The 72,089-nt window shown below is 38.4% G+C and overlaps 2 protein-coding genes across 11 annotated transcripts in view; both read right to left on the bottom strand.

The window, feature by feature from the left end:
- Positions 1-4,530: 4,530 nt before the first annotated feature.
- Positions 4,531-32,379, bottom strand: BCLAF1 (BCL2-associated transcription factor 1). 4 transcript variants are annotated; one of them, XR_001145267.1, is made up of 14 exons: positions 32,268-32,379; positions 26,560-26,652; positions 24,853-24,965; positions 23,112-24,023; positions 21,306-21,971; positions 20,991-21,160; positions 18,710-18,815; positions 17,571-17,655; positions 15,127-15,302; positions 14,830-14,992; positions 13,839-14,019; positions 12,843-12,989; positions 7,186-7,398; positions 4,531-7,038 (listed from the first exon to the last, which is right to left on the bottom strand). XR_001145267.1 is itself a non-coding variant. In XM_012722665.1 (13 exons), the coding sequence occupies exons 3-13, from the start codon at positions 24,954-24,956 to the stop codon at positions 7,033-7,035; spliced, it is 2,760 nt and encodes a 919-aa protein (XP_012578119.1). In that variant the 5' UTR covers positions 24,957-24,965; positions 26,560-26,652; positions 32,268-32,379; the 3' UTR covers positions 4,531-7,032. The 4 variants fall into 4 exon arrangements, 3 of the variants coding, with proteins under 3 accessions (XP_012578119.1, XP_012578126.1, XP_004674179.1); XM_012722665.1 differs by lacking the exon at positions 14,830-14,992 and having other exon boundaries at positions 23,112-24,017; XM_012722672.1 differs by lacking the exon at positions 14,830-14,992 and having other exon boundaries at positions 21,306-21,452.
- A 27,083-nt stretch (positions 32,380-59,462) lies between these two features.
- The window catches only part of MAP7 (microtubule-associated protein 7), a 123,001-nt gene continuing 110,374 nt past the window's right edge, over positions 59,463-72,089 (bottom strand). For 5 of the 7 annotated variants that reach the window (XM_012722107.1, XM_012722100.1, XM_012722094.1 and 2 more), the window contains 8 exons: positions 71,466-71,694; positions 69,702-69,873; positions 69,384-69,485; positions 68,938-68,988; positions 68,782-68,839; positions 66,227-66,326; positions 62,680-62,903; positions 59,464-61,031 (listed from right to left, as the gene is read on the bottom strand). In XM_012722107.1, coding sequence (XP_012577561.1) covers positions 61,021-61,031; positions 62,680-62,903; positions 66,227-66,326; positions 68,782-68,839; positions 68,938-68,988; positions 69,384-69,485; positions 69,702-69,873; positions 71,466-71,694 — 947 coding nt within the window. In that variant the 3' untranslated portion in view covers positions 59,464-61,020. Of the gene's footprint in view, positions 61,032-62,679; positions 62,904-66,226; positions 66,327-68,781; positions 68,840-68,937; positions 68,989-69,383; positions 69,486-69,701; positions 69,874-71,465; positions 71,695-72,089 lie in introns of all 7 variants that reach the window. The other 2 variants (XM_012722111.1, XM_012722096.1) reach the window with 1 other exon arrangement.

Consider the following 72,089-nt stretch of genomic DNA (forward strand, 5'->3'; position numbering starts at 1 on the left):
AGGAACCGGAAACGGTGCCGCTCTTCTCAGAATGCCACGCAGTCGTGATTTTATTGTTGATCATTAGTTCATTCAGCGAATATCTAAAGTCATGTGACCAGAAGAACTAAGCCTTTTCCCATGGTTTATTATTCTTTATTTGGTTTATTATGCATGTCAACCATGTATACTTAATGCTTCCCCTGCCTTCAAACTCTACTGTAAACTCCAGAACTATCTCCAGTGTTTTGCAGGTGCCTTACAAATGTCTGGTATATAGCAGGCATTCGCTATTCGAATTGAATATGGCTTAAACTAAACAACTGGCAGAGCAGTCGAGATTGTAAGTTCAGATCCAGTGGTCTGAGATACAAGGATGAAAATCCGGTCAGGAGGGGTGACAACAATGTAAAAGGAGCAAATAGATCAACCCTTTCGATTTAGAAATTACAATTTTCTCTAGTTTCTTACCCTTCCCTTTCCTCCTAGCGTTAACAGGGTGGTCCCCAGAAAAAGGGGAAGTTGCAGGTTCCCTGCCCCACTCAGGAGGAGGGTGGAGCTGAGCAGAGAAAAAGGAAAGAAGAAAATCAGAAGAGAAGGAAGTGGGATGGAGAACAAGGAGACCTGAGGAAGCCACATGGAGCAGCAAACATGTGGTGAAGAAACCGTGCTTGTTGGCACGTAATGTTTAAAGCAGATGTGGGTGAGATACCTGTAGGGAGGTGACTATGGCAGAGTTTATATTGATTTTGATTTTGCTCTTTTCCTCCCAGATTTGTCTGCCCATTTCTGACCCTTTTCCATGGGTCCCGGCCAGCTTTCAGGTCTTGCTTTGGACCAACCCTTTTGGGTTGACTTTTTGCCCACGAGGGGATGAGTAACTTCAAGTATTTTGATTTAGAAGTTACATTCTTTGTGTTCCATATTGTATATTTACTGTATTAGGGGATGAGTAACTTCAAGTATTTTGATTTAGAAGTTACATTCTTTGTGTTCCGTATTGTATATTTACTGTATTAGGGGATGAGTAACTTCAAGTATTTTGATTTAGAAGTTACATTCTTTGTGTTCCATATTGTATATTTACTGTATTAAAGTCCCTTTTCATTAAAGTTTTATATGTTTTGTCTTGATGTGGCGGATGGCAGAACCCACTTAGAAACAGATTTGGGGCTTCAGGGTTTTCCCTCTCTCCCTGTCCTGTAACAAGACTTGGTGTCCTGTAACAGAAACAGATCCACGGGTGAGACCCGTGTGAAATAGGTTGACTATGGCAGCATTTATCTTTTGGTTTTACTCTCTTCTCCCCACATTTGTCTGGCCATTTCTGACCCTTTTCCACGGGTCCCCACCAGGTGATTTAGACTTGTGATGGGCCTTCAGGCCTTACTTTGGGCCAATCCCTTTTGAGTGGACTTTCACCCACAAGAGGGCAAGTACTTTGGGTGTTTGATTTAGAAACTATATTCTTTTCTGTATTGCACTTTATATTTGTTTCTTTCCATTAATGCTCAAGACACGTGTCTGATGCAGTGGATGGCAAAACGTATTTAGAGCAGGCAGGTTTGGGGGTTGAGGGGTGCCCCTCTCTGCCCTGTAACGCTAGTAAATAGTCATTACCCTAAAACCTCCACTCTTCCCAGCCTCTCTATAATGAGAAACAGTACATGACTTTTCATCATTGATCCCTTTCAGCTCCATCTATGTTGCCACGAAAGGCATGAGTTTAGCTTTCTTTGATTGCTGAGTAATGTTCTATAGGTATACGTACATCTTCTTGAGAAATATCCCATTGTGTATATATACATCATCTTGATCCAGTCACCTATTTTTGGGCATTTGGGTTAATCCCTTTGACAACTTTTCCCAAAACTCAACCTTCCTCCAATTCACTAATTCATTCAAAACACTGTATTCCTAAATCTATGAAATTTGAGTTTTCTATTGATAACTAAGATTTATTTATGCACACAGAACTGGGGTACAGGCCAAAGGTGCAGGAATGGTGAGAGGATTCACCAGAGACAAGAGTGGGGAGCAGAACAGGCAGATTAATGGTACACTGCTGAGAGGAGCAGCACACAAGATAGGTCTGCTGCACCACGTGGGTCACCTTCAGGGGAGGACAGAACCCGCACTGAAGCAGCTGTGGTGAGCTTGCAGTGCTACATCCTAAGCTGTTGGGCCACCAAGGAAGGCCTTATTGATCACTTTGATGTGAATTATTTTCAAGTTTTTGGATGACATGAACTCAGAAAAGCTTTTCTGTGGTAACATTCATTTTTGAAGTGTTCAGAAATATATCTTGCTTCCCAGGATTGTACCCATTTGATCTAGGTCTTGTCTCTGTCCCGCTTAACTTGGTCCCACGTTAATTTGTCGTCAGTGATCCTTTTCCCTAATTCGTAATTTTGGAAGGTGTCTGGAGATTTCACTGGGTTGAACTGTTGCAGTCTCTTGAATCTTTACTATGGGTACCTTGCACTCACTACTGAAGGACAAAACACCAGTTTCAGTTGGTAAATTAGGGATTCTCCCCCAAGTCTGCCAGATACTACTCCAACTCTTCCACAGGAAACCAATACCAGAAAATATAAAGTTCATTACATAAATATTGAGGGTAATCATAGAAAAAGCATATCACCTCCTTTAACTGCTATCTGTAAGGACCTGGTTTTGTTATTTTTGGTATTTGATGTTATTTTATCATTTTCTCAAAATCCCTGTTGATACATTATAACTGCACCATGTTCTGGATGAACAAGAACTTTTTGTTGATCTCTTCACCTACAACAGTTTTTCACTAAATTCACAAATGAAATTTGGAGATTTGGACAAAGGCTTTAGAAACAGGTATACTCAATCTTGCCAACTATCTAGAATCCTATTAATCTTGTAGTAAAAGCCTGAATTAAACTCAATTCACCCTAACAGTAATGAGGTAAATACATTCTAAGTGACAGCCTCTTAGATCTTTACCATTAAGTGTCTGATGAAAGGTTATTTCTAAATTGTAATGCATACACCCAGACAATATACACCCAGACAATTCACTTATATGTTTTACATTTGAGATAGAATAGAAACATCAACACTCCAAGCTTTTCTTCTGTTCTATGCTTGGAACCTCTCAGGAATAATGAAGAATTGTCTCAGTGCTATTTAGAAGACTATATCCTGGCCCTCCCTGGTGGAGCAGTGGGTTAAAGTGCAGTACTGCAGGTGCGCCACAACCACTTTTAGTACCAGTTCCATCCCACTCCAGGTGATCCACATGGTACAGCCGACCTCTCCTGCCTCACCCAGCTGCTCCCCTCAGCAGTGTACTTTGTTGATCTGCCTGTTCTGCTCCCCACCATCTCTAGTAAATCCTCTCAACAACCTTGCATCCTTGGGCCTGAACCCCAGTTCTATTTGCATAAATCTTTAAAAAAGAGAGAGAACTAGCATACTTAAATTAAGCACAGCATTGTTATCATAGCTGACACACAAACAGGGCATCCAGCTCTTAAACCAAGACAATCTAACAAAATTTAAATTTCCATATAAAGAAAATAGTCCTAAATTCTGAGAAACCTAACGAACTGTGTTCACTTAAAACTTCATTAGTGGGCTTCTAATTTCTATTACCTACCCACAATAAACTGAACAATTAAACTTCAGTCCAAATTCAATAATAATTTTCAATTATTTGAGAAACATATGCATACAATAAAAATGTCTGAAAATTAAGGGATGTTATGTACCTGTATTTTGACTAGTGCCTTAGTCTGGCTAAAATCAAAACTCATGGCAATGATATTTCTCCATTTGCCTTCCCCATTTAGCAATTATTTAAGACTCTACTTCTCTTTCTGAACAGAAACTTCATCTCAAGAGGATTTCACCTGAAACCCAGAGAAAAATGCCACACTATGTAAGCTCTTCACAAAGTTAAATAAATGTCCCAAATAAATGAGACCTCATATTTTCATGTAGGTAATGTGTATATAAAGTTAAAATTACCCAGTACCTTGGAAGCATAGATACAGGTCTTAAATGTTTCCTTAACATGCTGAAACATCAAACTAGCTTAGTTTACCAGTATAACACATTCTGCTTTGGTATATGTAAAGGAATAAAATTTTAAAATAATTTGTCTTAGCACACACATTTCTATCAACATTTCTGTTTAAAGCTGATAGACTGATTCAAATAACTTATCAAGGGCATGGTAAGAATTAGAACAAATGATTCTTAAAATACTTTCCCATAATATTATGGTTAATATGTTCCTTTAATACTAGCAAAGAAAATCAGGACAAGACTAAAAACTTTGGAATTTTCTATCAATAGTACTAGTTTAGAATTATCCACTGTAAAATATCCCATTTTCTGAAAGGAACAAGAGAAAAAGGGACTTGAGATTTTTAGAAAATATCAACACCTCCCCAAATTAAATCACATATTAATAAGCAAGCTAATATTCTAAAATTTAGATAGGCCATAGAAATCAGTTCTATAGTAAACACATGGAAATAGTCTGAAAATTAGATAAACAAACAACAGCTATTACCACTTATGACAGTTTATTGGCATGTGACAATTTACAAGAGTCCCTGTTGCATTATACATCACACTGAGTAAGAATCGTTTAGCCATCTACATTCTTTCTTATTGGGTTATATTTTTTCAATTATTTCAATTTAATTCCCAACACTTGATTTTAACTGTGACAAAAGAAATTAACTCCTTAAAGAAGGTTACAATGGGAAAAAGATACTTTGCTTTTTATATTAAAATCCCTAGACTGTTGAAAGGTACACACACCTAAGTACTGAAGTCATGGCCTTTGGAAACATCCTTAAAGGATATTTTGAAAATATCCTTTGGTTTATTTTTACTTTCCTCCTCTACACAAGTCTTTTAAAATAGTTAAAAACTTAAGATTTTTCAGCTTTTATGACATGTCATGAAATGTGAAGTTGTGGTTTAGAAATACACACTGGCTACTTTTTAAATGCTTGGCTCTGTAAAAAAGGTGACATTCAAATGGCATTCTATTGCAGAGTTCTCACAATCATCCCTCCTATGTTATGTTCTGGTATGACAGGCTTTCCTAAATTTTGTTAAAGACAGTAAAAAGTAATCAAATCATGGATATAGTTGGATCAAAGCAGTGCATTTGCACATCAAATAAAACTTGCTAACAGGTCTTAGCTGACTTTATTCCCACTCCCTATTAAATGATTTCTCAACAAATCCCTTTCCTATTGTCTTAAGTAAAAAAAGCAAAATTGTACGTTAAGTGAGCACAGATTTATTGTCTAACCAAATTACTACCAAAATAAAGGTTAAATTTAGTTGTATGAAATAAAATATTCCCCCAAAATCCTCCTGAGCTGGAAATCAAATGCATGTTGCTGTGTAATTATTATTCTCTCTAAGGGAATATTGTCTTGATTAATGCAACACATACTTGCTTTGACACTATTTCCTCTGTTCTAAAAAATAATTTCTGAAAGGCATTAACATAAGAAATCATGCAATACTAAAACATGGTAGGACCAATGGTCATTGTTTTCCTTTCTCCCACCTCTCCCCTCCAGTAACTATCAGCTTAATGCCTCGGGACTGCAATCAAGGTGCTACAGAAGCACTGCAAATCATCAAGTGAAGGATGAAAGAATCAAAGATGTAAGGTTTTTAAAAGTTTACACTAACAGAGTAAGCATTATCTCCTTTTAATGCAAACATATACAATTCAATTGCTGAATTAACAAAGAAATGTGATTATTTATGAACAGACTAACACTGAAATTCACTTCAGATTTTCATTCTTAAAGAGTTACCAGCATAAACACAAAGGTAATTCACACTGTAATTATTATTTACCTGGATAATAGAAACCTTGGGAAGAAGGGCATTTTTCAAACTTCTACTGAAATTAAGGGGGGAAAAAAAGCTCAATCAATGCTGCAAAACTTCCTGTCAGAACTTTATTGATGACTTTGTAAAAACAAAAAATTGCTTAAAATACTACTAATGAACAGTGTACTGGTTATTTTTTTTACTTATGGTTAGACTACAACTAACGTTTTAGCTGTCAAACTGAAATAAATATCTAAGATATGAATTCAGGTACATTCTTTTAATGTATCAAGATTTTCTGGAGAATATTCCTCCTTCATACCAACATCAGGATTACAGATTTTGTTTGTGATTTAAGATATTCAGAAGGAATGGGATTTTAGAAACCAATTTCCTCTCAAAAAATAGCTGATACCTAGCTAAGACCATGACTCAAACTTTAGAGTATAAAAAGAACACTGAACTTTGAACCCAAATAGTAAAGGTTCCTATAAATGGTTTATCTACACCAATGCTTGCTTTCAGTACTGGAGGGAGAGGGGGGAGCCTCTCAAACATTTCAATCTAACTTTTAGTATGTCATACTGTTTTAGCCATTAATAATTTTTTTCCCTCTTAAACATTTGCTGAAACATTAAACTACCTCAGTTTATTTACCAAAGTAACAACTTTTTGCTTTGGTATACTTCAAAAATTAGTCACCCTACAATGTAGTGTGTTTGAATTAAAGAAAATGTTAAAACAGATGCATTCAGTTAAAATAATTAGTGTGGTCTCTATAAACAACTTCTGTTCAGGGATTTGTATGTAGAGCTAACGTTTACTTCAGAATAAACATTAACAAACAGGGAGGGAAGAGGAAGAGAATCAGAACTTTCACAAAGCTGTACTTGACCATATCTTATAGACAAAGCAGAATTACATTGCATGTAACAAAAACAGTAAAAGAATTTTTTTAAAAGTTGATAGTTACAAATATGGTACGTAACAATTTTCTACTTTATTTCAGTACAATTTTCAACATACAGTCTACTATTTTCAAGATATTTGAGGACTTAAAACAAAATTTCTATAGGCTACTTGCAAACAGTAAAATTTAAGTAAAATGCTTACATTCTTATTTGAAAACAAAAATCAGGTAAAAAAAAAAAAAAAAAGGTGGGTGCAAGTTCTGCTCTCTGTAGCAATCTCACTCCAGATGTATTATTCCTAAAAGAAAACAAGAGGAAAATATAAGTAAAGGTTGAACGGTAAAAATAAATATTGTTCCCAAAAATTAAATAATTAAGTAAGTAGCCCACCAAACCAACAGGGAAGAAAATCTATTTGAGTCACTAACAAACTGAAATTTTCTACCTTTTCTTCTTTACGTCTGTCCTTCTTTTCTTCATTATTTTCCATGGTCTCTTCTTCATCTTCAACAATCCCGTCCCCTTGGTATTTGTCATGAGTCCATTTTGGACTGCTACCTGATTTTTTGAAGTTAAAGCGCCCTCTGCCACGTTGAAAAGTACCACGGCCTCTTCCTCTTTTGGCCCAATAATCCACACCATCATCTCTGTCATCATGCTACAGAAAGGTTAAAAGAAATTATCACTGAAATGTCTATCTTATAAGGAAGAGGACTATATCCCCAACCTTAAGTTATGGTATAAATACTCTGAAGATTGGGTTTGTGACATTTGTAATGTTCCAAACAATAAAGCAAGACCAATAAAACTGAGCTTCTCAAAGAAAAATATATTCCATCCTAGAGAATACATTTTAAAGCAGTGAGAAATGCCTAATTTTTTGAAGACTCTCAACTGCTAAATTGTTGCAGATTTTCAGGATTTTGATTCTTTTGCTTTTCATTATTTCCACCAAAGTCCATTACCACTAATACCTATGAGATAAAATCCCTCTTTTCTCCAAGTCACTATCTTCATCATAAAGATGTGATAGCTACAATAATGTCAGCAATATCATCAGTAACATTTAGCTAAATAAATAAGACAGAATGTAAGACTTTTACTTTACACACAGGATGTTAAAGCCTTTTAATATTTCAATCAGTGTCATCACACATCAGTTTTCAGGACTAAGTTATCTCACAGGCCAAACTATTGATGGCATGGCTCACAGCAATGCTTTAACTATTCATCAATCTGAAAGTGCCGCAGCTTTACACATTCCCATCTTAATTTTTCATTAAAATATCCAAATCCAAATGTTTCTCAAATCACAAATTATCTCACTAGTCAAAACCACCTATCAGACTGAGAAGTATAAGTACATCCCCAAACACAAAACAAAATGCCTATTCTCCTGTAATGTATTTTCACTGCAGCCCACTTCAAACTGACTTTTCCCCAAGTATTGTAATAACAGCACCTTTTCAAACCACTGTGTCCTGCGCATATTCATGTACTACAGATCATCCCATACCCCCACTTAATTTGAAAGACTCACTTACACATATAAGCCTATATGAAAAAACACCAATATCTAACATCCATCTTTCACAATGAAAGATCACTATCTAGAGGTGTACATGACTTCATAAATAGCTTTATTACTATCAAAATTATGAATTTTCATGAGGTGTCACATAAACATGAAAGCAGTCTTTACTCAAAATGATGTCCATGCAATTACATAATTTCAGATCCTTCTACTATTAGTTCACCCAACTTTAATGTGTCTTTGTAGTACTTACACAGTTTCCATGGATTTGTGGGGAAAAGCAAACAGGTCTTGGAGAGGTATGGGTTTAGATCTTAACACAAACTGTGTACCTTCTTCATTTTTTAAAAAAGAGAGAGGCTTGAGAGAATACAGATGATGCGTAAAATGTGCCTGGCCCGTTGTGTCTGACAAGCAAACAAGCACTCAATAAATGGTGGCAACAGTAATGTTTATATAGTACTAAGGATGAGGAACTATTCTGACTACTTTGCAAATACTTATTCATCTAATCCTCACAAGAACCCTGTAAAATAAGATTAATCCCAGGCCCTCCTTGGTGGCACAACAGGTTAAAGCACAGCACTAAAACTAAAGCCATTTCAGCATGAGTTCGATCCCCATTCTGGAAGTGATCCACATGGCACAGCAGACCTCTCCGGACCCACCCACTGCTCCCCTTAGCAGTGTACTTTAGTCAGTCGACCTGTTCTGCTCCCCTCTCTGTCTTGGGTGAATCCTCTTACTGATCCTATACCTCTGGCCTGTACCCCAATTCCGTGTGCAGAAATAAATATATCTCTAAAAAAATTAAATTAAACTAATCCCATTTTAGAGGTAAAAAAAATCGAAGCACAGAGAGATTAACTTGTTTAAGGGCAAAAGCTAGTTCTTTTCACAACCTCATTTCTTCTCTAAGTAATATTTTTGTTTCTGTTTCTGTGTTCAACACTGGAACAATAACTGGAAGTCAGTTATTTTTAAGGAAGAGGCATAATCACTTACAAAATCTATTTCCCAGGTATGATAGCAGTAGTAAATGATTACTTTAAGAGGCAGCTAAGAGCAAAATCAAAGCAGTGGCAAAGTTAAGACACCAGAGCTAAACTATCCATCACTTTTCAATGAAAAAGTCATTATTAAATTAGTATAAAAGATTACATTGTGTTTTACAGAAGGTTTCCTAGCCGCAACTTAAGTGACACTATAATGCTAAGCATATTCTTGATTGTTTCTTACACTTCAGTCTTACCACAATTTTAAAAAATTCAGATGAGAAAGGGTCAAAGAATTAGATACTTATACAACACAGCCAAAAAGATTAACAAAGGTCATATCAAAACCATGACCTTCTGCATCCTTTCTCCCTTGAGTGAAGACTCAAAGTGTTAATTTGTCAAAATTTCAAGCCTGAAACAGCAATTTTCTTTCTCAAAAGACAATATAATTCTATAATGACCATGTACCCACTTCAGTACTTTTACACTTGTGCTAACCCTTCATATACTCAGTCCCTTCTCCACAGAATTTCAAATTCTGATGACTATTATCTTTCCAGGAGTACTTACTGTTAAAAACATTACCACATCATTGAAAAATTCTAAAGTTTGAGGATGGGAAAAATTCAGACAAGAATGCAACAAATGTAACTATTACTCAGTACTGGAGGAAAAAAGATATAGGTTTTCAGAGCCCTTTGGAGCTCAGTACATGGGTACAAAGACTGACCCACTCTTACTAGCCACAAAACTGCTCAAGCTGCTAAGTCTCTATACCTCTATACTTTTTAACTGTAAACGTAGAATAATGGGCCTTCCCTGGTGGTGCAGCAGGTTAACACACAGCACAAAGAAGCTAAAGCCATTTCAGCATGAACTTAATACCCGCCCACCCCAGAGGTGGCCCACAGGGTGAGGAAAACCTCTCCTGACACACCTAATGCTTCCCCCCTTAGCAGTGTACTTCCTCAATCTGCCTATTCTGCTACCCACTCTGTCTCTGCTGAATCCTCTCAGCGCCCCCGCACCTCTGGCCTGTACCCCAGTTCTGTATGAATAAATAAATCTTTAAAAAAAAAGTAGAATGGCCCCATTTCAAAAAGTTATTTCATAAATATAAGCTGGCAGATGTAAAACACTTAGGATGCTGGCCTAGCATATGTTTACTAAGTGTTAACTATTATTGTTTTACTAATATGGGCAAAATTTCCATGTGGCTTGGTTATACTAAAAGGATTTAGGATGTTGTAGATATTTAATCTCATTTCATATGAATATTTTTGTTTCTATTTCTATGAACAATACCAGCTCAATTAGTTTTTACAGAAAATGCAAATCTGTTAAGTTCAAATATCCAAGTAAAAATAAAAACAGTCATTTCCATGGCTCATTAAGAACCAAAACACAAATTTTGGGAGTTGATTGGTAAGAAAAAACATATGGTGTTTATTTTACTTCTAGAGGACCTGCCTGGGGAGGCAATGGGTTAAAGCACAGCACTGTGAAGCCATCAGCAGCAACTTCAGCACTAGAGAGGTGACCCACATGGCATGGCAGACCTCTCCAGAACCGCCCACTGCTCCCCCAGCAGTGTTTCATTCCATTTGCCTTTTCTGCTCCCTACTCTTGTCTCTGGTAAATCTCACCACCCCGCCCCTCTGCCCTGTTCCCCAGTTCTGTGTGCATAAATAAATCAATCTCAAAAAGATTACTTCTGAATCCATCTATGACGCATATATAAATGCATGTTCTATAAAATGAAAATTTTAAAAATAGAGCCCCAAATCACAACCCACAAAATGTTATTGCTTGTAAGTGGCAACCTTCTTAAAATAACATACTTCACTAGTCAAACTACTCTGCAATTATAGGTCAGTTTGAAATAATTATGTCCCAATTTAAGGTTAAAAACAGACTAGATTCTGAAAGGCCACCATAGTTATAAAAAAAAGTGTCCTCAATTAGACATACATCAGATGTTTTAAAAATCACTATTTACTTATTTGCTCACTTTCATTTCCCGCTTCGTATTTTGATATTTCTCACATTTGGTCTTACATTTTCATTATCACTCACTCCTCACTGCACATTTGATTAGTTGACCTTGTAATCACTTCTCTTCCCACGAAGTAATTTTTCCCATACTTCTGTGATGGCTCCTGGATTTTTTTCTATTTCTCTCTAGATCTCCTTTAGTAAGTATCTTTGGAACATCTCCTTTTGATTCCTCCCAAAGATTTCAAAAACATCTTAAGCTCCTCCTAAAATGGGCTTCTTTCCTCATTATTCCCTATCTTAAATTCCTTCTCACTACAACATCCAACTGGTATGTGCTTGAATAAAGCCTTATAAACATGAATAACTTTTCTCAAATCTAGTGCCTTAGCTCAGCCATTCATGATCTCAGGTGTATTTGTTCTCATAAGCATTTTACTTAACTCTTTATTTTTCCAAATATATTAAAGAATTTCAACCTTCTCTAACTTGGCCCCTGCTTTTTGTTAATTTTCCAAACTTAGCCATCTAACCCTTAGTACTAACGCTTTTTCTCCGCCAGGTATTCTACATCTGCTACCTGCATTACACCTACTTACTACTCATCTTTTAAGCTTAAGATTTAAGTCACATTTTTCAATAGTTCTCCTAATCATGCTCTCCTTGCAATACACCATTTTAGGTTATTTCTCAATACTACTCTTATTAAGTACCCATAAAAATGACAAATGGAGATTAATTTTTGAACAACTATAATCCATTTGCCTAACAAAATATAGATATACTTCACAACACCTAAAAGAGATGTTATGGACACTATTTATTCAAATGTATTCATAAAAAGTGAAATGAAAGGCAAATGAAATTTTCCTTCTTGCTTCAACAAAACTAGTCTTTCCTGAAACATGACTTCCCTAAGAAACTATGACAAAAATTAGTATTCTTGTAACAGTCTAATATAAAGTTCATGTATATAAAAAACAGGATAGATCCTTCTCCCACCCCCACCAAAGTGTAGACAATTTCCATCATTATTCAGAGATTCTTCATCCCTTAGAAAACTACTTCAGAGGAAAACCATCACAAGAAAGTGTCAACTTATGTACCTAGCAACCTTTCCATAATGTAATTTTTCATCTTCCTTTTATTTCAAAGAACATTTAACAGTGCCCTTAGACTCTTAGTTACATGTACTATTAAAGAATTCTTTACCTTGGCTTTTATTTAGACAAACAGTTTAATGTTTGAAAAGATTCTACAACTGTTCATTTATAGTCTTATAGACAGATATAAAACATGTAATAATGTTCTTCTTTGTATGTGGCTATCAAATCAGGTATATTTTTAAGTTATCCTGATCAGCCTATAAGGTATATCAAGAAAAGTACAAAGAGAGACTGAAGGGGCCCACATTTTCAAAACTTCAAACCATCTGGGTAATGTATTTTTTAAAAGGTTTCAGGCATTGTGGTGAAATATTCTCATAGTAGTAGATAACTGTACTCAAAATTTATTCACCCCAGTATGCTTTGAAAATTAATGCAAACCAAATAAACACAGATTTCTAACACCCACCAAGAAGTACTTCTTGCTCTTTGGGGTATATTCTGGATCCCATTCCTCTTCCTTCGGTCTCTTTTGAAAAGTAGTATTTGAGTTGTTTGGACCAGTATTTGTCCCAGCAAAAACTCCTCTGGCTCTTCCTCTGCCTCTAATTCGAAACTGATTAACATTAACAAAACTGTTTAGTAATGCAATCAAAAAGTATTTAGTTACATGCAAATTCTAATTTTACTGCAGTAACAAGAACGTATCCCCTAACTTCGTTCCTAAATCTCAACTGGAGGCTGAAAAGGCCATTTTAGATCACAGGCAAAAAAAAAATTCTGCCTACTAAAAGCTGAGTAGGTGAGAAGAAATGCACAATCAACCTAAATGTTAGAGCACTTCACTTTCATGACCCAAATAATATTTTAAAATAATCAAAAGCTAATTCTTTTCCTTTACTAACCCCAAAGAGAATTATCATAGGAGTCCCAAGTGTTCAACTACACTTACTATCACATTAGCAAAGCTCTTTTCCTTCCCAAATGAATAAATGACCCTACTAACAGGATGTTCAAGGAAAAATTTGAATACACAGAAATTAGTATCATGGAAATGCTGCACTATGAGGCCCTTAAATTAATAATTGGATTTTATAAAATACATGCGAGTAAGCATATGCTAACAGAATAAGTCATTATTTCTAAGACTGGAACACATGAAAAACAATGACTTGAAATATATGCAAAAATAGTGAAGTCCCTAGTTTATGCAGATACTGCTAGATATCAAAAAAGCATTTTTTTTTGAATTGAGCAAAAACATTTACCTGTTAATCTGTGTACCAGCTTCAGTCCCTTCTAATTCCCCCAAATGTTATTTCCTAACATAAATGATACTTCACAAAACTTGTCATTTTTAAGACTAATACTCAGTGTAGGAATGACTGTCTAAATAATTTATTTTACTTCTTTATACATATTCTTTAAGTCCTATAAAATCATGAAAGGTAATTTTATTACTTACAAAGGTTCCTCGTGGTCGGCTAACTCCTGCAAAGCCTGAGTATTCTTTCAGCTCATGGTGAGTTTTAAATTCTTCTTCTCGTTCTTTCTTACTCTCCTTTTCTTCACGAGAACTGGGAGAAGAAGGTGATGCTGAAGATGATGAAGATCGAGAATGATCTTGCTCTCTACTTTTATGCTTACTGCAAAATAAATAAAACAAAAAAATGTGCAATTTTTAAAGATAATGGCCCTGTTGAATCTTATAGTAAGAGGGATATTTTTCACGTTTAAAAAAAAAAAAACTATCCCCTATTAACATTATGTAACTAGAATGACTAGGTGTTTGTTAAACTTTGACACAATTTGTTTCCATTCTCTTTCAGTACTTATTTACATCACTACTGAAAAACATGCTATGACCTGCCAGTTAAAAGCTAGCAGTCTGGAAACTTCAAGAATAAAGTTCAGTTCTTCAGTATCTTTAACTTTATTTTTTTAAAAGAAAAGAAAGGGAAGAGTAGGAAAACAAGCAAGACTTTTTAAGGTCAAGTTTCAAAATGACTGCAGTTTGTACACCCTGGGTGAGAACAGTTGGTATGGTGTGGGCCATATAACACAGTTATAGAAATAAAAAGCATGACATTACAAATACCAATCATAAATTAAAAAACACAAGTAAAATTCACCATTTACCTAATGAATAGCAAGAAAAAACGATTATCTACGATACTTAATATTTCTATTATTTATATGACTCTATGATGATCACTTTTATGGTTCTAAAATGCAATACCCGAAAAGGTCATACCTGCAATACTCTTACCACTGCTAACAGTATCCATGGAAATATTACTTTGAAAGACTATATATTGCTATTTCAAAAAAACTAATCCTTCCTCCCCCCCATTTCTCCCATGTTAAACCACTAGATATCAGTTTAAAATTTTTGTACTCTGGGTGTTATGAGTTGAAAAAGTGCGGAATCAAGCATAACGAACCAAAGTTCTTACACAAACTGTTTCTAGAAATGCACTGCATTGAAGTCCAACCTCCTGATGTAGCCTGGATAATAGGACACATTAATTTGTCATTTTTTTTTTCAGTGTTAGCTTGCTATTCCAAAGTTTTTGTCCTCATCCACCATAAGCCGTGTAAAAGACAAATACATTTTTGCTGTAAAACAAATAATTTTAATTGTTTAAATTTAAACATTCGATTACACAATCAAAATTGAAAGCAATTAAGCTGACAATTATTAAAGGCTAATTAGAAGCTAAAACCTAACTCGGACAGTTTTAAACAATTACCTGTCATCTTTGTAAGATTTGTATTCCTTGTAATCTTTTGGAGGTTTTTCCTGCTTTCTTGATCCACTGGATTCCCTGGAGCCCTTGGAATCCCCACGTTCTTTACTTCTTTCTTTTCTCCGACGATCAATGTCATGCCGAAGATCAGCAGAATCACACCTTAATTTTTTATCTCCCTATAAAAAGACAATGTAAAACACAAACTTCAGGGAATATAGGTAACCATATATACGTTTTTATCCAAATTTTATGCCAGTTTCTAAACTGACGTTTTAGTATCAGATATTTACATACACCTTCCGTAGTCTTCGTTAGAAAAAGTAGGTGACAGTTTTAACTAAACATTTGTATACACAAGTGCAGTAGGACTAAGGAAGTTGTTTAAAAGCTAACTAAAGCTTTCTGTTCAAAGCAACCATAAAAACTTTTGTACAGTAAAATATTTTTCCATTCAGCACACACTCAATTATCATCCCTCATCCTTGAAAATGGCATTTCTTTTAACAGTTCAACAATGACAAAGGTTATATATAATCTATAGTTTTGCCTTACACCTACATAAAGGGATCCTGAAGTTATTTCATTACAGAAGCCTCATTATTATTAAGTTCTTCCCAAACAAGTTGACCAACCCAAAATAAAAAAAAAATTCAAAAGTAATTCTGTAATTTCTATAACATGCAAGAGGAGTATGATTAATGACATCAACTGAGATTGAACAAGGGTACAAACAAAGCCAGAAAGATATTATTCCCAATCCTGTACTCAGTATCTTGGGCCATATACTGCCCCTTCTCAATTCAGGTATTGCAACGGACAATAGTTTAACTGGGTCACAATTCACCTCCTTCTTGTTCCATTGCTTTTTCAAATACTATATAATTTAGGAAGATGGAAAGAGGCATCTAGGAATGAAGAAAAATGATACATCAGTAAGATGCTAAGCAATGTGGACATCCTTGCTAGTATTTCAACAATAAGTACTTACTCTGGGATTTCTAGCAGCTATAATATTTAATAAGCATTCATAAAAATGAAAGCATAAAGTTTATCTCCAAATGATCACTACTCACCTATTTGTCCCCAGGGTAACAAAGAAAAAAAAAAAAAAACACCTAGTCAAGAGCAAAAACCTTCCTATTCACCTGATATTAGCAGCCCACAAGTAACAAAATAATGTAAGTGAAAGTAGTTTTTAAACTGAACTACCTATACATTACACATTAATACATTTAGATCAGAAGATGAAGAATAAAAAACAATGTCATATCCTCTTAACCATCAATCAGTAATCACTATTTTCTCCTACAAATCACAATCTGGTCTGAATAATAGGGAGAAAAGCAAGATACTCCATCAGAGCACAAGGATAAACTATACTGTTGGCAAACAAAATCAATCAATGCTGAATCCAAGGTATTGAAAAGTAAAAGCGAAAGTTAGTACAACTTGTTTTTCTAAGATATGCTCCAAAGAAGCCACTTTGTTTCTTAGTTAAATACCCTAATGTGTTAGCATGCCCTATTACTAAAAATGTACATGCTACAATGAAAATACCTATTATTTTCATAATAGTGCAATTATTAAATAAAACTGCTAGACACATATACTTGCTTTTTCCTAATTAGAAAACTGACATCCAAAAGTTAAATATTTTCCAACTATCACGAATATACTTGTGATGGCCAGAACTGGAGCCAAGCAGTACTTCCAAGTCCCCTAACCTTTTCATTACAACAGTGCCCCATTCCACCTTTACCCACAGTTCTACTAGACTGCTAAAGGCCTATCATAAACTAGACCTCTCAGAAAACGTCTACTTCGAATTACCAGTTTATGAGAAATCTCTTTAACAACTGAATTCCATTCTAAAAACCCCAACCCCATTCCACTAGTCACTCACAGGCTCCCTAAGTTTAAAAGCTTTCCTCCCCCAATATACAGATATTGTTAGTGACACAGTTTTGTTGCAAAAGTTCATTTGTAAAACAGTTCTTAAAACGTTTATTTCTTAGTTCAGATCCAAAATACCCAGTAGCATAGAAATTACTTTTTGTTCGGTGAAGAACCTAGAGATATTAATTTAAGCACACATAAGTGATGGAATATTTATTCTGGCTCAATCATTTAACCTCAAATTTGACTAAAACCCTAAATACTTTGATTATCTTTAACTTTTGTAATTTTCTTTTGTCTACCCATTCTGTACCTTTTCCTTAGAACTAATTTCTTCCTTTCATTATCTTTTAAAATTACTGCTAGTTTAACCCAGATCATAGTAGTATCAGCCAAATTTTCTCTAAGAAATAGGTACAATACCATAATATTTTTAGGTTTAAAAAATGGCAAATTATCTGTAAACATTTTGCCCAAACTATATTTAGTACAGTATAATTAACTAAGCTGAACATGGGGGTGGGGGTTAATGTCGATTTAAAACATACCTTTTGATTATCTTCTTTAAAAACTCTCTCTTCCCCTGCTAAGCGGGTATGCTTCCTCAGGGCACTTGGAGAGATGTCAATTCTCCTTAATGTAAAATAAAGTCTATTTGTAGTAACATTAACTTTAAAGTTACAAAAAAATCTCAGTATTGTAAATTTCTGTAACAGAAATACTAGACAGCTCTACTTTTCCCAATCACCCAAAAAACTTTCCAAATTAAAGTTGTTATACTAAGTCCCAATAGAAAACTAAGAAATAAAAAAATTCTGCCCACTAAATTAAAATGCCTGCACAAGATTATTTTTATAAATAAATGCAAACCTAATCTTTTAAAAGTTCGACTTAACTTATCAAAAAAGGAGAAAAAATGTTTTAACGCTACTGTAATTATACGATGATTTAACGCTAAGTCAATCATCAAATAATGTCAGTACATCGATAACCTCAATAAATATACAAATAGAAATCAACTTACATGTTCCTAAGTAGCTACAAGACCTGTACATATGCTATCAGTCTTTAGTTTTAGCTTTTTCTGGTGTTTTGAAACTTTTGTCATTTACAATTTCCCAGTATTTCTTCAGCATTTATCACAAAAACCTATCTACTATGTATTAAGCACTGAGTTAAGATACCTTATAACCAATACTACTGTCACTTACCATACTGCAAAAAAGACATTACCCACTTTTTGTAGATGGAAAAAAGTGTTTGACAATTAAATATGCAGCTTCACAATACAATTCACTAACAGAGCCAGGATTTTTACCATAACTGTCTGACTCTGATGTGCACACTCTTCACTAAATTCCACCTCTCCAACATTTTCATTTTACCAAGTTAATGGAAAAAACTAAATGCAAAGGTTATTCTAGGCATCCAAACCTCTCCCAAAAACAAGTGTGATTTAACTATTCTACCCTACAGTGGAGGTATCAAGTTACAACTAGTTTAAACCAAATAAACTGAAAACTTAATAAACTGCAAATGTTTTAAGACTGGAAATGTTTAATTCAAGGTTTAAATTAGGAATAAAACCAAAGTTCATTTGTGTCATGACAGCTTAGTTCTAATATAATGTAATTTAAAGTGTCTTCCTATCAAACGTTTCTATATGCCCACTCAACAGCAGACATACCTGTGAATCTCAGGGCTCTTTTGCCGGGTACTATGTTCTTCGGTGGCTTTTTGATATGAAGTGAACCTCTCGTTTAGGGTCATTGGAGCTGATTTGAAGTATTGCTCTGTTGATTTATGAGAAATACTGCCTAATTAGTTATATTTACTTGAAGAGAGATTTTCATTTGTGACAGAAGGGCATGTAGTAGGTGAAAAGGAAATTTAAAAAAAAAAAAAAACCTAGCAGAAAAGAATCAAGTGTTGTTACAAAGAGCTCCTACCCTGTCCCTTTTAACTTCTCATATACCTCAACAGATTATGCAAATGTCCTCAAGTCATTATCAATACTACATATTATCTAAAATAATAAACAAGTCAATTGAGTCTCCATCCGTTTCAATGATGCACTATACCTCCTTGAACAGAACAAAAAAATGTGAATTTCCTTCTACCCAGATAAACCAATGAAGTTACTCAAGTAATCACTTGTAGAAAACAAAAAAATACTGAAGTGCACAGATAACTTTAATAAACTAATAAAATTATTTGATCAAGAACTAATATTCACATACAAAAAGTAGATTTAAGAAAAAATGAATACTGCCATTCAAGTGGAAAATTAGCATTTACTGACTACTCCAAAAATCTGGCATCTTGGCAAACCTGACAGTACATTTGATATTGTCTTGTATTTCTTTTAACAATAGTAGTAGTACCAATACCAATCCGTTTTTAAACCAGTTCAAGTATTTTGCAAATGTAAAATAGAAAGACGTATAAAGTCATGAAATGTTAACATTACGAAGTAAGGTATCCGCTTAACAGGTCAACATACATCTGTATCAACTTACCGCCCAATATCCAGCATATGTCTCATAACCAATCATTAAAACTTGAAACGGCCACTACAAGGGTAGTGCCTCAATCATAATTCCATGAAACCCAGGAATTTGAGCTAGCAACTCAGTTTTTATGCCATTTTTGCCAGGAAGACAGAAGATTCAACTTTGCCTGTATCTTTCAACAGCTATTTTACTTTGAAACATGGATTTTGCCATTTCAAAACATATTCCAGGACCTAGTTACAATGAAAAAGAAAACATCACTGGGCATTTTCAGCTCTATATTAACTAAGAGCTGTTCAGGTCGGTTGCACAATACCAATAATGAAACGTAACTACAGATTTAAAAAAAAAAAGGAAAAAGGAAAAATTTATCAAAACGATCTCAAAATTCAGCAACAAACTGTAAAATGTGGAGATAGGTCAAAAAAGTTGGGAAAAAGAAAAAATGTTAATGCTTTTTTTTTATGTACCACAGCAATATGGTCATAAATTGGTTCACAAACTTTTACTTATAGTCAAATAACAAAACTTGTTAGCATGTTTAATTACAGTCAAAAAGAAAACATTAACTATTCACTGATTTTGAAATATTAAGTGCATAAAGAACTGCCAATGACCAACTTTCAGCTATAATGAACTGTTCTTGTGTCAAATGACAAACTTTTCTAACATGGCTTACTACCAGAAGCCAGGGCGATTCCTGGGTAAGAACTTATTTCACAATAAGGTGCCTTTAAAACATAAAAATCAAACTTAAGTTGCTCAAAAAAGTCATACTCTAAAACCTTAGAAAATTAATTACTTCGAAGCTAAAATATATAGTAGTGAAAACAGAAAACCACTGATTGAGCTGAAATGAGCACCCTTAAAAATTATAGGACCTAAGGAAATATCATTATCCTATATAGTCACTTTTCATGTAATCATTACTTATCTACTTCCAAATGTCTTACTTTTTCCCCCTTTGAATAATCCTAAGTGTTTTTGGTTTACTTATCGATGAAAAAGCTAAGTATTCAAACAAATACAAGACAGAAAATAGTTTCCCCATTCATTTCAAGTTTCTTTAAAAGGTGAAAGGGAATTGTTAATGAATAACATCTAGTAATAAAACTGCCTCACTGTGTACAAAGCTACACCAAGAGTTTCACAAGTTATATGCATGCACCAAAAATATCTGCCCTTCAAACATAATACACAAAAGCCTATTTCATCATTAAATCTACATCATGCCATATATCAATATAATTTTTTAGATGGATTTGCTCTATTTAGCATTTCCATTGCTTTTTTTAAGTAACTCTGTAGTGGGTCTCAAAAAAGCTTAGTACACACTGCTGCATTTTTCAAATCTTAATGGTCTCTCTGTATACTTGTAACCCTAAGGGACATAAAATTTTAAACATAACCATTTTTTTTTTATTTGCCAGAGAAAATTCGTAATACTAAACATACCTTTAACATGATGAACCAAGGATACAATGTGTTGAATAAATGATTCTGAAGTGCTTTTGCTGGCCTGTGGCAACTTAATGTGGTCAAAGATGGATCGGAATTCTTGCTCCTTCTTGACAGAATGGACAAGTGTACTAGCAAGTAGCCTGTCTTTAGTCAAGGAAGCAGGTCTGGAGCATATCGATAACACACACACAAACAAAATATACCAATTGGTTTGAATATGAAAATGGTAAGTATATTAAAAAAAATACACAACTGCTAATTATTAACCACCCACAGATTATGTACGTACTAAGCTTTAACTGGAATTACCTGTTAGAATCATCAAGAGGAACAGGTGCCATTTTGAGTTTGACTTCAGGACGATGAGAATCACTGGCTATCATTTTGATCCTAAGTGGGCTCTCCTCTCTGAAGGTAGACTTTTCTCGTGCATCCAGATTCTTGTGTAGAGGGGGACTGTAATCAAAGAGGTCTTTGAGCTTTTCAGACTTTACCTGCTCAGGTGACTGAGTTTCTTTCTTTACTGTTATTCTCTCAGAATTTTTGTCGTCTTCCTTGTGCTTATCTTTTGTAGTGCTAGGCCTTTCCACTACATATCCAGTCTCTTTAAGCTTATAATTTTTTTCTTCTCTAAATCCATCACTTTCTCTATTGCCTTTCAGTGAAACTTTGGACTTGTACTTGGGTCCTTCCTCCTCAGTATTCCGATGAGATGTGGTAGCAAAATTTTTACCCTGATCTGCAAGAACTGATTTCCTGAATTGTCTATAATCCTCTGTCTCCTCTGTGTCATCCCCTTCTGAATCATTAAACTTTTGTTTTCCAGATTCTTTATCACTGAAATAATCTAGAACTTCCTGATCTTCCCATTCTCCCTCTGCCCTCCCTTTCTCTGATCCTTTCTCCTTTGGAGCCTCTTTATCCCTGGTATTACCCCTATCAAGCAGGAATACTCTAGACTCTTCATCTGTGAACCTGTGAATAAGCAAAGAAGAGGATGGTAGGTAACTGGCTTGCATTCACTGTGAATCACTTGCATACTTAAATGTGTTGCCCAATACCAAAGGACCAGTTAAAGAAAGACCCTACTAAAAAATGCTTTTTTGGAGTCCACTTTTAGGAAGCATGAAAAGCATACACACAGCATTTACTCACTGAATTTATATATAAATTTACATATCATACTTCCTAAATTTAAAAGTAAAACCATTTCAAACTCTTATATTTAGTGAGTCTAAGTTCACATTAACAAATCCCAACTTCCAAAGAATTTAAATACACAGCACTGTTTAAGTTTTTGAGCCTAAGAACCACCAACAATGTGTTTGTTTATGAGAATTTACTTACACTCAAATTTTTAGGCTTACACTTATTGATCAACTGATAGAAATAAGAGTTCAATGAAACTGATTACATCAGATATTTAATACTCCAAAACCAAAAAAATTCCTAAATTTTGTTCTACAAAATTATTAGGGTATTACTAAATAGAAATTCTTGTCAGTTCGGTAAGAAAAAACAATTCTAAGTTGTACCATAAATATCATGCTTGCATTATCCTTCATTTGTAAATCTACCACACTACATTACCAACCAATTTTCATTAATTTCTAGCACCTCTGGGCAACACTTAAAATTAGAATTAAAGTATCTGTTAAAAAGTGTCATTAGTCGTAAGAGAGAACATTTTTTCCAGTCAGGCAGCCTTATTAAAACTGATGGCTGAACTGTGTATAATACAAGTAAGAACATATAACTGCACTGTTTACGCAAATCATAATGGTGAAAACAACAAATAAGAATTCAGTGCTTTAATACATAAATCTCTAAAGAGAATCTATTGTTTTTACAACATGTTTTACCACTAGTTATGCTTTATGTTACTCAATTTCTCCTCATTTACAGTCTTAACTCTGGACTGACAAGAGATTAAGTTAGAAGAAATGTAAATTACTTTCTCTTACAACTTCCAAAGTTAACCAAACATGAGTATAAACAATTTGGGATTACCATAAAAATCATTAAGGCCCTATTGTGATGCAACTGTAAAATGTATAAATTAGATGGAACTCAAAAAAAAAAGTTTAAATATGATCCAAATTCTTTGGTTCTTACCTTTTTAAGAATTTTCCTGTCTTTGCAGTTTCCTGATCTCCCCCATCTGGATAAAATGAGGAACGTCCCCTAGCTTCATCTCTTGCAGCATTCTGCGGTGTGATTGTCTTTGCAGGGCTTCTTCGTGAAGGGATGTGATGAATTGGACTATTCTGAGAAGGACTGTATCGACTAGATCCATTTCCAACAGAACCTGACCCAGATCTTTCAGGACTATGTTGAATGGAATGTGAATGCTGAGAAGGGGTGTTTTTTGCAGAGTGTACTGTACTGAGCATGGGAGCATCAGAACAAGATGAACTCTGACTAGGTGGAGTAGCAATCGGTGAAGGACTATGGGGTGATCTGGGACTATTATCATAAGCTGAAAGGCCAGGCCAGATATCACCAGAAGTAGCTGATGACTTATTAAATTCATCAATAGATTCAGATGGGTCATGTTCAAAGGTATCTTTCGGTTCCTCCTGTGATTTACTTTTCAAAGGACTCTCTTCTTGGGGCTCCCCTTCAGCCTTTTTGGTTTGCTTTTCCTGAGACCCTCGTCTTTTAGAGACAGGAGATTTGCTATATGGGGATGAAGAACGAGAAGAGGATGATCTTGGAGACCTGGAGGATCTATATGATCGTCGAGATCTGCTTCGGGATCTTTGAGAAGAAACAGATCTTCTTTTTGGACTCCTGGAACGTGATCGGCCTCGTCTAGGGCTCCTAGAGTGTCTTCTATTCCAGACAGGTCTGTAGCCACCTCGATGATATCTACCTCCTCCTCCTTGATAATATCCTCTACCCCTTCCTCTATACCCATATGGTCGTCTCATTCCTCTATTATTTCTGTAATCTCGGCGATAATCTCTAGAATAAATACGATCTCTACTACGAGATCTTGAATACGTCCTGGAACGAGACCTAGAACTAAAAATAAAATAAATATCAATGAAGGAAAAAAAAATTATTCCCTCTACTGTTCTAAGTGTCAGTTAAGTACAACATGCAAATAAACTGTCAAAGTTAAATATATACACTAGAAGTTTAAGATTTTTTATTCAAGCCTCACTTCTAAGGTGTTATGTTCAAAGAATCACAGACCTTAAGAATGAAAGCACAGAAAATAGGGGGAAAAAAATAAGCGCATTCAACAGAACATACTAACAAGTTACAGCTTATCCATATAGAGTGACAGCATGAAAGCATGGCGTAAAAGCAGATTTTTATCAGTGAAATACTAGCTTAACATTACAATAGAGAGGCCAAGAAAAATCATAAGCTAGTACTAATTCTTAATAAGATTATGGTCCTGGTCCTTTCAACCTGTGCTTACTATTATTACACTAAGCATGCACTGTTTCAAGAAAGACACCCAAAATTATGAATTTATTGAAGCCTTAGGAGCATGAGAAAAGATACTATATAGTATCAATGCCAAGTAATTCTTTTTGTTATCCAATTTATTGTTTCACATCATGCGTAAGTATGACAAAAATTCGGTTTTGTAAAATTTAGGATCTGTAATGAGATTATCTAGCTTCAAATATCAGGTCTGCCACTTACTAGGTTGCATCTTGGACAATTCTCATTTTTTCCAACCCTAATGAGGGTAACATTTCATAAGGTTCGTTTTTCACAAGCCTCCATATTACAAGATATTTTAATAGAATATTTCAGTGGTTTATTAACAATGTACACAGTAAGCACTCCACATATATTAATTATCATTACTAAAAGAATTAAAAACACTGTTCACCTGTATCTCTTCTTTCTAGAATGGGATCTTGATCTTGATCGAGAACTAGACTGTGATCTAGACTTTGACCTTGAAGAATGAGATCTAGAATTGGAGCGACCCATTTCTTTCTCCTGATCAAATAAGAGAGCAAAGGTTAAAAAAAAATCACAAGTGGAGCTTTACATTATTATTTCCAAACACGAATTTTAAATCTAAGTTAAAAGGATACTACTCATCACCATTCAAGTCAGAGTTTAGAAGATGATATACCTAATACTGTTTGCACCTCTATGACAGATAGTATAAACTGAAAATACAAGAGGATACTATGGACTACCCCAACTGTATTTCTCACTCTAAAAAAGGTAGCTGCTGCACAATGCAGAAAGAGAAATCAGATTGCAGCAATCAAGTTAATTATTATTCCCTGCCCAACAAATTGTCTACCTTTCCTGTGGATAAAATAAAGATCATCAAGAGTTAACTCAGATAAGAGAACCTAAAACAAATACTTAAAAAAAAAAAATCTACCAGATTGTTCTAAGTCTGGTATGGTCTGGAAATAGAACTAAATTAACTATTTCAGCTATAAAATACTGTCTGAAATAGTATTGAAAATTCTCTTAGTAGAAAAAAACATTACTAAATCTGTGAACACTTTGGAGTTATTGGGCTGTGGTCTAAGAGTCATACAACATATGCATCAATGGACTTATGCCTAGTTTATTATGTAGCTTCTGGTAAAATGAAAAAGATGAAAGAGAAACTGGAGAGGCTGCAGCAAGAGAGACACACTGGAACTAATAATAAAAATGCATCAAAATCCTAACCTTTCTATATTACACTACTTAGTATCGACTGCAATAATTAGACATCAAGGGGACTAATTATTGTAGGATTATTTATGAATCCTATTCTTTACAAAATTAAACATATGCCTACCAAGTTTATTTTTACTGTAACTACTTCCAAATTTCCTCAAACTATTTCCATAAAAATCAACTCACTAAAACTGCAATCACCTCCAACTCTTATATATTAAAAACTATTCTCCTATAACCAATCATTTTTGTAAGACGCGTATTTTATATACTTATATTTTGCTCCATATTATGAAACAGTAGCTGAAAGTAGTAGGATGAGTTGAGTCACAGAAGAGACAATGCCTGCATATTTCATCAAAAAACATAAATGACCATTTCCAGGTTTAATTACTTCAAAATAAAACAGCTGTTTTCTATAAATATCACCTTTGACTTCTCTCATTCTTAATTCTGAGAAACCAAGAAATTGCTGCTATAGTTTAGTGATGACTAAACATTGTACCAAATGTACAATGTTTAGCATATAATAAACATTTCCTTTCCATTGGATTAACACTAACTTAAAGGAGAGAAGTTACAGAATTCCTCTGGTATGCATGAAGGAAAATTAGTTAAATTAAGTAGGCCTTGTTTGTTCTACTTCCAAATACCTTGTGTGTTGTGAATCTTTAAGTAGATGTGTTTATAGAAGTAGAAGCAGACACACACCTAGAAGCAGAAGAGGAAATCTTTTTCCTACAAAGCAACATTAAAAAGCTGGCTTACCTCATTAAGTCACCAAAAAGGAAGGGGAGTAAAATAAGAGCTTCAGACCACATTATTTTTATCACAGTCTGAAACAAGAGTTCAGTAGTCTCATTTTATCTAATATATGCCAAAACTGGAAACTAGAAAAATTTACCTTAAATTTTATGTAGGATCAAGCAGTCAATGTTGAGAATCTTCGAAATAATGTAAAATTCTTCTGGAGAGAATATTCTGAGAATTTAAATTCCTAGCAAAGATAAAAAATACAAATGATTTATGGTAAATTAAATATCCATTGTTTATAATGCATTAAATTAAACACTGCAATAAACTTAATAAAGACACTAATGATTTCAGGGAACTAATTTAAGAATAAAGTTTTAGGGCCTCCGGAGGCACAAGGGGTTACATCTCAGCACTATGAAGCTATCAGAAGCCAGTGCAGAACAGAGTTCCACCAACATGAAGCAGGAGACCTCTCCTGTCTTGCCCACTGTTCCCCTCAGCAGTGTATCTCAGTAGTTAGTTCTGCCTACTCTGCTCCCCATTCTGTTTCTGGTTAATCCTCTCACTTTCCTGCATCTCTGGCACACCCCAGATCTTGTATGCAAATAAATAATAAATCTTTAAAAAATTTAAGGAACTGGAATTATGCTTTATGCCAAATGTGGCAGGCAATGGCATAACTGAAAACATCTTTACTTTTACATTTAACTACCTGAAATTATGTTGTCATCCTATCAAAAAACTTCAGAGGTAAACATACTATCATTTTGGCATATCATAACATATCTGCAGTTAGTATTTGTAATGTTCTCAAAAATGTGCTCTCTGTCACTTCCTTTCATAAGTTGTTTCATCTCAAACTCACTTTTTTAAAAGTTAACAATCATAGCAGAAACTCTAACAAGCTTGGTGTCTTAAATAGCCAAGTAAATTAAACAAGTATCTACTGGAATTCAATATGCTTGCTAAACTAACCACCGCAAGCAAATTTTGTGCAAAAGAGTGTGTACTTATCAACAGTGAAAAGCTAACTCTGCATAACATTCAGTGATCAATTATGTGCAAATGATAGTGAAAAAAACACTAAGGAAGCAGAAACTACAAGATTAGGGAACAGCTATACACAAGGAATTTATAGGCCGCTTAAGTGGAAAACAAACAAATATCTGCGAATCATTTCAAGTAATCTGTCCAACAAAAATATGTACTAAAATTGGAAGTACTAAGTAGGATAAATAAGATTAAATTGGTGGGTCAAAAACAATGTCTGTTGGACCAAGGTGGAGGACTGTTGAGTGTCATAGTATTGTGTCATAGTATTGGACGTGGTGTGGTTAACACACACCTGAAGGGTGTGATCCTTTACATCTAATTGTAAACCAATGTTGCCTTAATTTTTAAAAAAAGTTTAAAAAAAGGAACAAGTTCCCTAAATGCCAATGGTTGGGGCGTGGGGAGGATTAAGCAGCTGATTTTAATTTCTATACATCCAGAAGAAAACCAACTACCAAGTCCTCTTTTAAATCTTTGATTTTAAATTCCAAGAAAATATACACTAGAAACAGAAAAGTGGGGAGGGGGGGAGTTTCAGGATATATATTCTTGTTCACACCAAAATTCAATGGTCAAATGTAAAATAACATTTAATAAGTTGTAATATTAAATACATTAATAATCTTAGAATCAGCTCAAGTAAATTTTAATAAAGACTATGTACAAAACTTGAGTTCTTGACACAGTGTATTGCGATCTGTTGCTGATTTCTCTAAATTGGCTTTTGGAAGGCAAGGACCTCTTACATGGTCAGGTCTCCCATCTACTGTGGTGTTTTTTAGCTTAAATGTTGCCTCCTTAAAGGAGGTCCAAAGACCCAAGTTAGTAGTCCTTCTCCCCAACTCTTCTAAACACATCATCAGCTGTGAGTTTGTCTTTAGTTTTTGGCATTTTCCTTTCCCCACATTTGAATTTAAACTTTAAAGTACAGGGATTATCGTATTTCACTTAAAAAGCTGTATCTCCAATACTAGAATGATGATAGTAACTGCTATCAACATAGCATGTTGTTAAATACCTTGCAAATTCAAATAAATGCTGAAAATTTACATGTTTTCTTCATTTGAAAGGTGGGGTTAATAGGCAATTAATGAGATTACAAGAACTAAATAACATGATTATAAAGTCAAATCACCTCAAGAAAAAAAAATTGGCAGTGCCCCTAAATGCTAACTTAGGATACAACATCTAGAAGGAGGGCAAGTTTGGAGTAAAGAGGTATGTTAGCCATCTTAAAAGTGTATCCAACTCCAAGCCTCTCTGATAACCTGCAAAGGTACCTGATGTGGCCATAATCTATGTATAGAATTTAAAAACTATGTCAACCTTCCCTTTGTTACACCCAAAATCATTACAGCTTCTACTTGTAAAATCAGATATGTAAAACAATTGCTTCACACACCTTTCTTCAATTGATTCACCATTAGTGAAGACAGAGGAAAAACAGGTTGTATCTTTAAATAAAGTTCATGTCTTAACAGAATCTATCTTACATTAAATAACATACAATGATCAGCTAGACAGACAAGTGATAAAAAGAGCAAAACAACTGGGTCAACAAAACATTCAAGATAAAACTCCACAAAATGGATAGGTTACCCTATGAGGTTTACTTGAGCCAGGTCTTCATTTCAGCAGATTCAGGAGTTTAGACTCCAGATTTGTGTGAATGAATTATCTCAAAGCAGACCTTTAAAAATCCTAAAGACGGGCCCTCCCTGGTGGCGCAGCGGGTTAAAGCACAGCACTGAGAAGCGAAAGCCGCTTCCACATGAGTTCGATTCCCACCTGCCCCGGAGGTGACCACATGGCGTGGCAGACCTCTCCTGACCCGCCCGCTGCTCCCCTCAGCAGTGTACTTCGTCGATCTGCCTGTTCTGTTCCCCACTCTGTCTCTGGTGAAGCCTCTCGCCGCCCCTGAGCTTCTGGCCTGTACCCCAGTTCTGTATGTACAAATAAATAAATCTTTAAAAAAAAAAAAAAAATCCTAAAGACACCATCCCGTGAGTATAGCTCCAATTCATTAACTAGCCGACCAACAAATTACCTTAAATGTCTTCTGGCTTCAATTTTCAGGAATATAAAACAAAACTAAGAAAGGTCCTTTACTTACAACTTTTAACAGATTAAGTGAACTCAACTAAATGTAAACTGCTTAATGTTTGGCATATTGTATACAAACATTAGCTTTCACTTTTGGTGAACATGATTTGTGATAGTCTTTCACAGATTATTTTTGCTTCAAATGATTCCGGTATGTAAGGTTGTTCAAGTATTTCTTTAAAGCACTAATTAGCACTACCTCTGTCAAGAAATTGACTTATTATTTTACTTTGTAACACTCAAGGAAAAAAGCAAGTATCAAAAACTGGTAAATGCTGATTAAACCGAGTTGATTAGTACACAGAAGTTTTACTATCCTACTTTCCTGTTAGATAATTTTCGCAATTAAAAGCTTAGAAAAAATTGGTTAAGTCACAAATGTCTATTTTCAACTTGTTATACTGTGAAAATGGGATTGTGAAGAGGGACTGCGGTGAAGATCTGAATACCTGCATTTTGTACCAGGCTCTGCTATTCCCTGGTATGAGGCCTCAAACAAATTTCCTATCCTTTTGGTTACTGGGTCAACTAAAATTAAAAGTATTTGAAACCTACAAAATATTACACAAATGAGATTAATATTACCGCAATACTAAAGTCTGCCGGGCAATCAAAATATTAAATGCTTAAAACTGAGAACAATGATGACCATTGTTTAAAAAGCTGAATGTGAAAAATGAACAAATTCATAACCTTCAAGTATAACAAATATTTAGGCTTAGTATCTAGAGGTATCTTAGACTTCCGGGTTCCCTTATTTGCTGCTTTTTGTTTGTTTGTTTTGTTTTGTTTTAATTTAAGATATATTTATGCATACAAAGACTAAGATAAAGGCCAGAGGAGGGGGAAGGGGTAAAAGGATTCACCAAAGATACAGTCTGAACCGAATAGGTGGACTGACTGAAATGCACTGCTGAAGGGAGCAGAGGGTAATATAGGTCTGCTGAGCCATGTGGGTCAGTTACCTGGCAAGGAATCGAACCTGTGCCGCAGTGGCTGTCGATGCCTATCACTGCTTTGTTGATGAATATATATCACTGTAAATTACAAAGTGCAATTCGACTGACTAGCGTTCAATTAATGATTCTGAATGTAGTTTCCGGAATCTCCCAATTCAAAACTCTATTAAGCCGATTATCTTTTCTCCATTTCCATGACTGTTCTCCACACAATCTTCGAGTCTAGAAGCCCACTCAAACCATTAAATAAAATCCAATAGATCTGTGCCAGGTTTTTAGATATTTCTCAAAAGTTCTTCCACACCATTGTTCTAAGTCAAGAATCAGCTCTAGCCACCACAGTAATTATTTGAATTAGTAATATTCCAATATTTACCATAATGTAACAGAATATTCAATAATCTTAAAATAAGGTTCCACAAGCCATTAGCAGACAGACTTGGGCTGTTTTATCATTTTATACATACACTCCAGTCCATAAAATGACTTATCCTAAACTGGCTAGAAGCAGATAAAAATGTTTTCCTTTTTTGGTAAAAAAAAACTGCTGCAGTAGGATACAAATCTGAAATAGGTTCTCTTTACATCATATTGGAGTCATATTGCTTTCAAATCTAGTCTTAATGTCTCACCTTCTAAAACGCTGAAAGACAATTTTTTCACGTAAAAAAGTAGCTGCCAATGTTGCTGCCTGATTCTGATGAGATAAAACTTAAAAGTAAACAAAGTCAATTTTACGGACTTAAACCAAGGGCAAGGTCCCTATTCTCAACTCACCATACCCTCCCATTCATTTATCCAGTGTCCACCAATCACGTGCAACATTTCTCCCACGAAGTTCAGAGTTAAATTACTTTGTGGGGGGGAGGGGGGAGGAAACGTGGCCACGGCTCCACTGCCGCTGCAGGGCGGCCCCTTCGGCCCGCGTGTGGCAAAGCCACTCTAAGATTCATGGATTGCGGCCCGCACCCTGTGTTAACACCAACAACTAGGCACCAGACCCTGCAGTCCAGACTGCACCTTCACTTCAAAACAGAGGGTTGTCAAGGGGACCCTAAATTAGCCCCTGAGAAAATTTCCCAGCAACCCCGAGCGCCAGAGGCGGAGGCAGGCAGGCTCCGACGCCAGAATAAAACAAAAACTGAATCGTAAACCGCCTGAGTGAAACCTAGGAAAAGGGATTTAAAGATGACGCAGGAAAAGGTCGACCTACCCCAGTATACCCGGCTGGCTAGTCAATTGTTTTGTCAAATCTCCAAAGGCCTAGAAGAAAAGTAGCGACGCCAGCCAATGAAAGCCGAACACAACTTGTACCTCCAGCGGAGGCCGAAGGCGGTGGAGGAGGGAGAAAAAAAAAAAGGCAGGCGCGCGTGCGCAGGACGAGCGACGGTCGGGCGCGCGCAGGGGTCAGAGCCGAGGAAATGGGGGAAGGGTTGGAGACAGAGATGCGCACGCGCACGAGAAGGCCGCGCGGTCTCCGGGTCTCGGGCCAGGTTCGCAACCGCGCGCACGCACACCGTACTCGCTGCCTACCCTACCCCCCTGAACACACTCCTTTTCGGCCCGCAGCACCTCAAAACCCTTAGGGAAGCTAACAGAGAAACGCGTAAATAACGGCGCACCGTCTCCTGGGTTCTCCTGTGGCGGCCAACTCGTCGCCACCCACAAAAGATTCAACAATACTCACTCGTCCTCGGTATACAGTGCCCTTTAGGTTGTTTAAATGCAGTGAGCGGCCTACCTGACACGCCAAAGGACGGTTGCCGGGACTTAGCTCCGTGGTAACTACACAGCGGCCATCTCCCGACTCAAGAACGGGAGGAAAACCATAGAGGTAGCTTCGACGCGAGAGCTCGTCGCCGTCACTTCCGACTGGGGGCGTGGCCTCCAGGGCCGCTAAATAGCCGGACAGGCCCCGCCCACTCTTCCGCTCTAAACCGGCTCCCTGGCCGCTGTTAAGATGTTGCCTGAGGCTTTCTGGGAAGTCGCGCGAATTGTCTCGCGCGAGATTCTGGCGGCTCCGCCCTCTAGCACACTGCGCCCGCCCGGGCTGGGCTGGCTGTAAACGGCAGGGCGGCGCGTTTTTCTGGGCGGTGATGTCGCGGGGCCCATGGGTGCTGTTAGTTGGTGTGTCTACCTCGCTTAGGGTGTCGCTCAGCTCTCAGTGGCGCCCAGAGTTTTGCTTGTTTTAGTCATTCTACCTGTGGGTCGACTAGACCGAGCCAGAAACGAAAAGCTAATCTCAGGATAAGACGATGTTACGGTCGCGTTTCCCGACGCCAGGAGGCGCCCACTTTGCTTGGATGCCTCTGGAAACCCTTGGTTTTGCTTTCATCTAAGATTCACCAAACGCACTTGGATAGTAGGAAAATGGTTACGAATAAATCCTTCCTTGAGTGGCTTCTGACTTAAGTCTAACGAAGCTCACGCCATTCCGGAGCTTTCGACTTGTTCGCGCGTTGCGTCAGAAGATGCTTTTTCTGCTCGCGATGTCGTTAAAGCATTGCTGCCCCTTAGGGAAGGCGGCATAGGCGTAAAAAGAAAGCAGAACACAAAAGCTAACCTTAATTCGTCCGGATCGAGAAATAGTACAACATAGTTCGGTCTGCCAAAAGCATTACTCAGACTATAAATAAGCCACGTTTGATTTGGTTAGAATTTCAAATAAGAGCCATAGCTAATTTTCAATTAATACTTCTCAGAATTGCACTTGGGGCCTGAAACCGTTACTGCTTTGATGTTTAGGGATATCAGCTACCTTGAAGGATGACTAAGTAGTAATTAGCAACCAGCCTTCTGCCAGTCAAGTCCTGTATTGGGCTGTAGTTGTGAATTTAACACTGCTTTGGGAACTCTCCACAGTTCAATTTATCAGCTTGGGCAAGAGCTGAATTCTTCTAGTCTGGGCTGTATTCTCGGGATTTCTTACTGTGCAACCTGCCCCTAAACAGAATGTGAAGTCATCTCTGACCTATGTAGTGAGCTGAGAAGTCCTGGGGAGTTAGTAGGTGCTCAGTAAATGCTGAATGGATAAATTATGTTAAAAGAAAAAATATGGTGGTTCAATACAGTTCTTAGTATTCAGCATGTATGGGGGAGGGACTCCTAAGGATTAACAACCTTTATTCAAAATACACCACAGTCTCTGTAGAGTGTTTTGCAGGATATTAATCCTCTCCCTACAATTCTATTGCAAATGTTTTTAAAATGAAATCATCTTTCTATCTGAGGCAGTATAACTGTCTGTGATGTCAAATAACCTGAGGTAATAACAACAAAGGAAACATACTGGATTAAGTCCATTAATAAATAAAAGAGCCTTCCAGGCTTCTCTTGACCTAGGTTCATCCGATATAGTATACTTGGTTTTACCAACCTACTAACAACTGGAGGGTCTTGAATTTAAATCACTGTCTTGTTTTGTTTTCACAACCTGGTATTCCATCATTACAGCTCCATTAATTGTAATGAAAGTTTTGTTTCCTGTTAAAATATAAATAACATTGAAAAGAACATGGGGGGGGGATCAAAATATTCAAATCAATAGTGGATAAAAATTTTAAATTATCCCAAAAAGAAATATAAATTGTATAAAACAACGTTACTAGTAAGAGAAGTACACACACAAGGATTACTGGTAAAACAGTATACAGCTAGTAAATTGACCACTGATAATGTACTATGAATATGTTTATAAAACTTTTAGGCATACTGTTTGGGTTGATTTTGTTTGTTTGTTTTTTAATTTAAAATAACTGAAAGAATATGTTACAGAGCAGGGAGAGGGACACTCCAGACCCCCAAACCTACCTGTTTTAAATGGGTTCTGCCATCTGCCATATCAAGACAAAACATATAAGACCTTCAATGGAACGGAATTTGAATACAATAGTAAACAATATAGAAAAGACAAAGACTATAGTTTTTCTAAGTCAAGAATGCAAAGGTACCCATCCTCTCATGGGCAAAAGTCCAGCCAAAAGGGATTGGCCCACAGCACTCCTGCCACAAGCGCAAAGTGGCACCATGAATAACAAGTGGACCTCCCTGGTGGAGCAAGGGGTTAAGTCTCAGCACTGTGGAGCTCTCCTCAGCCACTGCAATACCAGTTGGGATCCCCAGCCAGCGAGATGACCCACATGGCACAGCAGACCTATCCTGTCTCCCTGCTACTCCCCTCAGCAGTGTATTTCAGTAGATCTGCCTGTCCTGTTCCCTCCTCTGTCTCTGGTGAATCCTCTCACCACCACCACCCCTCCCAGCACCTCTGGCCTGTACCTCAGTTCTGTATGTATAAATAAATAAATAAAATAAAGAGAACAAGAGAAACTGGATAACTAAAAAAGGACAAGATGATAGGAATGAGCATGGAGTTGGAAGGCCAGTTTTGATTACTTTGTTTCTCTTTTTGTGTGCTAAACAATATCTTGAACTGTTTTCCTGTTTGGGGAAACTGAGGTTAGGTGATTGGGAGTCTCCCTCTTCCCATTGCTGCACCCGCACGGCAGGGATACGAGTCTGCGCGGGGGATGTGGAGGTTGAAGAGTCAGCACATGCAGATGGTTGCAGCAAAACGTTCTCTCTCCCCTATTATCCTTTCCAGCCTCCCTTTTATACCCTTAATCCCAGGATGTTGGCCTGGGGGCAGGAGGAAATCTCCCTCACATGTGCCACTGAGATCAGGGTGGATATTAATCATCTTGCCCAAAGGGGCAAGATTGTCTTCTTCCCATTATGATCTTGTGCTTAAGCTCCGGGGGAGGCTCATCCCGGCTGGGACCCAACACCCATCTTCTGAGAATAGTGACTGTAGGAACCCAATATTCGTAATAGTGAAAAGCAGACAACAGAGGAAATGGGACTAATAGAGTTTCCATGATTAGACTGTTTTGAGACTGGACTTTGTATTTCCTTCTGCCTACTCCTGTCCTTCCCCTATTTTCTGTATTTCCTTTTTTTTTTTTTTAATTTTGGTAGACTAGTCACATTCTTTGAGCTGATTGCATTTCTTTTCTGAGTTAACCAGAATTGGTTTTTATTGCTCTCCAACAAGAACCCTAAACTCCAAGTCACAGTTTTGAATAGAAACAGTTATAAAGACAATTTCCAAATACTCTGAATTTTTCCTTATCTGTATGAATGAAATAAATGGTTCCCCTTACATAATCATTTTATTTCCCACTGCTAAATCAAATTGACTGAGTTTTTGCCCCTTTTGTTACTCCCTTTTGCCAACTAAAAACTACATTTTTTTTTATTTTTCAAGGTTTAAACTTATCAAAATTATTTTTTCATGAATTATAATTATAATTTTCCTTAATACTTTCTTAATATTCAGTTCTCTCCATTCTGAAAAAAAAACTCAAATTCAAAATGTGACTGTTCACCATTGTTCTAAAATTCCACTAAGATTAATGTACATCTTTCTCACAAAGATTATCATAACCAGTAGAACAGGGAATACTTCAGAGTTTTCATCATACTACTTGCCCAAATAACTACTGATAAATATAGCAGAAAAGACAACTATAATGGAATTATGGTTAGAATAGTAGTCACCAAAAATCATTTCTTCCTTAAAAGAGGTTATAAGAGGGCCCTCCCTGGTGGCGCAACAGGTTAAAGCACAGAACTAAGAAGCCAAAGCTACATCAGCATGAGTGTGATCCCCGCCCCGGAGGTGACCACATGGTGCGGCATGTGGTCTTGACCTGCCTGCTGCTCTTGACCTGCCTGCTGCTCTCCTCAGCAGTGTACCCCTTTAGTCGGCCTGTTCTGCCCCCCACTCTGCCTCTGGTGAATCCTCTCACCGCCCCTGCATCTCTGGCCTCTACCCCAGTTCTACATGCATAAATAATTAAATCTTTAAAAAACAAAAAAAAGGTTATAAGAACAAGACATCTCCCTCTTTTAAACCAGTCACCATGAGCCCTCGCAGATTGGTGCAGTGGGTTAAACCACAGTACTATGAAGTTAACCACAGCCACTGTGGCATGAGTTCCATCCCTGACCAGGGAGGTAATCCACCTGGCACAGCAGGCCTCTCCTGTCTCACCCAGTACACCCCTCAGCAGTGTATTTCAGTAGATTTGTCTGTTCTGCTCCACACTGTCCCTGGAGAATCGTCTCACCCCCTTTTTCACTCCCCCATCTGTGACCTAGACCTCAACTCTTGTATACATAAGTAAATAAGTCTTAAAAAAAAAAAAAGATACCTAGTAACTTTAAAGCCAGGCTAAGATCTATCCCTTCCCCATACATTTGATTTTTAGATACTTTTAGCTTCATGAAGCGAGACTCAGGCATAATTATAAACAACATGGCCAGATGTCTGGAGAAACACCTAAGTTCAGGTGTGGCACTCACTACTTACTGTCTATTTTGATATAAAATGTGCTGAATAGCAGATTGCTTCATCTAGCTGATTTTATCTACTTTTCAAAATTTGACCACCTGTTGACAATAACACTATTGTTTATCTCTGGAAGCCTTTCATGCACATAATTCATATGTTTGTGATTGTGTAGACAGTCAAAAATATCAGAGTAGCTTGCTCAGCTTTTTGTCCCACACTTTTTATTCTATGATATGAATCCTCTGAGTGCCACATTTTCTAACCTGTTAAGGAATCAATTTCCAGTTAGTCTGCACTCAAGATTCTCATAGTCCCCCTGAGAGCAAGCAATGAGTCAACAATTTCTGCTCACTTCATTATTTTCCCCCTCATATCTTTCTTACTACACTGAAAAAAAACACACTTATTACTCCAAAACCCTCCTATTGAATTATATTTCACATATATTGTTTTGCTTACCCTTGTGAAGCATACCATTTGTCCAAGATCTGGAAACTTATGTAAATAAAGTGTAAAAATTATGGACAAATTGTCTCTTTTAGCTTAACCAAGAAAGGAGTGCTGGGGGAAAAAATCCTGAAAAAAAATTTTTTTAATCTATATATTTGCTTAAAAAAATATTTCTTCTATAAAAAGAAAAACAGTGCCATTTCTACTTGGATGGCCACATTTTTTTAAAGATTTATTTATTTGTGTATACAGAACTGGGGTACAGGCCAAAGGCTCAGGGGCGGTGAGAGGATTCACCAGAGACAGAGTGGGGAACAAAACAGGCAGATCCACGAAGTACACTGCTGAGGGGAGCAGCGGGTGGGTCAGGAGAAGTCTGCCACACCATGTGGTCACCTCCGGGGCAGGCGGGGATCGAACTCATGCGGAAGCGGCTTTAGATTCTCAGTGCTGTGCTTTAACCCGCTTCGCCACATGACCACATTTTAAGTAATTTTTAAAAATGGTTTCTTCCTTTGCTTTTCAGTATTTTCCAAATTTTCCACAATGAGCATTGTTTTAACAGTATAAGAAGTTTTCATTTAAGTGAATTGTAATGAAGCCCTAGTGAAAGACGTTTTGTATATGGTTCTTATAAATCAGCTGCCAAGGTTCTAACTGAGAAGAACAAACATTACTAAATCATATTCTTGAAAAGCCTAATTCTAAATCATTGCTAGAGCAAATTTGCTTTCATAGAGAATCTTCTGAGTTTCCTTTTTCTTCATTTTTCTTCATTTTTCTTGGTGAGTGCTAGCATTCTCTTCTTGCTGCGTGAACTCTTCTTGAGCACTGATGGAGAGTTCTACAGTTCAGTGAGAAAGCAGTATGTGCCAATTATTTGCTTCTATTTTTTAAAAAACCCATATATAGCTCCAACTAACTAAAAGTGGCTGCTTGACCCCCTTGCAAGACAATTTTCAAAGTTCAGCTTTATTATTAGGGTCAGACTAGTTAAGCTAAAACTTCACATCATATCTTATTGTTTAATTCAATTTTAGAAAGAATTGTAAAATCATCGACCAGATTTCCTTCTCTGTGATTGTGCCGTTACTTTTTTATGTTCAGGCTTAACATTGCGCTCCAACTAATCTAATTTCTGTCAACAATCCCATCCAATAGTTTTCCCCAGACATAGCCATTCTCCATCACATATTTCAGGAAGATATTTCTGACAATGTCATATGAGATGATCTGTTGCTTTCGCAAAGAGATGCTCACTATTTGAAAACAATTTCATTAACATGTTTAAACATCACTCAGGAGCAAGAGCCATACAAATATTTATTATTACTGGTCATTTACAATTTATTCATAAGGATCCAGCTGGTAACCATCTGGTGCATAAAACTGAAAACCAGAGGGGGAAAAATAAGCTAAACATCATTGGAAAAATATAATTTCGTCTCCATATGTCTTTGGTACATATTAAGTTAATGGAGTAAGGTGGATGCTTTACAATAGCAGATACCTATGAGGAATCTAATACAAAGGTGAGTTGCAATTTTGCTCAAAATAAAGCAATAAAGTGAAGGATAAAATAACAAAAGCAAAAAAAAACATATACCATAAAGTAATTAATGAGCAAATATTCCAGATAATATAGACTAGATTTCAGTAACACAGAGTCTAAAATATATAATGGCTCACATGCAGTAGAAGTTTTTTCCTTTCTTATCAAATTCAAGGCATTTGTATTAAGTTGGCAGATATTTCCTCACGCATTGATTCAGGACCTTAACCTGTGTGTGGCTTCCCTATTCCCAGAGCCCAGATAGCCACGAGTTGCCTAACACTTTCATTAGATAGACTCTAGCATTTTCAGTTGCATAAATCTTCATCCATTCATTCTTGTGTCCTTTTCCTTTTTCTTTTCTTTATTGAAGTAATATTGACTTTTAACACTATATAATTCAGGTTTATGTTACCACACCTCCTCTACCATCCAAGCACCCATAGTCCTTACCCTAGATCATCACCCCCCCACCCATAATTTTCTCCAAAAAAGAATATCATTCTTAACTTTGAACTAAAGTGTATCTTTCCTTTAATTATGGATGTAATAAAAAAAAAACCCAGAAGCATTAGCAGTACTGATAAACGTGTAACACACAGAAATCAGATTTTTAAAATTAGCACTATGATTGCAAATCTTTCAAAGAATTACTCCCGCCTGGATATGGAACTCTCACTGAAGCTGCTGTGGCTTGTTCGCAGTGCTGCACTTTAACCCTCTGTGCCACCAGGGAGGGCCGCTCTCTTGTCTTTGTATAATCCTCTTCCAATGAACAGAATATGGCAAAGGTGATTTGATACTATTTCTCAGATTAGGTTATAAAAGTTTGGTGGATTCTATGCCCTCTCATGGAGACTCTTGCTCTGGAGGGAAGTCATACTTGTGTGACATGAAGCATGTGAGGGACCTTAGAAGTGGACATTTGTCCAGTCAAGTTTCCAGATGAATGCATCCTTATTTGTCAACCTGATTGTCACCTTGTAAAAGACTCTGAGTCAGAACCACTCCTGGCTGCTCTTGACCCACAGCAACCCTAAGATAATCAATGCTTAAAGCCACTAAATCTGGGCTAATGTATTAAATAAATGGGGGCAATGTATTAAATAACAATAGGTAACAAATATACATCTGTATATTATCATCTCATTAATTTCCTAAATATTTTAATTATTTTATTCCACATAATTAATTTACTTTATAATTAAGGGTTTTGTTATTCTATACATTTTAAAAACATATGGAGGAGGAATCCAGAAACTACTTTATTTGAAAAAATCCAGGGTACAAGAAAGAATTACCCTACCTATGGCCTCATTGTAGCCTGTGTTAGCTGGGGAAAAGAGGATGGAAGAAATGTACCTGTTTTTATATCCTTGGTCTAGCTAGTAAAAGCACACATAATTTCTTATCACATTTTATTGGTGTGAACTAGTCTAATGGCTACAACTCAGTGCAATGGGGACTGGAAATGTTGTTCCATGAATAGCCATTTGCTAGGTTTTACTTCATATTTGAATGAATAATGCCAGAGCAAATACCCAAAATGTTAAGAAGAGCAATAAAAATTTTTTCTGAAATAAAATCTTAAACATTTACATGAAAAATAAATGCAAAGAGTCAAAGGAAGGAAGTAGATGGTTGTAGCACCAGCAAGGCATGGAGCAGGATCTCTATGATCTGGGCAGACGGGTAAAGGACTCCTGGAGCCCTTAGTGGCTGGGCTTTCTACACCATTTGGGGTGAAGCAACCAGGTGCAGGACAGACAGGGGGTCTGGGGGTAGGGGGCAGGGGGCTGGAAGGCCTCTAGACTCTGGCAAATCTTTACTCTTTCTGTGATCTCTCGTCTCCACTGCAATCCACTGCATGGGTTTCTGCCACATGTCCTTATATAGGCTCAGTCCCTTGTGTCAGTCATTGATGCTAATGGCGGGAGGAAAGAAAAAATCCTGATAACTTCCATTTACACTACAATGGTGATGATGTAAAATATATTCTGTGAATATTTTTAAAAAAGATCCCAGTTCTATATGCATAAATAAATAAATCTTTGAAAAAAAGATTTATTTAGGGCTCTCCCTTGATGATGCAACAGTTTAAAGCACCACATTATGAAGCTCTCCGAAGCCCCTGCAACATGAGTTCAATCCCTGGCCAGGGAGCTGACCCACATGGCGTGGCAGACTTTTCCTGACCCGCCCGCTGCTCCCCTCAGCAGTGTACTTTCTCAGTCTCCCTGTTGTGCTCCCTACTCTGTCTCACCCACCACACCTCTGGCCTGTATCCCAGTTCTGTAAACATAAATTTAAATAATTTATGCTGAGGTATATGTAAGGGGCACAGAGAGGTGAGTGAATTCACCAGAGGCAGAGTGGGGAACAGAACTGGCAGGTCTACTGGCAGATCTGCTGCTCAGGAGAACAGCAGGCAACACAAGGGAAGGCTGCTGTGCCATGTGGCTCAGCTCCCTGGTCAGGGATTGTCAATAGCTTGATAGTGCTGAGACTGAACCTCTTACGCCATGAGGGAGGCCCCTCTTGGGAAGTGTCAAGTGTATCTTTATCTGCCTGTTCTGCTTCCCACTCTTTTCTATGGTGATTCCTCTCACCCCCTTGCAGCTCTGGCCTACACACCAGTTCTTCTGTGTGAAAATAAGTAAAATCTTTTTTAAAAAAGTGATAATGTACCTCTAGATCTGAAGATATGGACTAATTTGGGTCCAACATCTAGATAAAAAAATCAGAAATCGGCCCTCCCTGGTGGCGCAGCGGGTTAAAGCACAGCACTGAGAATCTAAAGCCACTTCCGCATGAGTTCGATTCCCGCCTGCCCCGGAGGTGACCACATGGCGTGGCAGACCTCTCCTGACCCGCCCGCTGCTCCCCTCAGCAGTGTACTTTGTCAATCTGCCTGTTCTGCCCCCCACTCTGTCTCTGGTGAATCCTCTCACCCTCCGCATCTCTGGCCTGTACCCCAGTTCTGTATGAATAAATAAATAAATCTTTAAAAAAAAAAATCAGAAATCATTTTTTTCTTAGTCTTCTTAGAGAAGAAATTTTGTGAGGTTATGAACATAGAATCTTAATTTGTGTAAGGTAACTGAATAAGAATGCAATCACATCATTGGAGTTTATTCATTCAATAAACATTTACTGAAGACCTAATATGTAACAGATACTATATTAAATAAGATTACCAAAAATTACACAAGACTCCTGTTCCCAGGGAACTTACAATTAGGGAAATAGTTCAGCCAAGTAAATCAATCCAGGTTCTCTGCTAAATACTGTGACGTACATAACTACCAGTACTAACAGCAAAATAATTCAAATTCTTTTCTTTTATTATTATTTCAACATGCCTTGGGCTAAAAAGATAAAATGAAATTGGAATGTCAAGGTCCAGTAGTTAAACAGGGTATGATGCCTATCGGGATCACGTATATCAGACTTCTTAGGATTCCAGAATCCACAAAGTAAAGACATATCTCAGTGTTCACAGAAAGCTATCAGAAAATACTCCACTGTTCTACTCATGTGTAAATAGCAAGAAAAAAATTCTTGGGAGTCTACTATATGGTTCCAGACAGGTAGTGTTATGTGAAAAAAATTAGTTATCCCCGTTGCCTTCAACATTTAGAAGGTGACTGGCCTGCTAATAGCTCATCTGCTGTATCTTGGGCGAAGGCAAACTTACTCTTTCCTTGGATGGTGGCAACCTCATGCCCACATGTATGGCCTGATGAGTAGGTGAGCAGAATGCAGGCGGACTTTTAGTTCCACCCGTCCTCTGATTGCACAATAACCCATCTAAACATCAGTTGCAAACATAGACGGCTGAAAGTTTCTTAGCAAAATAGTGTCTTTCCCCTGAACTCTTTCCTCTAACTGCCTACCATCTTTTTGCATCCCCTCAGCAATGTGGACTTTGCAACCCTCTACTAAGCCAACAGGATTTTGCAAAAAATCATGTTTCATTCCATAATGTTGAACAGTCACTCCTCACTCTGTTATGGCAATTCTCCAGAGAAATCAGATGGCACTCAGAGAGGCAGAGAGGTGGAGAGATTTACTTTTCACACCAGTGGGCTCACTGAGATCAGTCCCCAAAGGCTGAGACCCAAATTACAGGGATGTTAAGGTTTTATACAGTTTGTATGAGGAAACTTGTCATCCCACCCATCATAGCATCAGCCTTCTCTACTGTTTGGGAAGGTGGGCAAGGCAGCCATAGCTACTTCTGTGGACAAGCAGCACACTGCAGCGATTTTCTGTTTCAGCAAGCAGCAGAATCCAAGCAACAGACTCCCCCCAGCAGCAGGCCTGGGAAAGTAGCAGAATCTAAGCAGATTTAGGAAATTTTCTGCTTTAACGCAACAAATATTTATTGATAAATTGTTCCTTGGCTGACGAATACTGTACTTTTATGATAAATAAAAGTACTATATTTTATAATAAATGCTATAAAATGAATCACCTCATTGAACATTAATTAGTAACATCGTAGCAAATAACTTCCAAAATCTATATTTTATTAAAGCATCACTCTTTGTGCATATATTAGAAAAAAAAATTAAGGGATGAGTAAGTTAGTACCCCTGTGTTATTTAAAGAAACTGAATTTCCAAGAGCTCTTCTTCCAAAAAAAAATTGACTTTTAGGCACTCATCCTGGCTAGTTAACAGTATTTGACTTCAACAGCTTAAAGCTGTTGTTTTCAAGCTTGGTGTCAACACACAGGTGAGTTGCATTCAGTAGCACAATCTTTCGAACACAGTTTATTGCCAGTGTAGTGAGATGAGGTGAAACATTCCTTCCTCCTCCTATCAGCAGACAGAAGGGCATCATCCCTTCTGGTCATTCATCCCAGGCGATTATCAGAGTAAATGGTCCTGGGAACCGCTGTAGTCATTGCACCTGGAGACTTGCCCTACTGCAAATTCTTAGGCTTCAACACAGGGCTAGAGAATTAGAAACTAGGATGAGGTTGAGTGTGTCATGGTTCAAGGATCCCTCCAGGTGATTGTAATGTACATTCAAGTTTAAGAACCACTGTATTAGATCCCATTCCCTGTTGATTAGATGGGCCTTATATTGGAAACAAACTAATGAAAGAATCACATGCTTCTTAACACAATAGGCTGGGGCCATTATTTCACAGACAGAATAAAAGTCACGTTGGGGGCCCTCCCTGGTGGCTCAGCGGGTTAAAGCACAGCACTGAGAATCCAAAGCCACTTCCGCATGAGTTCGATTCCCGCCTGCCCCGGAGGTGACCACATGGTGTGGCAGACCTCTCCTGACCCGCCCGCTGCTCCCCTCAGCAGTGTACTTCGTCAATCTGCCTGTTCTGTTCCCTGCTCTGTCTCTGGTAAAGCCTCTCACCGCTCCTGAGCCTCTGGCCTGTACCCCAGCTCTGTATGCACAAATAAATAAATCTTTAAAAAAAAAAAAGTCACGTTGGGCCCTCGCTGTGGCGCAGCACTGTGAAGCTACCGCAGGTACTGCAGCGTGAGTTCCATCCCTGGCCGGGGAGGTGACCCACATGGCATGGCAGACCTCTCCTGTCCCACCCACTGCTCGCCTCATCAGTGTATTTCAGTCATTCTGCCTGTTCTGTTCCTCACCTTTGTCTCTGGTGAATCTTCTCAATCCCACACTTCTAGCCTGTACTCCAGTTCTTGTATGCATAAATAAATAAATCTTTAAAAAATAAATAAAAGTCATGTCAATAGGAGGAAAGTAATGGGCATGTATGTTGGAAATATGATGGATCTGGACAGTGGGTACAAGTTAGCACTTGCAGAGCAGCTGTGTATGCCCTTGGGGAACGGGATAGTAGGGAGGATGGAGCTACTGAGGGGAGGGGGTGCTGGGAATGTTTTTTTTTGAGAATAAAGAGCCTTCTAAAGTAGAAAACCATTAAAGACCTGAAGGATTTTGCTACCCACTGGGTTAAAGTCACAAGTCGCAGTTCATCCTCACTTTTGTCGTGTATTGCTTGACAACAGGTCTAGTTTCTGAGAAGCACATTGTCAGATGACTCACAGAGTAATTACACAAAGCAGATGGCACAGCCTACTCACTGCACAAACACCAGGCCATGCGGTCTATTGAGACCATCCTATACATGTGGCCCTTTGCTGACCAGAATGTCACTAAGCAATGGTTTTAGGGGTGATTTTACAGTAAAAACAAGCTGCTTTAGAATAATACAATAGCTCATTCTGGAAAGATAGGTGTGCTCCATCTGGGAGCTTGGATTTTGGTACTTTAATGGATGAAATAAACACATTTAGTTACAGTCTGATTAAAATGCTATTTTAAAGTGATATTTGAAAGTAAGTAGATGAAAGAAAAACTCTTTTCATTATGCGTAATAAGGGCCTTGAAATAGGAATTCGCCAGGATCAGTAACAAAATAAGCTCAGACACACTACCAAGGGTCAGTGGAGAATCTAGACAGGATCAGAAGTGAGGCAATTCTCTCATTAGGGCTAAGAACTTTTACCAGTTCCTTTCCTGAGCCCTGCACCTCCGTTGCTGTTACTTGTTATGGATTAAATGTCTGTGTTCTACCCAAATTCATAGGCTGAGCTCTAATCCCCATGATAATGGTGTTTGAAGGTGGAGTTTTTGGGAGATAATTAGGGTTAGGTGAGTTCATGAGAGACACCAGTGAGCTCCTTTGTCCTCTCAGACCTATGACCGGGAGATATGGCTAACCTGCAGTCTGCAAGAGGGCTTTCAACAGAACCAAATCAGCCAGTCAGGCCACCTTAATCATGGATTGCCCGCCACCCAGAACTATGAGACAAGACATTTTGGTTGTTAGCCATTTGGCCTACTGCATTTGGTTAAGGCAGCCCTAAATATGCTAAGTATTATACACATAATATAATTTCATCTGTTCACTCGTTTCAGAGTTTCAGTTATTTCAGATGAATCCTATACTCATTAGTCCAAAGCTAAATAGCCCTTCCAGGTGTTTTCTGTTCAGTGTGGGCGAGCTCCTTGAGTATTGCATCCCATTGCGGGTAACAGATCTCCTTCCAAAACGCAGTTTATTCAGATCCTTTCTTTACGGGAATGCTACATGTTAAAGAAGTGAATAAGAGTAAAATAACTAGATATCAGACTTCTCACATTTCGAATTGTTAACTCAAGTGACTCAATTTGCTGGAAGACTGAAAATGTTTTAGGTTGCGAGTGTCTCATCCGTGACTCACTACCTCCACCTTCTGGAAATCTGGAGGCAGTGCGCTGTTGGTTAGGTATTTTTGCTTTCTGACTAGTTCTTTATCACTATTCACTCTCCTCACGGAAAATTAATATGGGATTAAAAACGTCCAAATTAATACCACATAAAATGATGCAACTGTAAGGTTTTTTGATAAAAATCAAATTATTTTTTGTGCCAATTTTTTTAATCTCAGAAAACATAACCGATTACCTAGTGTCTCTTCCAGTTTACCAAGTTTAAAATAGGTATTTTGCCATCAATAGTTCATTCCACTTTTAACTAAGAACTATGTCAAAAGGAACCTTCTTTCTCTTACATAAGACACTTTTCCTTTTATAAGTCTTTATGTGTACGTGTTTCTATGTCTTTAGAAACTTTTTTAAAAAGATTTATTTTTAACAATAATGAACAGCTATATACCAGAGACACAGTATGGGAGTGGAGTGGGGAATGAGATTAAGAACAGTGAGGGGAGGGAAGTGCACTGGACCATGGTGATGATACATGGATGATTTGGTGATGGGAAGCCCATGGGGATTACAACTGAGATGGGAAAATGCACAAAATGATGTAAAAATAAACTATTATATTAAAAGATTTATTTTTATTTATTTATGCATACAAGAACTGGGGGTGTTAGCCAGAGGTGTGTGTGTGTGAACTCTGCTGCAGCAGCTGTTGATAGCTTCATGGTGCTGAGCCTTAACCCCTTGCACCACCAAAGAGGGCCTTTAGGGACATTTAAAATAATGTTCTACCCAGGCTGGCAGGAATGATGCTAATCAAAATAAGTCAAAAAGAAAATAATACATAATCAGATTTACAAAGTGAATAAAAATATCAGATGCCCTCATTTTATAAGGGGAAATGTAGAGAAGCCTCTGTGGCTATCACCTGCGACCTTGATCTTGTTAACATAGAAGGCTTGTGGCGGTGGGTCACATGACTCATTAGGACACCTAGCAATAAATATACAGAAAATGTACAAGATTACTAGTTAGAAAAACTAAAATATTATGAGAAATTATGTAGGATTTCATTGCATGAAGTGATATCCCACTTTTGTGAATGGGAAGAGTTGATATGATGAATGGACCAACATCTCTGATTCAACACAAAATCAAACATTTCTACAGATTTTAAAAATGAAACTGACTCAAAGATTTCTGTGGAGGGGTCTGGTGGCAACGGAGCTAAAGTCTCAGCATTATCAAACTATTGTCAGACACTGAGGCACGAGATCAGCCAGGGATCTGACCCCCAAGGCACAGCACCCCTCTCCTGTCTTGTCCTCTGCTCCCCTCAACAGTGTACCTCAGTAGATCTGCCTGTTCTGCTCGCCACTCTGTTTCTGAATGCTCTCACTCCCCACACCTCTGGCCTACATCCCAGTTCTTTTATGCATAAAGAAAATAAAATATAAATCTTAAAAAAACAAAGTTCCTGTAGAAATGCAATGGAAGTTAACCACTTGATAAAGGCTAAAGGGGAATTGGAGCTAATGAGTATTGTGACCATGTGCTTTTGTCGCAAGGACATACAAACTAAACACAATAGAGAACCAAGATCCAGGGATAAATGTACATTTGCTCTGTGACAGAAGTTGGCATTGCATTCAAGTTGTTCAAGGAAAACTTTCAACAAATGGCCCTGGGAAAACATTAAATGCAATGGTTACCAATAGTTAATTACCAGTATATGTATTAAACACTTGTGGCCCCTCTAAACTCAAACTGAAACTATTCACCATGTGATGATATTTGGAGGTGAGGTCTTTGGGAGGCTGATTAGGTAGAGATAAGGCCATGAGACTGTGACCTTGCAATGAGCTTGGTGTCTTAGAAGAAGAGGCTAGGGTTCATTTTCTTTCAAGTGCACAATGTGAGGACATAGTGATAAGATGTCTGCAATACAGGAAGTCTCTTCATCAGAACAGAGGCTGCTGGCATCTTGATATTAAATTTTCTAACCTCCAGATCTGTGGGAAATAAATGTCTGTTGTTTAAGCCATCTGGTCTAGGTATTTCATTATAGCAGTCTGAGTTGACTAAGACAGAGACTTTCAGAAGAAAGGCAAAGCAATAAAGGTCTTTGAAGACAATGTGGGGGGATATAATCATGAACTTGGGATTAGAAAAGATTTTTACAGGGCCCTCCCTGGTGATGCAACAGGTTAAAGTATAGCACTACGCTGTTAATTGCAGCCGCTTCAGCATGAGTTCAATCCCAGCCTGGGAGGTGACAAACATGGTGTGCCAGACCTCTCCTGTCTCAACCACTGCTCCCCTCAGCAGTGTACTTCCACAGTTTGCCTGTTCTGCTCCCCACTCTGTCTCTGGTGAATCCTCTTACCGCCCCTGCACCTCTGGCTTGTACCCCAGTTCTGTATGCATAGATAAATAAATCTTAAAAAAATTTTTTTTACACAGAATACACAAAAGAACAAGCATAAAGTAGTAGATTAGTAACTAGAATTGGTAAAATCAAGAATCTTTGTTCTTCAAAGGACATCGTTAAAAGAATGAGTGCAATCCTCAGGTTATGAGAAGACAGTCCCAACAGTTACAGGCAACAAAGGATTAAGAAATTCTGGGCTCTCCCTGGTAGCACAGCAGGTTAAAGCACCACATAATGAAGCTCTTCAAGCCACTACAGGACATTTGATCCCTGGCCAGGGAGTAGCAGACCTCTCCTGACCCACCTGATGCTCCCCTCAGGAGTGTATTTCATCAGTCAGCCTGTTCTGCTCCCCACTCCATCTCTGGTAAGTCCTCTCACTCCCACACCTCTGGCATGTCCCTGTACCCCATTTCTGCAAGCAAAATTAAATAAATCTTTAAAAAAAAAAAAAAGAGAGATCCTGCCAAGGATTTGAATTCTGGATCCTATAATAAGGACATGGTAGCATTAGCCTCCTAGTGTCCTAACATCCTACAGAGGCTTATTTCTGCCAGCGTGAGTCCAGGTTTGCAGAGATTTTAGATTTCTAGCACTAAGGACAGAGAAGATTCTGAGGTTGGTCTTGCTGCCTAACTTCTACTTCATTCAGAGCCCAGTGACTGGTCCCAGATGGAGCAACATCCACTAGTGAATATTAAAAGCAACAGTCTTTTCATGTCTTAATAAGATCATTCCCCAGTCAGCATAGATCTAACCAGGTACAAATTTTAAGTCTTCGCTTTTAAATCCTTACTGAGCAAAAGCTTAGATTGTCTTTTGAGGTGACATGGATTGTGACTTAATCATAATGAGATTTTTGAAAATTGATTTTGCAATGAATTATGACAATTTTTAGTCTGAGTAGATGTCATTAGCATTCTTTTTTTCACTATGAACTAAGATTTGACATCTACATTAATTAAAAATATTGTTTTCAGTTAGTCTGCAGAAAATCTTGAGATTTTCACCATGAAAATGTATAAAATGAAGGAATAAACAGGTAAATGGCACAATGCCATGGACTCTATAAAAAAATGAACTGTTTCATAAAATTTGAGGTAGAAAAAGAAGTAGGAGCAAGAGGAGGAAAAAGAGAAGGAAAAGAGGGTGGAGGAGAAGGAAAAGAAGAAGGCAACCATGTGGACTGTGGGAGCAAAGGACACAGATCTTCATTTGAAGTCACCCCTAGTTACACCAGGTAATACTGGACTCCTGTGAGTGACCAGAACAAAGCTGTGCAAATTTGAAAGTCTTATGGGTGTCCTGCAGTGTACAGACCTGTCTTTGAAATGCATGCATTTACATAGCACTTGATTTGAAACAGCCAGTTGTGAAACTGGTGGAACTGTGGAAGCTTATTGTCTTTCTTTGAGGCAGAAAGTTTGAATAACACATCTATCCCCATTTACATTTGCTGTCTTTCTTATTTTGTCCTTTGCTAGACATTTCCTCAGAGGATAATTCCAGAAGGAGTCAAGACAAGGGCACACAGTGCTTAATAAAGATTTTATGTGTGTTCAGAAAATGCCCAGTGTTAAAGTGAAGGTTAGAAAGGATTTCTTTGCTGGGTCTGTTTCCTTTAATCCCATTTTCTGTGGCCTTTAATAGGATTAGGGCTCAAAAGGAGGCCTAGAAGGTGGTATCAGATAGAGAGGAAAGCAGAGTAGAGGATATTGTATGCCAATATTTTCCACAGAATTTCTGTCAGTCTTCCTGTGAGGAGAATTAGTAAGTTGCAGTGTTAAACTATTGTTGCTAGGCCCGCTGTTCCCCTCAGCACTGTACTTCATCAATCTGTCTGTTCTGCTCCCCACTTTCACTCTGGTGAGTCTTCTCACTGCCCTGGAACCTTTGGCCTATACCCCAGTTCTGTATACACACATAAATAAATCTATAAAAACATATATTAGGTTGCTGGAACTTTCTAGTACAGGTTACGTTGCTGTTCGAGGAAAGAGGAACTACGTTTTGCTTCACTCCTGTACTGTGTCAGGCACTTTGTAGTATTAGAAGAAAATCTTCCAAATCTACTCCCTTGAAACGTGCCTGGTTTCCAGGTTTGGAAGAAACATTTTTTTTCTCATCAATTATCATATTTATTGTGTTATAGATGCCTAAGTAGAATACTTGAATGACAGGTGGAGTAGAAGGAAAAGAATAATTTAGAATGAGACCCACATAAGGTCCAATTCTGACACTGACTTTTAAATGTGAACTTGGGTAGTTTCCTCAATTTCTTCTGAGACTCAGTTGGTTCATGTGCTAAAAGGTAAGTAGTTACTCTGTTGTCAATCTTTCAGGAATGCTGCAATAATTCATTGAGAAGTGCAAGAGAACAATTCAAAAGCCTAGCTGTGAAGCTTACAGCATTCAACACATAGAATCTATGATTTTAAAAAATTTTCCTATTCTATGGGCTATCTATGTATGAGGTGAGGACTAAATTTTTATTCTACTAGGTTTCCAGCTTTAAGGTAATTTAGCTTATTGGCAAGGCAAAGAAAGTGTGGGAATCTCAAAGAGCCTTTAGAAAGGCTCTTTCTAAAGAAAGATAAGACCCCCCCCCAAAGAAAAAAAAGAGAGAGAAAGAGCGAGAGAGAGACTAAAAGAAATTTGGAGACAGGAATGAGTTCTCCTAATTATTTCCTCCCCTCTCCATTTTCCTCAAATTAACTCAATTTGATTTATTTATCAGTATAGCTAGGTTTTACCTTTGAATGCTAATATTCTCAGACACTTTTGTCTCAATATATATATATATATTTTACATATTGACTATTGGTCCTTTGAAGGGCGGCATAATTTATTGTTTTATCTAAGTGTGTGTGTGAGTGGGCGTATGTTCGTGTGTGTGTTTCAATACCTATCTTGCAAATAAAGAAAATACTGCCAAATTGTGAGAGAGGAAACATGAGGTAGCATTTGGCAGCACATTACATCACACCATTTTATCAAAACATTTTATGCCTTGTTTGTTTGCAGGGGATGGAAGAGATCCCAATGTCAAAATAGCAGCACCATGTTTTCATGAAGCAAGAGCCCAATGGGTGTGGCAAGTCTAAGTAGACCCGCGGGCATCAGTGATGCCCACCAGCCCTGGGCGGGCTCCCAGCTCTGAAGGACAGCTTCGCTCAGTCTCTGAATTCGGGGTTGCAGCTGCTCACCTACAGATGGCCAATCACCATCGAGGTTTCTTTTTCTTCCCAGGCATATTTGCAAATGGAGAAGTATTTCACTAAGTCTCTACCTCATTACAAAATTCATCTCATGGTCACTTTCGAAAGAAAATGGGGCAGGAAGAAAGAGAATGAGAAGGAAAAGGAATGAGTCCATGCAGACAGGGGTTAAGCTTTCACAAGCCTGCTGTCTGTCCCACCCGACTCTCAGAGCACACCCCCTCCCACCATGTCCCCTGTTTGCATTCCAGATAAATTGAGGAGCTATGTCTTCACATGTCTCCATGGGAACAGCATAGAAAGAATAAAATGGAAAATAAAGTTAATATTTATAGCCCAGGACCGTTGGCTTTATGTACTGGCTTTATTCATGATCTCAGACTGTAGTGAGTACAGAACGCTGCCTCGTGGGTGCCCAAATCTTCCCTCGCCAGCCCATCTCCAAAATGTCAAGCATAAATAACAAGCATTAGCTGTTAGTTTACCTCAACAATTCTCCCAGGTCTGTGTTTGGTGGGGAGAATACTGGCTTTGCAGTGAAGAGACCTGAGTTCAAACCCCAGCTTAGGCACTAACCTCAGTTTCTTCATCTCTCAATAAGGGAGAATGATATTTCCTCTACTGGCCATGGGGAGAATTCAAAGGGATACACCTGAAGTCCCAGAGTGAGCACAGTGTAGGCCCTGAACTGTGGTAGCTTTTATTTACATTATTGTTGTCCCTCTTCTAGCTGAAGTGGCTGTTGTCATATTTTGATTAACAGAAAAAGTAAGTAGGGGTGAGGAACAGAAGAAAAATTATATTCTCAGTTGTAGTTCTGGGTTGTTGGTAGTTGTATCTAGAACTGGAAGAAGACATTTTCTCATTCAACCTCTGAATTCTTCAGGCCTAAAAAACATAAATATTGACCTTGTAATTGAGATCTTAATGCCTTCATGCATGTTTTAAATACATCTTGTCATGTTTTAACTTCTCTGTTTTGATGTTACTTCCAAGCTGTCAAGCCATCGCATCTATCTTGAGAGCCAAGATTCGGCAGACACACACACATGCAAAAGCTTCTCCCAGAGAAGCCTATTTGTTTTGCTATGGCAACCCTGTCACTTGCAGCTGGAGAGTGAATGATGATGTCATTGGGCAGGTGGGGGGTGGGGTGGCCTGGGGGCAGCCCTAGAACCCAGTCTGAGCTGCAGGATTGTGGAGAATTGTATCTCAGAGTCAATGAATTGTGACCCAGTGAGAACTCAGTATGAGACACGTAGCCTGAGGGAAAGGAATGTTGCCTTTGACTAGGAAAGAACTGGGTTTGGAAACTGGACACGGAGAGCTGCGTCTGTGTATGTGATTTTTAAGATTGAAAACATGAAACTCCTGCAGTTTGCAGGCAGGTCTGTGTTGGCCGTTAGTGAAATTATAAATAACCCTCACAGTCAGGGGATCCTTTCAAGTCTTGGAAACAAAGCATGATGTGGTCTGGTCAGAGGTTTGCTGATTCAAGATGGGGGTGACAGGAAGGAGACCGCTGAGGGGGGTTTCTGGCAGCCAGAACCAGGAAGGTGGGTTCCAGCAGCCTGATGATAGAAACTGTGTCCAAACAGAGAGAGGGTGCCATTAGTATTTATCTATGGAAAACAGGCACAAATGGGATCTATTCCCGGAGAACAGAAGGCATGGCCACTGTACATAAATCACTAACATGGACTGTTTCTCTGCTAAGGAAGCAGTTCTGATGTTTTAGCACGTATGGCTGAAGACGGAGGTGCCCTAGATCAAGAGAATATGCCAGCTTCAAACTAATTCAAACAAATTAGCCATGGTGGAGAGGATCTCTCTCACACACACACATACAAGACACATAGGTACATGGCCACACAGGCACTTTCTGCACAGATGCGCATTTGTTAAATGTTACATTGCCTCCAGACCTGAAGTACAAAAAGAAAAAAAAACTTAGCTAAAATTTCCACTGAGCTTGCTTATACAGACACAGCAGAGCTAAAGGTTTATTGCCTAACCTTCTGCTTTTTGGAGTTGGGAGAAACAAAGGTAGAAAAGGGAGCAAGCATCCCACCGACAGAAATTCAAAACTCTAGTGATACGAAGAAAGCCTCTTTATCCTTCGTGAGTTGCACTGGAACTAGTTGAGAACTTCAACTAAGTCTTCATTTCTTTACCCCAATTGGCTTTTCAGCCAATAAATTTAACTCCTTCATTTTCAGCCCTAGTCCCCCAAACCTTTAAACCTCATTTCCTTTTTTTTTTTAAAGATTTATGTTTTTAATTGTTTATGCATATAAGAATTAGGGTGCAGACCAAAGGCCTTGGGGGTGAGAGGATTCACCAGAGACAGGGCGGGGAGCAGTAAGTAAAACAGGAGAAGTTTGTTGTGTGTGTGGGTCAGCTCGCTGGCCGGGAGTTGAACTCATGCCACAGTGGCTGGCATAGTGCTGAGACTTTAAGCCCTGTGCCACCAGGGAGACCTCATTTCCTTTAATTGGGGAGATAGATTTGAGTTTATACCCTACCTTTGCCAACTGATTTGCAATAAGTCTTTTCTTTCTTTAATCAAATCATATTTTGGACTACACACATTGGGTAGTGAGCCCATGTCTTGTGCAATGGTAGGGTGTATATAAGGTGGTTTGAGCACTGTCTTCCCAAAAACAAAGTAGAAAGAAGCCATTGTTATTGTTTGACCAGCTCAAGGTCATAAAACCTGTTTATGGCCCAGCTGCGACTGGAACCCTTAAACTATATTATAATTGTCGTTATATTTCTGAGTCAATGGCAAGCAGAAGGAACCAAGGTCATGCCTGTCATTTTAACTATTTTGGAACAATTCAATTTCTAGAAAAATTAAAGGAAACACACAAGAGCTCCTACCGACACTTCACACAGATTTCTAAATTTTTATATTTGCCTCATCCTCTCGAGGATCTATTACACGGATTTATGTATTTTTCCCTAAGTTATTTGAGGATTGCAGACATGTGCCCTATTACCCTTTCGAACTTCAATATATAGTTCCTAATAAGAGAATACTCTCCACCTAATGAAAGTACAGCCAACACTGGGAAATTAACATCCACACGTTACTTCCAACCAGTTCACAGATCCCTTATCTGTCTTCCCTCTTGTTCCTAGATTTTTTTTCTTTTTTAAAAAGATTTATTTAAATCTTTACAAGTCAGAGGTACAGGAGCGGTGAGAGGATTCACCAGAGAGTGGGAAGCAGAACAGGCAGTGGATGAAATACACTGCTGAGGGGAGCAGCAGGCGGTAAGGAGGTCTGCTGCGCTATATGGGTCACCTCCAGGACTGGGGATCGAACTCGCAGTGAAGCGGCTGCTATCAGCTTGCTGTGTTGCATCCTAACCCGTTGTGCCACCAGGGAGGACCCCCAGATTGTCATTTTTTAAAAATATTTATTTATGCATACAAGAATTGGGGTACAGGCCAGTGAGAGGATTCACCAGAGACAGAGTGCAGGCAGATTGACAAAGTACACTGCTGAGGGGAGCAGTGGGCGGGTCAGGAGAGGTCTGCTGCGCCATGTGGTCACCTCTGGGTGGCAGGGATCGAACTCATGTGGAAGTGGCTTTAGCTTTTTAGTGCTGTGCTTTAACCCGCTGCGCCACCAGGGAGGGCCCCCAGATTGTCTTTTATAGACAAAGGAGACCAACAGGAGATTATGTTGCATTTATGTTACATTTTTCTGTACAAAATTATATTGTAGTATTTAAAAGAAAAACCACATATTTATTCTGATAACTTTACCGGTTTTGACTACCTGATAAGTGGCACACATGGTCAGGTACTTCGAAGGTCACTGCACAGCTCTCCACTGGATAAGGAAGTGCAAAGCAGTCATGTGCCTACATGCCCACAGTGGGACTCCACGCTAGTTGATTCTTAACTTTTCCCGCCCCCGCCACTTGGGGGTTTGGATGAATTTGCTGTGTTCATGAGTTGGCTTTTGGCTGGATCATGCTTCATCAGACTTACGAGTCAGGTAATGTGAATTCAATGTGTAACATTCTTTGTAGGTTTCTTGGTATGTGTGCCTCAAAGGAGGTCTCCCACCTGAAAATTCGTAGCAAAGAACCCTACAGCGTCAGTGATCTCCTCACCATGCACCCAGGTCTCAATCACCTCAGGGGGCGAAAGGCCCAGGGGGCCCTGGAGGGTGGTTCTCCTGGATAGGGCATGTTCAGCCCTCCCAGAATCTGCAATCTTAAATTCTCCAGCTGAGCCAGGGAGCTGGTTTCCAGGTGTAACCGCTATGAAGAATCTCTTTGAATGACAGTAAGACAGGCCATTTGCCAATTTGGGATATTAACTAGTAATTTCTTAAAATTCTTTATAGGCAGCTTCAAGAGGTGCATATTCTAGAATCATAAACTCTGGTAGCAGCGTGGAAATAACTAGGGTCTGAGATAATTTGGAAGCCCACGGGGAGATTTCATTTCTATGTCTCATCTCGTGGATGCTCAGCTCCCACTTTCCCCACTGGAGCTTTAGTAATTTTTTTTTTATAAGTTTATTTTTACATCATTTTGTACAATTTTTTTCCCATCTCAATTGTAATCCCTGAGGGTTTCTCATCACCAAGTCACCCGTGTGCCATCACCATAGTCCCATGCACTTCCCTCCCCAGCCCCCACCCCCGTTTTTGATCCCATTCCCCATTCCACCTCCGCAAAATGTCTCTGGTATATGGTTGCTCATTATTCTTGTTATTTTCTTGCCTGGTCCATTATACTTCTGCTATGAGTGAAACCATCTGGTATTTTTCTCTTTCTGGCTTATCTCATTAAGCATGATCTTTTCCAGCTCCGTCCATGTTGCTGCAAAAGACATGTTTCTCTTTTTTGGTTGCTGAGTAATATTCCATTGTATATATATGTACCACATCTTTTTGATCCAGTCATCTACTTTTAGGCATTTGGGCTGCTTCCATGCTTTTCCAATTGTAAATAAAGCAGCAATAAACATGGGGGTGCAGGTATCTCTTTCAATCAGTGTTTTTGTGTCTTTTGGGTAGATACCTAGGAGTGGGATTGCTGGGTCATAGGGAATGGAGCTTTAGTATTTTAAGAACCAAGATAAACCCACTTCATTCTTTTGTCCCGAAATAAGCACTACTACACTTTCCTTAATAAGCAGGGACCAATATCAAATTCCTCCACAGCCCATTACCTCTTCATTTTACCTTTGTAAGATGATTTCCAACTGCTGATGGTGCAGACTGCTCATTCTTTGGGTTGTTATTCAGCAGAATAGAAGATGAGGTACATTGATTGCCTGCAATTGTTTCTGCTTCCATTTCTAAACAGGTTTATGATTGGAAACAAGCTTTTGTGCCCGTGAAGGAACATGCTGGTCTGAAGGACACAGATCTGCTGCGCCTGGCCAGTATACTTGAGGAGAACGGATTCTTCTGACAAGGAAATTTCTGAGTTACCAGAATGTTTGGATTGTTATCTAGGGGAACCACAGTCTTAAACAGCACTTGAGATGCAATTTTTAAAATTTGTCTATAACAACCATCAGCTCCTGCTTCGGAAACAATGCCACTGAGTCTTCTGAGAACTCAATACTTTTTCTTTGTAATCTTTGAGCTCTTATGACTTTAACATTTTTGAAGAGTGCAGTTCTAGTACTTTGTAGAATGGTCCTTATTTTGAGATGGCTTGGCATTTCATGATTACATTCAAGTTATGTATACATTTTTGGCAAGAATAGTAAAATGTTAGGTTTTTTCATTGTACTAACGATTCAGTTTCATGATGAGGATTAGGATTTTTTTTTAAAGATTTATTTGTACATACAGAACTGGGGTACAGGCCAGAGGCTCAGGGGCGGTGAGAGGATTCGCCAGAGACAGAGTGGGGAGCAGAACAGGCTGACTAACAAAGTACACTGCTGAGGGGAGCAGTGGGTGGGTCAGGAGAGGTCTGCCGCGCCATGTGGTCACCTCCGGGGCAGGCGGGAATCGAACTCATGCGGAAGTGGCTTTAGCTTCTCAGTGCTGTGCTTTAACCCGCTGCACCACCGGGGAGGGCTGGGATTGTTTTGTTTTTTAATTTATTTATTTATACACACAAGAACTAGGTACAGGCCAGAAGTGCTAGGGGTGAGAGGATTCACTAGTGACAGAGTGGGGAGCAGAACAGGCACTGAAATACACTGCTGAGGGGAGCAGTGGGTGAGACAGTTCTGCCACACCACGTGAGTCAGCTCTCCGATTAGGGATAGAACTCATGTTGCAAGTGGCTGTGGCTAGCTTCTTAATGTTGTGCTTTAACCCACTGCACCACCTGGATGTTAATTTTTCATCAGTGAATGGTACTTGAAAGGTGAATTGCTTAGATTTTAGTGGTAAAATGCACTAAGTATCATTAAGTGTAAGAATATGGCATATCTTGCCAAGATAATGCCTTTGATAACAACTCAAGTCTAGAATTGTGTTTCTCTTCCATCATTGCCCAATCCCACACATTCAAGACTATGCTTCCTTACCCAATCAGGTTACCTAATCCTGCCTTCGGAATTTCAGTGATACTCATCCTGGACTTTCAGTCGAGGTGTTCATGGGATTGCTTCCCAGTGGAGATGAAACTTCCCCCAATTGTTTGAATGGTACTGCTTATGAATAAATGCTGCTTTTGCTTGCTACTATATCAACAGGTGGCAAAGTTCTGTATGAGACATACATCTTACAGTCCAGTAAGGGCTGGAACCTATGGCTGGGGACTAAATTTACCTAGGCAATCTCCAGTGGTGTGAAAATGAAACTAAAAGCCCATTCACATTCATTATGTATTCCATTTTCTTCAAATACAAGGGTCACATGGTCACTGAGTAGTTCCCTGAAGACATCACTACGATCAGTAGGTAATACTCACCTTCTAGTGTTGGACAGAAAACAATCCCTCCGGGTCCTCCCTGGTGGTGCAACAGGTTAAAATGCAGCACTATGAAGCTAGCCACAGCCACTATAGCATGAGTTCAATTCCCTGCCAGGGAGGTGACCCACATGGAGAGACAGACCTCTCCTGACCGGCCTGCTGCTTCCCACAGCAGTGTGTTTTGGTTGGTCTGCCTGTTCTGCTCCTGACTCTTTGTCTCTGGTGAATCCTCTCAGGCCCCGCGCCTCTGGCCTATATTCCAGTTCTGCATGCATGAACGAATAAATCTTTAACAAAACAAAAACAATCCCTCCGTTGTAAACGTCAAGGTCAAACCAGCAGTGTTGCTCTTGACACAATAAATTTTATGTCATTTAAAACTGTTTTTATTTATGCATACAAGAACTGGGGTGTATGTCAGAGGTGTGGGGGGTGAATTATCAGAGACAAAATGGGGAACAGACAGGCAGACCTACTGAAATACACTGTTGAGGGGAATAGCGGATGAGACAGGAGAGGTCTGCTGTGTCATGTGGGGCATCTCCCTGGCTGGGATCAAACTCATGCTGCAGTGGCTGCGGATAGCTTAAAAGTGCTGAGACTTGAACCCATATGCCACCAGTGAGGACCAAATTTTATGTCATTTTGAACTTACACAAGATTACTTCAAAAGTATTCGGTTTGCTAATGATCACTCAAGTTAAAAAACATAAAAGGAAAACCTAGTCAAAATAGAAACAATGCTCTACATTTTAAATAAAACTATTCTATTTGCCTGTTCAAGCTAGTAACTTTTCATTGGGCCATTGGGATAAATCAAGGGCAATTTGAAAATTCAAGAATCAATGTGAGTGAAATTACTACTATATGAGAATCCTAGTTAGGCTATGTCAAACACATTTTATTTGGTGTTTCATGCTAGGTTGATTTAAACAAATAGAACAACTTTATTGAACAGAGTTTTTTTAAATGACTGTGAACATGGACAACAGAGAATTGGGAAAACCACCAAATTAATGTTTTAACAAATGACAGCTGTTATTAAAGATGATATGCTTGGATTTAAAGAAATCTACTAAAGGAAGACTTCTCCATTCAATTTTGTAGATTAACCAATCTCTATAAAACATCGCATTAGTGACAGTTTACTTTTTCTACCACTTCACATAAAACACTGTGCTCCTTTTCCTTCAGTTATTTGTAGTCTTAAAAAGGGAAAATAAAATTGCATTTTTATTAAGAAATGAAAGTGCAAGTTTGTACAGCTAAGCTCAGTTGGAGAAGTGAAGAATGAAGGGTGGAAGCTGTTGGATGACATGAAGAATGAAGACATTTGTGAAGGTCTCCTGCACGGTGGTCTGTGAGCCAAACAGAGTCAACATTCCATCATGTTTTTATTGCTCTTAAACGAGCAAAACCAAGTTCTTTTTTTTAATTTAAAGAAATATTAAATCTTTATTCCCTCTCACCCCACTCCCCCATATATTGTGATCAGGTAAGGCAAAGATAAGCCCCAATATCACTGGGGACAGCAGCAATATACAGACTTCAGAAATAGCCCTGAATCATTGATAACATTCCCTCACGAAAACATAAGGAATGCATCTTAATAAATCAGATTTGCAATGTTGTCACATTTTTCTAATTTATTTGATTAGTTTACCTGGAAAAACTTTATAAATACATCATTTAAGAGGACAGTAAATTACTTTCTTGCTCTGAAAAAATAATGCTTTTGTTTTTCACATTTTAAAACTGCTTAGTATGCTTTTGCAAAAGGAGATGCAAGAAGAATGTGACAGCTGGGTTTACAGAACATCCATGTACAAGTTGTATTTATAAGAACCTGGTAATTTGCCTCTACATAGAGCTCTTTGCAATAATAAACAGGCTTAATTTAAACGCCCCCTCCCAATTTACTCCACTTGGAGAGCAAAGAGGTACTTATTTTTCAAGTATTATATAGCAAAAGGTAATTTTTTTTGTGCCAATTTTACGTTAGCTTGTAAAGACCAAAATATCTGTATGAAAAATCATGCCTACTCAGCGCAGCTCTTTTATAGCCAAATGCTCTCATCTTTTAGAGAATGCAGAAAAATATTGATTTCCTAAGAAGGAGCACACTGGAAAAGCCATTTTAAAGTATTGAAGAATAAGGAGCATTTTTTTCTCTATTGGTGAAAATTATTAGAAAAGTTATCCAGTCTGTTGTCTTTAGCTGGTTTTAATAAAGTCTTTTCAGAATGATGGTCAAGGAATCTTTAGAAAACTGGAGGAAGGGGGAAATGCTCCTTTATCGCATGGAACGAATCCCATTAACTGTAGAAATTCTTATTAAATTTCTGCTTTGGTTCTTCAGAAGAAAGCCTCATATAACTTCTATATTAGGAAACAGAAAAGAGAACAAATTAATATGACATTGACATAAAATCTTACATTTCTAAAACGTATACTTCATATAAGAAAAGGCAATTTTTATCAGACTCTGATCTATACTGAATATAGGAAAATGCATATTCTGTTTTTTTAACACAGACTATCACTTTTCTAAACTGCATGCAATGACTACATTTTTCTTGGAGGTTAAGGTCTTATATTCTTTTGTCTTTTATCCTCAGTAGCTAATGCTTCCAGCTTCAAACATATGTTAGAGATTATTTAAGTCAAAATTTATTAATCAACTGTTAATACCCCAAAAGATCCCTTATCACTCAAGATCACAGGTGCTGGAGTACATAGTATGGAGTGGTGAGGACACTTAGTGACAATAAATCAAAAGGTAGTTTACCAAGTGACAAATGAAGCAGAAGGTCACCTGGGGATTCAGACTATCACATGACATTGATGACAGATGTTGTACCAGTAGTGTTTCCAGCAATATACAAGTAATTAGATTGCTACCCAAAGCTTAAGAATCAGCATGTCAGACCTAGGAGGTTCTTACAACTTTCATTTGCTGTCCAGGAAAGTAGAGTTCACTAAAGTTGAAATTATATTACCTACATGAGATTAGGGGAACATCTTTGGATGGGGGATGGCCTTTCAACCCAGTTAAAGTGGAAAAAATTTGGTATAAGTTCACAGGTGGAATTTAAAATACAAAGCCATTTGAGCATGAATAATTCTTTACTGACAAATAATTCTTTACCATTATGAAAAGTGGCTAGCACTTTTCATAATGGTATAAAGAGATGCTAGTTAATACATGAAATAGAGGTCATTGGGAGATAATTGGCAGAATACAGAGGTTTGAAGCTGGGGTGATTTCATTTATTCCAGCCCAATGGGATGGTGCAGTTGAATTGCTATGCATATTGAGTTGCTAATTTTTGCTGTCCCTCCTTATTTCTTTGGGTCCACTATTATTATTTTGGCACAGAGTCTGCAGGGCAAGTGTGAACTGAATCCCAGAGAGGGTATAAGAGGGTCACTGATGGGATTAACAATGGCAACAGTACTCAACAAAGGATGGGCTCAGTATGCTGTAAGTTCAGAGCACCTCTCTCTCCTGATCTAAATCGGAACTACCTATCATATTATATTGAGAAAGGACAGTTATACATTATCCAGGTTGTCGCATGTTATCCAAACAAGAGAAATAGGATGAGAGAATATGGCGGCACTTTTCATATACTGGGAGAACTGAGACAGATGGGGGGAAAAAACCCAGCAAATCTTTTCTCCAGTAGGCAAAACTAGGCCCGTTAGCCCTAATGTGAGGGGAAGGCAGTAAACTTTTTTTCTTTGCAGAAAGGGTGTTCTATCACAGTGCATAGGGGCGCTATAAGTGCTGGCCTCAGGTCAGGCTGATGGCCACCTAGTGATTGATGCAGACTGGGTTTCTAAACTCACTGGGAGAAGCTGTCCAGTCCACACAAAGTTCTATTTTTATGATTCATGCACAATCTTTCCCATGTGGCTCATCTGGCTTCTACATGTGTGTGTCAGTCACAGTGCAGAAGGTTTATTCCCTACTGCACCTGATGCATTTCTGATGATGACTGAAGAGGGTTGCAGACAAGCTTACCTGCTGTCTGTTGGGTTTGAACACCATCTACTTGAGGCATTGGCGCAAGTGTTCCTTCATCTTCAAAGGCCAAAATTGGATTCAAAGGAATTTCTGGATTCTCACTATTGGTGACATCTAATCTGGATGGTTTAGATCCAATGGGTAAGTTTATAATTTCTTCAAAATTTTCATTCTGATTAGACACTCCATTTTCATTTGGTTGCTTTTCTAAATTGGGACTACTAGGGAATTAAAAAAGTCAAAAATAAAATGAGTTATAATTGAAACTAAAAACCACATTTTTAGAATAAGAACAGTTTCATAATTCTTTATGTTACAATCAAAATGTTAGGTTGGCTGATCACATCTTCATTAATAAAAATGGTGCATTATGATTGTTTAAATTTTTGAAAAATCTTTTTGTTTTGCTATAAAGTTTATCAAGTAGAACAGTTTATCAATAGATCAGTCTCATCATCAATATTTCCACACATTTACCAACTTTTACTCCAGGCATTATCACATTCCCTTGTCTGCCAGGAGTCTACTATTAGAAACTTCACTTCAAAGATGAAGATTATAAAATCTGGGAATAAAGGGAATGATTTGCAAAGTCACACAACTACCAAACAGAGTACCTTTGGACCTTGTATTTTCTCAGTGTGCTATTGATTTGTACTCTCCCTGGCTATCCAACCTTTAGCCCTTCATGAATGTCTCTGGATCCCTAAAATACACACATAATTTTACAGGTAGATTGTCCAAAACCAACCTGTTCATATCTGTCACTTAAATCTGCCTTTGACTCCATTTTCATTCTCCTAGATTAATTCATGCTTAACAGTTTAACATCTTGGCTTTTAAAAAAAAAATTTATTTATTTATTTATTTATTCATCCATTCATCCATTCATTCATTCATCCATTCATCCATTTATCCATTTATCCATTTATCTATCTATCTATCTATCTATCTATCTATCTATCTATCTATCTATCTATCTATCTATCTATCTATCTATCTATCTATCTATTTATTTATTTATGCATAGAAGAACTTGAGTGTAGGCCAGAGGTCTGCAGGGGTGAGAGGATTTACCAGAGACAGAGTGGGAAGCAGAACAGGTGAATCCACTGAAATACATGAAGGGGAGCAATGGGTGAGGCGGGAGAGGTCTGCTGAGTCATATGTGGGTTAGCTCCCTGGCTGGGGACTGAACTCAGGACTTCATGGTGATAGTGCTGAGACAATCTCTACGACACCAGGAGGCCTTTGGATTTATTTTTGCAGTACATTTAACTGGACATCAACTCCTTAATTTTCCACCTATAGTTTCTCTTACATTTACAGTTTTCATAAACTCCATAACTAAATTGTGGCAGTCCTTTATGCTATATGCTCATTATTATGTTTCATAGTGTAACAAAAACAATGCTTATGCATCAAAATCAATGCAAAATTAATTTTATTGTTCACCTTTTTGAGCCTTGGCAGTAATTTATAATTTGTTCACTTCATAATTTGTCAGGGTTCAACTCATGTATTAAAAATAACCATGTTGAAAGACACTACTGAAAATTTCCAAATAGCAAATAAAAAAAAAAAGACTAGAAATTGGTATGGTTTTACTTCTAATACGTACTAGTCATAACTTGAAGGGTTATTTATGGAAAGAGGCCTATAGAAATAAACAGGCCAAAGATCAGAAAATCAGGTCCTTGTCAGGAATGCAAACCAAACTGGACATTTAGCTAATCAGTGTCTTTTTCCATCTTCTTCCCTAATAAATAAAATGAATGTGATCTTTCTACAGTTTTGTTTTTTTTTTTTTTTTTTGAGGAGTATTTGTGACCATCCCCCCCTTCCAGGAAACAGCTTACTTTCCTTAAACAATGAAGTACTGTGGGACACATTCTAAAGAACTTCTGATTTCAATGTTTTTGGACATTTTTGTTAATGCTAAATTTTCTCTCCTAGGGTATAAAAGGATATCTGATCCAAGAGCATCACTGCTCAGAGTACCCTGAAAATACCATTTGTAAATGTGCAATAAAAGACAACATAAAGATATGATTCCTGGCCCTCTCTGGTGGCACAGCAGGTTACAGCACAGCACTAAGAAGCTAAAGCCACTTCAACATGAGTTGAATCCCCACCTTGGAGGTGGTCCACATGGTGTGGCAGACCTCTCCTGACCTGCCTCCTGCTCTCCTCAGCAGTGTACTGCAGTTGGCCTATTCTGCTCCCCACTCTGTCTCTGGCGAAGCCCCTGCACCTCTGGCCTGTACCCCACTTCTGTGTGCATAAATAAAATCAATCTTTAAAAAAAAAAAGATATGATTCCCACTAGACTGAGACGGTGCTTTCTGCTCTTTCACCACGGAGGGGAGCAGAGGCCTGGCCCAGAGCCGCCTGCTGAGCCTGCAGACTGCACACGCCTGTCGCCTGACACCTGCCTCGCTCAGGGCTGGGGCCGCCACACCCAACCTCCTGTTCTTGCCAGCACCAATGAGCTTTTTGTAACCAGGGAAACACTTTGAGTTATCATTCCACAGGAATTTTAAACAAAGTTTTGGCAAAAGATGAAGAGGCAGAATGCATCTCCCCGGAGCTTGCTTTCTTCGTCCATCTCAACCCCCATCACCTTCCAGGTCTGTATGTGCCAACATGTCCTCATGCAATGCCAGCCCAGACCTGAGTCAGTAGCTGATTTCACTTCCCCTCCCACTCGTCCACCCCACCCGTTCTTACTTGCTAACAACTAGAATGATTGTGCCACAGGTTTTAGAGGACCAATTATTAAATATCAGAGGACATAAGCAAACACTGTAACACTGAAACAGCTGCTGTAGAGAAACTATAGAAGCAGAGAGTTGTGGTTCCTGGCGGGGTCTGCTTGCTCAGCGATACCTAAGGTATAGCCACCTCATCTCATGCCCAACTCCAGCCATAAGAGACTTTCTCAGCACGCAGGGCTCTTCCAATGCCCGGCTCCCGCAGCTTCCCCAGCACCTTGCTAGAGCAGAACGGGGTGGAACGCCCTGGTGAGGCACTCCTGGGGCACAGCTTTCCCAGGCATTTTAGAGGGTAGGTTTCTGGCAAAGTTCTACCAACAACAAAACACAGCAACTTCTCTGCCATCCAGCAAGGCACAGCCACTTTCCTGAGTGTAGCTTATGCAGCTGTTCCTTCTGTCTTCTCTTTCTGTATTCTTTAGAGTTCTCTATTCGTAAGAGTCAATCTTTTGATACTCCAATCCCAATAATAATTGCTAATTCTTTATCTTAAATTTCCTCTCTGAGGTTTTCCTCAGAAAGGGAAGCTTTTTTCTTGAGTTTTTGATAGTAAGTTTTTAGTGTAACTATTATGTAAACTTACAGGGAATAATATGGTAGTTATTAGGTTAGCAATGCCAAGAACTTATGGACATAAATTAAGATAAATTTTAATATCAGAGCCACAAAATTCCATTAGGCTCAGGAGATTCTGGAGGGACTGAAGGGACAAAAGATCGTGTGCTTTGCTTCTAGTGCCTATCAGTAAAGACCCCAGTCATTTCACTCACTTGTCTGTAGTGACATCTGATTGGTGTGAGGCAACCACATGTGGGCTGGCCATGGGTTCTCCATTTCCTGGAGAATTCGTCATACCCGGAAGTACAGATACTGCATGAAGAAGACAGAACAAAAGGTTATTACTACTCTATTATTAAATCCAAACCCCAGGAGCCAGAATGCCTAATTTGGCTGTCCTGATGCTGCTATGTACCAGCTGCGTAAGCCCGGGCAAGTTACATATTTTCTGTTCCTCAGCACTTATCTCGTGGGCTGCTGTGGATACTAAATGTATTAGCACTTAGTATGTTTAACATATGCAAAATGCTTAGACCAGCACCCAGTCCATTGTAAGGGTTGGAATCATTTGCTATAATTTTTACTGCATGAAACTGATTTGGAACAAAAAGTACATATTCTTGACACTACAGCAACTGAAGATGATAGTGAAAGGCTGCCTTAATCAGTCTGACACATTATTTTACTGAAAGATTTGGAGCAAATCACCATGAAATACCTGTAGTGATAAACTTTACTTCTTAACACTCAGTCTAGTCTTAGCTCCCTTAGAATGATAAGGACTTCATAAATGCAAGGCCATAGTGATTTGTAAGTGATCATGCCATCTCAATGCTCAGTGCTTCATGGTGGAGTCCAGCTTATACTAATATTGGTGATGGACTGAAATTTTTGATAGGGTCATTTTCAATCTTGTAAATCTTCCAATAGGTCAGTTTCGTAGAAATTTGTGTCAGTCTAAGGTTTTAATTTGATTTGCAAGAATAACTGACATAACTTCAAGGATGGACTACTTCACAACCGGCACAAATTCAGTAAAACAGGGAGAGGTACAAAGAGTTTGATAACTAAAGCAAGGAGATTAATGAGTTTAAAACTACCAAAATCTGCACAGCTGGTCTCAGGCACCTCTGAGAAGACTTCTGGCAGGTTTTTAAACTCACCTGCTTCCTGTCCTACAATTCTCTCTGGAGCACAAGTTGGATCATTAAGTCCTCGGCTAGGTATAGGGGGAAAACTTATTAGCCAAGTAGTCCTCATTTTATCAGTATTGACTCAAAGTAAATTTATTGTGAGTGTTGATAAAGGCAGGCATGATGATTGACAAGTTTCATTTTCCTTCTTCCTGGTAAAGTATATTTTAATAATTGATACAGGAACAAAAGAAGGAGAAAGAAAGAAAAAAAGAAAAAGAAAGCAAGCAAGAGAGAAAGAAAGAAAACCAGCAAAGAGCCTTGCCATGAACACAATAAAGTCTCAGACCTGAAACAGTGCAATTTGCAACCTAAAGTGCTCATTCTCATGACTGACAATTTCTTGGAGAAAACCTAATTAAAAAAAAAAAAAAAAAAAAAGCAATAGGGCAAACCACTCCACTCAATATAATTAGGGCATTTGTAAAAAGAGCATGAAGATCCCACTATAGGGAATGATGCCAGAGAAATCAGGTTCTTTTCTCTTGATATAAAACCAAATCCCCAAACACCAGTATTTTAACCTTGATTTCATAGAGAATATTCTTTTACAACAATCATTTGAGGTTTCTCCCAGTAATAATAATAATAAAAAAAAAACATCAAAATGAGCAAACAACAACAAAAACCCTAGCAATACCTCTAACTCTTTTTATCCCGATTTTGTAGATGAGGAAACAGAAAGGCTGAATGACAAGCTACCTGTCAACTACCTGTTTGTACAACACTCCTGTGGGGTCTCAGAAGGTGCAGCATTAGAAGCAGGTGACTTGGACTCTAGCCCTGAGAACTGCGGCTTGTCACTCAATCTGGGCAATCCTGGGGGAAGGCTCCAAGCCTATTCTGCTCACACTGCCTTACAAGGACACTTCTTCACTCCGGTGACAGAGACTGGCACACAACAAACAGGCTTCCCAAAGTGCCTGCTGACTCCAAGAGAAAGCACCTTCTACCAAATGAGACTGCACTGCAAATTAAACAAGGAAGTGTATGCAGGATATACCTGACACAGATGGCTTTTAATAAATAAAATTAAATCTGAGTACATAAAGGCAGATTTTATTTAGATGTTTAACTCTCTTTTTGGAGAATGGATGTAAGTGAAAACATAGCAGGTGAAACTATTTGTGAAAATATGTTAGGTTTATAATCCTGAAAAGCAAATCTAAATACATGCTATTTTAGCAGGTAGGGTATAATAAATAAAACTTATTATTATAAACACAAAGAAAATGTCAATAGTGTATGTACGTAAATATGCATACATATCATTTATGTTAGCATATGCAGTTATAGGTACATAGGCATTTAGAAATCTACACACACAATATAAAATGTCTTTAAGCTGTTAAGCAATTTCATTAGAGTACAAAATGTGAAAAGACACCTCCCACAAATAATGGAGAATCTTACAAAATGCAATAATTTTGTGGACCAGATGACTCACACCTAGGCTTCTGGGTGAGGGAAAGTATCTTTTTGTTTGAAAAATCATTCCATGAATGTCTTGACCTCTAGAGAGTTAATTCAAAAACTCTCTATTTCAATGGACTTGAGTTCTTTGAAACAAGTACCTGTTCCTCCAGTGAGAACTTCCTTGGTTAAGTCTCCATTTCTCTGATCGACATTTTTCTACCAAAGAAAAAAATAAAAAGACTTTTTAACATTCAAATAACAAGTGGATTTTAAGAATTCACGTAAGAACATTTTAAAAATAGCTATTTCAATACCTTGTCTATGGCTTCTGGCTTCCTGGTTCTTTTCATAATCTCCTCAAGTCGCTACAAGAACAAAAGAAAGAACTGAAAAAAAGGGTCAGCTACAGCAAGCAAGCTAGCTTGGCAAACTCACTGACTAAGCAAACAGCAGATCGTTAAACCATGTCATGTGGGGAAAAAATATTACCACTGTTTTATCTTAATGGGAGCTATTCAAAAAAGCTGAAGCTGGCTCCAGCCACATGTATAGGAAGGAACTCTGGTGAAGGCTGTGATAGGAAGACTGATTTCTTTGGAGGAACGAATTACCACTGAAAGCTACTTCAGCTTGTCTGAACGGTAGAACACACTTTGTCTACGCATGGCAATGAACGGCTCTCTTGACCTTTGGACAGGTCCACATCAAGGAAACAATGAGAACAACAGGCATGCGAGGCTCCTGCTGTTAGGTTCACTACCTTCTTTCTCTCCATGCGCTCCTGCTCTTCTCTCATGAAATGCTTCTCCCGTTCCTGCCGGACCCTCTCTGCCTCTTCCCGGATACGAGCTTCTTCTTCTTTCTGAAAACAAAGAGTCAATATTTTGCTTCTTACAATCGGGCTGGCTTTGCTTGATGCCCCAATGTCACGGGGCACCCTGAGGTGGAGGCAAGATGGCCGATGGAGAACTTGAGGAAAAGGGGAACACAGAACACACAGGGAACACTTTGCTCATATGAGATGAGCCTTTGCCCACATCTAGCGAGCAGATGCCTTGAGCCTCTTCCAGGGCCCCACCTGTTTCTGGATGCGCTCCATCTCCTCCTGCCCCCGCCGCTCCTGCTCCTCTGCTTGCCTCCGCAGCTGTTCCTCCTTCTCCCGGGCCTGCTCAGCTTCTAGCCGCCGGGACTCTTCCTCCCGGCGAGCTCTCTCTTCAGCCACCTTTTGGGCCAACTCTTCTCTCTTCTGTCTGGAAAGAGACAAATATAAAAACAAGATAAAGGTGTGCGTTCCAGAAAGAGTGAGTGGTGACTGCAAGGACGGTCTGTTCTGAGGTCTGAGGGAAAAATCTCCACTTGGATACATTCAACATCACCCAGGGACAGGGTGTGAGGCTGTCCGGAGTCTCCCCCATCTTCCCAGCCTGTGCTAAGCAGCAGTACAATAGAAGTACTGATTTTTCTTCAAGGATGATCTTTTAGTAACAAATTATAGGCAAAAAAAAAAAAAAAAAAAGTAACTCTTTGCAAATAATACAGATTTCAATGTTCTTCCATGGGACAGGAAAAGAGGGACCCTAATAGACACTTTGGGTTGGGCACCCCAACGTGACAGCCAAGCATATGGCTCAGGTCCTACCCAGGGGGGCAGTTCTGCTTACATGAAGAATAAATATATCACACTGGCATTAACCTTATTTTTTAAAACATTTTTTGTTTGTGCATACAAGAGCTGAGTTACAGACGAGAGCTAGCGTTTTTGTTGTTGTTTGCTCACCAGGGATGGTGGTGGTAAGAGGAATCACCAGAGGCAAAGTGGGGAGCAGAACAGGCAGATTGACCGAAATCCACTGCTGAGGGGAGCAGCGGGCGATACAGGGGAGGTGTGCTGCACCATGCGGGTCAGCTCCTTGGCTGGGGCTGGAATCTTGCTGCAGTGGCTGCCAATAGCTTCGCAGTACTGAGACTTAACCCCTTGTGCCACCAGTAAGGTCCCTGACATTACCTTATTAGCCTTGGGAAGAGGCCAACTTAAAAAACTGTCCTGTAATAGGGTCTTGACAGGCAATCAGTGGGCATTTAAGACCCTCACCTAGCTAGGAGGAGTTCTGACTAGAAGGAAGAAAACATGAACCCTAATTATGCACCTTGGAATAGTAATTAGAAAGATAATGAGGAGGGGCCTACCCAGTGGCACAAGGGATTAAGTTTAGCACCACGAAGCTATCTGCAGCCATTGCAAGGAGCTGACCCACCTGGAACAGCACACCTCTCCTGTCTCACCCATTGCTCCTCTCAGCAGTGTATTTCAGTCAATCTACCATTTCTGTTCCCCACTCTGTCCCTGGTGAATCCTTTTACTCCCCACACCTCTGGGGTATACCCCAGTTCTTGTATGCATAAATAAATATAAAAAAAAAAGATGGTGAGGCAACATGGAGATGAAAGATATATTAAGTGAAAAATCAGATTGTACACTTGTATCTCTATTGTTGTTATAAATATGTAAATATATGTGTGTCTATTTCTGTCCATATACACATCCACATGTTACTCAAAGAGACTAGAAAGGACACACAAGATGTATGGTTATTGAAAGCTGTTGAGATTATGAGTCCATTTTCCCTTAAGCCTTTCTCCATCAATGATGTTCGACTGTCACTGTAATGAGCAAGTGTGATTTGAAAACAAGAATGGAGTGGTCAGAGGAACATCAGGTAAGAGTCATTGTGATCCACCTTCATCACTACTACTGTCTCTGGGCTCAAAGTGAAGACTAGATTACTCCAAGGAGTCATCACGACAGCACTGGTGACGTGGCAGAGAGATGTGGCTCCCTTACCTTTCCAGCTCTTCCCTCTCTCTCTTCTCCTTTTCCTCCTTCTCTCTTTGCTCTCGTGCCAGTCGCCTCTTCTCAGCTAGCAGCCTGGTGGCCTCTTCCGGGTCGGTGGTGCCTGCAGAGGCCTTAGGGGGCGCAGTGGCAGTCATGGTGGATGACGGGATTGGGGCGGAGGAGGAGGCAGGGGTGGGGGCCGAGGCTGGAGCGGGGGTTGTGGCTGGAGCTGGAGCAGCTGTACAAACAGGTACAAGGAGAAACCCAATTGGAAACAAAACCCGAAGAACAAAACAAAAACTAGCATTCCCCACACCCCAGGCCTAGAATTCATCATTATGAAAGAAAAGGGAATGTTTATTACCCTGTGTTCTCACGGTTTCACTGTATTCTATCTGTATCCAAGCAACAGATAACAAAAAGCTGCATGGGTAAGTGAGACATTCAACAAAGCTGCCACTGTGCCACCAAGTCTTAGTTTGATACAGGTTAAATTAGTCAACCACATATACGGCCTATGTACTGAGCAGAGGGCCTCATGTTAGGTTCTGAGGGAAGCTGCACTCTGAGCAGAATGAAATTGACATTTTCCATTACATTTGAAAAATTCCTCATTACCAGAGGACCAACGTC

The sequence above is a fragment of the Condylura cristata genome, unplaced genomic scaffold, assembly GCF_000260355.1.
Source record: "Condylura cristata isolate star-nosed mole 26May11 unplaced genomic scaffold, ConCri1.0 scaffold00001, whole genome shotgun sequence".
In the NCBI taxonomy this organism is placed as follows: Eukaryota; Metazoa; Chordata; class Mammalia; order Eulipotyphla; family Talpidae; genus Condylura; species Condylura cristata.

Excerpts from the sequence above, each read along its gene's own strand:
- BCLAF1 (XM_004674122.2), bottom strand. The coding sequence starts at position 24,956 with ATGGGTCGCTCCAATTCTAGATCTCATTCTTCAAGGTCAAAGTCTAGA. Across the intron at positions 24,024-24,852 it reads TCTAGAAAGAAGAGATACAG|TTCTAGGTCTCGTTCCAGGA; the intron begins GTGAACAGTGTT and ends TTTTATTTTTAG. Across the intron at positions 17,656-18,709 it reads AAGAGCCCTGAGATTCACAG|GAGAATTGACATCTCTCCAA; the intron begins GTATGTCTGCTG and ends TTTTACATTAAG.